The following is a 72,089-nucleotide window of genomic DNA, read 5'->3' on the forward strand; positions in this document are numbered from 1 at the left end:
TGGAGGTATATACTCAGATTGTTCAGGTCTGCTCCAGATCCCTTGCCAAAGCAAAAACCTGGTGGTCTCCACTGCTCACACAGCGACACGACAACTCTCCCCGGCAAAGCAATGCCTCCCCCCCTGCCCGCAGCACTGGCACATTGTCTCTGACGAGAGGTAGCAAAATTTCTGCAGCTAGAAATAATCTATCTGCCTCTCAAGAATACAGATACTGTGTCATGTATATCATCAAAACACCTTCCAAACTTCTTTTTAAATACCCTGGCGTCTCTGGAGGAAGGTGCACTATCCCTTTTTAAATGACAGGGAGGTGGAGGTACCGGAAGAATGAATTCAGCCCTACTGGGAGAAATGATTTTGCAGCCATGGCAATTTCTTGTTTGTTCAGCCAGATCTCCCTTTGGCAACTGCCTCACGTAGTGTTCTGATTCCCCTTTAATTCTCTTCTTAGTTTTGTTGAACCAACAGAGCTGTAGGAAAAAGCTGTGGCTTCTGTTCCTCCTGTGTGCCAGCAGCAAGACTCTTTATTGAGGTCACTTCCACCACAAGACAGGGATGGGAGCTGCACTACTGTCCTCCAGGGACTATTTGTGCTACAGGAGAGCTGACACGGAAACAATTTGTCTGAAGTCAGAGAGTGAGCGGGTCAAAAGCCACTGAAACTCGCTGCCTCCTGACAGCCAGCTCCCTGGGTGCAGCTCACTTTGTTTCTAACAACTGGGTGCTTGTGAAGTACAGTTCAGCGGCTCTGCCCACTGTGTGGATACTCAGCTTGCTGTATGGAGGTGTCTGCAGCACAGCTAATAATCCTAAACTCTCACTAAAGTTATTAGAAAGAAGTAAGTACATTCAGGGCACAGTTCATCTCATCCTAAAGCAGATGTCTAAATTAGATAAATCATGCTCTACAAGTTTCTGTGTATGTACTGACTACAAAAGGTGATCTGGGTGAGCAGTTCAGCTGTAGATGTTGATCTAGTAGACATCTAAAGTTGTGAGATGCAAAAATGGGTCCATTTCATTTGGAAAAAATCAGAGAGGTATGTTTGACTTCTCTGTAATTTTTTCATCCTGCATTTGGAAAATGAATTTATTTATTTATTTATTTACTTTTATTTTTCATTTCACAGAATCTCATAATCCCAGAATGGTAGAGGCTGGAAGGGACCTCTGGAGACCATCTAGTCCAACCTCCCTGCTAGAGCACAATCACCTAGAGCATGTTGCGTAGGATCACGTCCAAGCAGGTTTTGAATATCTCCAGAGAAGGAGACTGCACAACCTCTCTGGGCAGCCTGTCCCAGTGCTCGGTCACTCTCAGAGTGAAGAAGCTTTTCCTCATGTTCAGATGGAACTCCCTGTGTTCCAGTTTGTGCCTGTTACCCCTTGTCCTGTCACAGGGCACCACTGAGGAGTCTGGCCCCTTCCCCTAGACATCCACCCTTTAGATATTTGTAAGCATTGATAAGGTCCCCTCTCAGTCTTTTCTTCTCCAGACTAAACAGACCCAGCTCTCTCAGCCTTTCCTCATGCCAGAGATGCTCCAGTCCCCTCATCATCTTTGTAGCCCTCCACTGGACTCTTTCCAGTGTGTCTTGAACTGGGGAGCCCAGAGCTGGACAGAATATTCCAGATGTGGCCTCACCAGGGCAGAGTAAAGGGGGAGGATAACTTCCCTTGACCTGCTAATGGCCACACTCTTCTGAATGCCCCCCCAGGATACCATTGGCCTTCTTGGCCACGAGGGCACATTGCTGTCTCATGGAGAGCTTGTTGCCCACCAGGACTCCCAGGTCCCTCTCTGCAGTGCTGCTTCCCAGCAGGTCAACCCCTAACCTGTACTGGTGCCTGGGGTTCTTCTTCCCTAGGGGCAGGACCCTACACTTGCCCTTATTGAATTTCATATGGTTCCTCTACGCCCAATTCTCTAGTCTGCCCAGATCTTGCTGAATGGCAGCGCAGCCTTCTGGTGTGTCAGCCACTCCCCCCAGTTTTGTATCATCAGCAAATTTGCTGAGGGTACACTCTGTCCCCTTGTCCAGGTCATTGATGAATATGTTGAAGAAGACCGGACCAAGCACTGACCCCTGGGGCACACCACTAGCTACAGGCCTCCAACTAGACACTGCACCGCTTAACACAACCCTCTGGGCTCTGCCATTCATTCAGTTCTCACTGTCCACTCATCCAACCCACACTTCCTAAGCTTGCTTATGAGAGAAAGCTAAAAAACCTTGCTGAAGTCAAGGTAGACAACATCCACTGCTCTCCCTTCATCCACCCTAATTTCCTATTATATGGAGTAATATTAAAGAGGCTGGAATAAAAACATAATGTTTTGATTTTGGTGGAGGAATAGTTTGTGCAATAACTTTTATTCCAGACAGGTTTAGATGAAAACAGTTTCAAAAATGTGTCTTTTTCCCTGGAATAGGAAGTCTGAGGTTTGAACAGCTCTATAGCTCTACTCAATTCCATGAGCAAGAAATTTGTCCTTAAGTAAAGTAATCATACATGTAGGCTTGCTAGGAAGTGTCCTTTTTTAAAAATTTAACCTAGACAGGATTTTAATTATTTATCCAGTATCTTTGATTGTCAATTCCAGACTGATGACAGCTTGACATGGTCAGATGAACTGTATTACATGTGTAGTGAGGCTAACTTACCTGGCTTGCATGCATTTTCACGAGCAGGCATCTTCAACAGAACAATGGTGACCCTTTTGTGTTAATTTAGTGAAAATGAAAGTGAAAAGGAGGCTATGAGTGTGCAGATAAGGAAATGAAGGGAAAAGGGTGCAATAGGCAAGGCTGGTGGAAAGCAGAATATTTTCATATGTAAAGGTGCAGATTTCATCATCCTGCGTAGTTAAGTTTTGAGTTAGAGGTTTTATATGTAAACTAAATCAGTTTGTTCTTGAGGAGCTTTTTAACCAGATGTACAACTTACTGCTACGTTCACGTTGTACATCATCACCCCGGTAGCACGTGGGGTTAAAACCCTAACCTAGCCAACGTTTGGGCACAGACCCTGCTGCCCCCCAGCAGCGGTCCTCTGCCAGCCTGGCAGCACAGCCTTCTCCATTGCTCTGTGCACAGGAGCCCCAAGGCTGCTCTCCGTCACATGTCCTGCTTTGCAGTTATTTTGCTCCACTTTCTTTCTTTTCCCTATCGTTCTGTATTCCACCTCCTCCTCTCCTTCCATTTTCAGGTAACATTTAGTTCTCAATGCTGGTTTATATTTGTTTATTTTTCCACACTGCAAGTCTAATTAAATGTCTAATTAAAAATAAGCAAATAAGACCTAGAAATAAGTTTTAATTAGGTATTAACAGTTCCTTGAAAATTAATGGCAAGGTGATCGCCCATACCTCTGCAGAGCACAATGAGAATTAGCATTTGCTTTAGGGGCATCTCCCTTCTCTTCTCTCCCCACACGCCCTCTGTGGCTGGACACACTGTTTGCCCAGCTATCTCAGCCATCCGCTCTCTCATTATGTTGAGGAACAGTGGCTGTCGTGCACCTTTTGTACCTGTACTGCCATTTCACACCACTTCTCTGCGTACTGTGATGAAGCTGGCTTTGAGGATGCTCTTGTATTTGCCCAAGTCCTTTCCCTTTTTTCCTTCCCATCTCCTTTCCCCCCTGCTTGCCTTTTCCTTAGTTGTGTTGTTACAGGTATTTGTGGGGCTGTGCAGTACACGGTATCAGTGAAACGAAGTGGTTAGGAAAAAAAAAAATCCTCATTTGTATCAGCAAAATGTAGAGAGGACAACAAAGAATAGTGCAGGGGAAGAAGCGGGGCACAGGAAACTAAACCTGGCCTGACCATGAAAGGGGTGTTGGCTTATAAGTACATTCTGTATTACTTAAGCTGACTATGTGCTTGGGCCTGAATCACAGATTCACTGTAAATATTACCCTCTGCAATGGAGTCGTATGTGGATGTGATTCCTGGCTTGGCTTTGCCAGTAATCAGCTTGTCTTCCTCTGAGGTTGAATGGAGACTCCTCTTGTGAAAATGCGCGGTCCTGCTGGAGGTGGGTGGGGAAAGGTTAAGCCTGAGCTTCCCTCCTATGCACCAGCTGCTCCTGGAGACCGAGTGCTTGTTTATGCCTTAGGTACTCACAAACCCTTTCTGAGCTTCTCCTCAGGTAAAGCCTATTCATGCTGTCCTCAAGAGAAGATGTCAGCTTAGTCAGGCTGTGGTTTTCAAAGAAGCCTAAGTGATTTGGGCACCCAGTTTATCTGAAAGTAAAATTACGTGTCCAAATTTAGATGGCTTTGAAAAGTCCCAGCTGGAGTCTGCTTAGTGGTGGAAAAGGAACAGACTGATAAAGCAACCTTGGCCACAATACTCATAAATGACTCAGTGCTATAATTCAGCTTACAGCCTCCATTATATTTAACAGTATTTATTCATTACTTGTCCTAAAATCTTTTTTTTTTTCTTCCCTCCACTTGCTTCTCAGGGACAGATTTGTTTCAGATCTAGTGGAGAGAACATTTCTTTCAAGGACATTCTGGAGGAGTTGTTTGTACAAGGCTGATCAAAAATTGCAAAACTGAATAAAAAAAGGACAAAATTTTGTACTGAAATATGGAAAATAATAATGGCAAACTTTTCACAATAACAAACCAAACAGCAAATAAGGTATGCAACCATTTACTCAAAGAATCATTTCTTTAATGCACAGAGTGCTTTTCAACACTGGGGACCAACCTATTTTCAACCATAATAATTAAGAAGCAACAGTCTTTGCCATGAGTGAAAAGGTGACATTATACTTGTTTCAAGTAACTAATTTATACGACTGTATGGTATGTCCCCACTGCACAATGCTGTGTGATATGGATACAGTCGAGCCAAGTCCCAAATGCACTAGTCTTGCTGTCAGAAGTGGGGTAGCTGGAGATGTATGCAGGTGCATTTGTTCTAGTTTTTACTTTTCAATCATCTGCAATGCAGAGATGCTTTTTGAATCATGGAACAAAGTGTTCTACCTCCTTGCTTCCAACTTAGGTTATCAGAGAAAAACTTCACAAATATTCTGTGAACTGTGTTCGTGCCATTTTTTAACAAATTTCTTCTCTACTCCAGTGAACAACTTTCTGTTGGAAAACAAAACCCTAGAAGATGAGTTTTTTCAAAAATAAAGCAATGCCAAACTGTATGTTAGATAAATATTGCATTATACTCTGCGTGCCAATGAAAGCCATTGAGAATGCAAATGTACCAACATAATCTAGGTCTTGTCATCCTCTAGGCCAATATTTGAGGGGTTTTAAGGCTACCTTACAATTTTAAAAGCATCTGAGTAACTACTTCACAAAAACATTAAACAGCATATCATTCTTCAAATTAAAATTTTCTTGTAGGCTGCACATTTTTGTTATACTCAATTGTGTAGGAGGCTGTAAATTTCATATCGGTGCATTTGATTTAATTAGTTGCCTTGATGCACTTGTGTCTGTTCTGAATGTCAGGCCAGAGTGTCAGCTGGTCTAAAACAATAGTCTTCTGTTCCATCCAAAGGAAGTACTTGAATTTGCATCCTCTGAGGAAAAGGAGCTGTCTGCATAAGCAATATCTATATAGAAATCCAGAACCCAAATTCAAATGATTGGTGAAAACTCAAGTGTGAAAAGAAATCATGGTTCATACTATACAGTCTGAGTTTCTTCACTTGATCATGTAGTTGGTGACTTCATGCTTCTTGTAATGTACACCAGGCTAAAAAGGAAAGCCATTTATGGCAGCTATAAATTCAACTGCCAGCCCTTTAAGAACTGTTTTCTTAATTTCTTTTTGGTTTCTTATGATTTCCTGAGGCCTCCTGAAAACTTTTTTTACTGTAGCCACAGTCTTGTTTTACATTTTCCATGGTGGTCATAAAAACAGGCTGAATAATTCATATACAAATTTAAAGTACAGAATGAGACTTTTTAAAAGTAAATGTACCCTCTCTTCTTGTTACCAGAAGCAAAATTACAAGAATTTCTCTAGTTTTCTAGTAAAGCATGTTATTCTTAAAATCTGGCTCTCTTTGAACCTACCTTACAATAGGTATTTGTGTATGCATTGCCATGGTATCCACCAGAACTTCAACTACAGCATGATTATCTGTAATATGGAAGTGCTGAACACAGCATCGGACATACTGTGTATTAGATCATTGAACAGGCACAGACTGACTTTACATGAAATGAACCAAACAAGTCAGGGATATGTTGGATTTACTCCACCAGCTCTGCACAGCAAACTGTAAAACATCATCTGTTGCACAGACTCAGGCCTGCACGCAGGCAAGCTGCGCCCACCCTGCTCTGCCTGGGTGCGCTGGGGTGCAGCTTCGGGTTCTGGTTTTGCAATAAAAAGAACCTGTCATGGGCTGCTTTGAGCTTGTCTCCAAGATCTAAAGACTAAAGAAAAGACATTTCTCAACTCAAATTTATTTCCCCTTTCCTGCAACAGTAGCCTAGTTTGTTCTGCTCAGGGTACCTGAGAAGCTCGGTTGAGGCTGTCTCTGCTTGGGGCAGGGAGTAGCATATTTTAGAGCTATAGGTTGCCCAGAGAAGCTGTGGATGCCCCCTCCCTGGATGTGTTCAAGGCCAGGCTGGATGGAGCTTTGGGCAATGTGGTCTAGTGGAGGGTGTCCCTGCCCGCAGCAGGGGGGTTGGAAGTAGATGGTCTTTGAGGTCCCCCCCAACCCAAACCGTTCTATGATTCTATGATTCTATTATGTAGGTGAATTTTTATGAAGTTACTGTGTTAAACAGAAATCCTTTGATAGGACCATTTAGAGAACATGACATGATGCACTTATACATCTACATTGCTTTCCTTCATCAGCCACCCTATTAACACTTCTGTCTCGATAAAAGAGAAAAAAGTTATAGTTCAGAAATGGTATGAAGCAAACTCATATCCACCTTTAAAAATAATCTCTACAATAAATGAATGCCCTTTCACTGGCTTTGCAGTTATTCAATACTCCTGTTACTCACGCCATAGGACCTTTCATCAGGGGATTTCTTTTGACTTTGCACCTTCTCATCTTGAACTAACTCTACCTATGCTTTGCTGTCAGTGTCGGTATATCAGCAACTAACAGCAGTTTCTGATAAGGCATTTTGTGATGATTATCTGCAAAAATTACAATTGTGTATTCTTACCATTCAAACTTCTGCATCATTATAGATCAGCAAGCTCAACAATGTTGAGCTGATGTCCGGCAAGGCTGTAGAGCTGACGGTGATTTACAAGCCTAATAGCAATATTAAGCAAGATGGATATTTCCCTGTAGTCAGTAAGCAAATTACTCTTCCTTTCATGTCTGCTGCATTTGATGCTTACAATATTTAAATGTACAATATTTACATTAATATTTAGTGTATGCTTCTGATTTACATGAAGATCATGAAGATTTAAATTTTATGCAGTTATGTGTTGCTAATGCATTTTGGCTATGGCAAGCTCTTGGTTTTCTTAGGTGTAATTGAGGCTGAGCTTGTAGGGTCCACAGCCGGCAGTGGTAGCGGTCACTGTTTTTTAACACTCACACATGTGCAGAATGGAATTATCTCTCTTCTCTTTGTATATAAGCAAATATGTATTATAAGACATGAGAGTACCTATATAGTCCTTGTTTGATCAGATTGTTTGTCTTAATAATTTAGACCTGAATTTTATTTTTAAGTAAACACTCAATTTTCTCTCTTGAACTAAGCAGTATTATCTTCCGTGTGAGCCCTCCCTGCGTTTCTACACATGCTGTCACAGATAGTGTTTTTTCAGTATATTTCCCAGAAGATGGATCACTGAGATTATTCAGCAACGTCAACCTGGTTGTCACTGTGCAATGACACATGGTATTCTCCAGTGTCTGCTCTGGCTACCGCTGGCGTGTGAAGCTCCAGTTGGCATGACAGAGGCTTCCCTAATTGCTTACAGGTGCTATGCAAAGCCATCCTCACTGAGGCCTGTCAAAATTGAGCTATTCACAGCTGACACATTCTTCCTGGGCCTGTGGCTGAATTTTTCTGGGATTTTTTTGTTTAGTTGGTTTGGTTTGGTTTTTTTGTGTTTTTATCTCACTTGTAGCATATATTTGTATGCATTTTTTCTAGATAAGACCTCAAAGAAGAAAAGGGCAGCTACTTTGAGATGGAGCCTGATCTGTTTATGAATGCTATTTCTATCATGTGCAAGAACAGGAAGCAGAGCAATTCTCTAAGCGTATGTCCTACAGCATGCCGGTGTAGCATATTTCTCTGTTTATCTGGATTATGACAGATTACATTTAATACAAATGTTGAAGTATTCCCTGGAGGCACAAATGGTTACACCACTTGCTATGCAGAACCTTTAAACTTCTGGTTTACTGTGTGAGCTAACTTAGCTTTTTAGCGGAACTGTTTTTCTTCTTTATTTCTCTTACAGTCAATAACAAGTTCTCGTTTTGGAATGACTGTATGATAAAGTGGCAGTTGAAATTCTGTGAATTCTGTGTAGATAAATGTGAAGTAATGCATTTAAGGAAAACATCTTAATTTTACATTAAAAATAACTGGAACTGAATGAATATTAATATTCAGGAATAATATTTTGGGATTACAGGAGTTCCATAGGACCATGAACGCATTATCCAGTAAGACTTAGCTCCCCCTGCACTCACAAAATATGTTATAAATGAGAAGGAAAAAACAGAAAATAAAACAGGAAATATAGTTTTACTTGTGCATAAATCGATGGTATGTCAGAATCTTGAACAAAGTGTGCAGTTCTGAAATTGCCAATTTAGAAAGATGTCATAGAATAGGAAAAGATTTAGAGAAGAGCAATGAAGATGAACAAGTTATGGAGTGGTGCACACATGTGGCAAGCAGACAGAGGTATTTTGGAATGGTGAAAAATCAAGGTCTATAGACTCATAAGTGACCAGGAGAAGGTGGTTAGGGAATATCTGGAAATTGGTTACTGGCCTAAGGATATCTATGGTTTGAACTAATACAACTTGTCTTTTGGAAAAACAGAAGGCCTAAGTAATGATACCTAAAAGACATAGAGTTTGCTTAGAATTTTCTGCTTAAATACACCAATAATCTGAGCTATGTTCCAACTGATACAGTTTGGAAATTTGGGTAAAATTTAATTTTAATGAAGGCTCTTCAAACTGCTGTAAAATTCCTTACAGACAGCAAATTCTTTTTTGGGACATCAAGAGAAAAATTACTTTTAGTTTCTTTACCTTCTTTGTGGGTTACATATTGACCTCTTAATTAATAAATTTTGCCATGCACTTTGATAGTGCCTGGATTTCTCCCTTGGGTCCTTTCAGACTGTGATATGAGGAGCTTCAGCTATGAAGCTGTCATTGAACATTAAACTATATGTTGAACACTGCTTTTCCCACATTGTTCGGGGTGATAATTATTCAGCATGATCTGATGCCTGAATTCTGATGAATGAAAAAGTAGGTGAGCTATGTCTAATCCCAAACATTTGCAGTCAAAGGGTAATCTATCCATCTAAGAATGTAAGGATAGGCATTTTTAAACACAGCTTTGAATCACATTTACCCAGGCAGGTCTCAAAGATAGGGATGATATCTTTAAAAGTTCACCACTGTATAAGTGTGCAAGAGTAATACCTTGCTAGAGAAGATGCCAACTATGATGTGTGTTCTATTTCAAAATCATTCTTCAAAAGACATTTTGAGTTATAATAGGATTTCACAGAAACAATCAAATCAAATCCCTATAGGTTTTCACCAGTGATAAGCCTGGTTTTTTGTTTGAGGTTTGTTGGTGGTTTTTTTTGTTTGTTTTGTTTTGTTTTGTTTTTTTCCTTTTCCTTTGAAATCACAAATAAATTAGAGCTACTGACTTTACTGCCTATTGCTAAATGAGCCTGGAAGGATGGGAGTAAGTGATGAGGATTCACTACTGTACTTATCCTAGTACTCCACTGATTGCAATTGATTGCAACCAGACTAGGACATCACAAAATCAAACATGTTTTAATAGTGAATAAAGAGGATATAATTTTTATGAGGGCCCAGCTGACAACCAGGGCCACCTTAGACATCGACACATTTTCTCACCCATCTTATCTGTGGCATCTTACCCATGGGCGTGCAGCGTTCTCTTCTTTCCTCTTTTCTCCTCTTTTTTTGTTGTTGTTTCATCAACCACATTCCCCAAAGACATCCTTTCCCCATGCCACAAATATGCAGTTTCTCAGGGCTAAATTAACCACAGGAGAAAGATTCCTGTCCAGAGTAGAAATAATAAATTAATAAAAATGAGTTAATTAAACTTTAGATGAGGGTAACATAGTTCAGGGAATTTGCAGATTTTTTTCTTTATGTTTACTATTTGCATTTAATTTCACAAGTATTTAATTTTCTGCCTCATAAAAAGAAAACAATGAAGAAGAATTAAAGGTAGTTTCCACATTTTTATTCAACCTTTTAAAAAGTATTATTATTTTTTTTCTGTGTGCATCACTGAATAGAATAATTTCATGTAACACACAAAAAAAAGGTAATATTCGGTCAGCATAAGGCATATCTTTCTACAAACCAATTGCACTCAAGTAATTTACATAAAGATAAAAGATCACTTTTTCTGAATTAAGGAGATGGAAATAATCTTCCCTTTGAGAATCTAATTAAATCACAAGATACCTCAATTTTCATCTACATTGCTTGATATATCCAATATTTCTAAAAAAGTAATAAAGCACCACAAATGTGTCTTAGTTCTGGAATGTGACAACCCTCCTTACATATATTTTGATACAAATATAGAGGAGAAAGCTACAACAATGAAGAAGCACCAATATTAAAGTAATAAAGCGTGTGAGCAAAGGGAGAAGTTTGTGCACAGACACTTCTGCCCTTGGGCGTAGCGAAGACCAGGTGACAGCTGAGCCCCTTTCCAAACTTGATTTTTCTGGACTGTTGAGCACAGGTCCCAGCCTGGCAGGATGATAACGTGGCCATTGCATCCCGCACTTCTGCAGCCATAGTGTGCTGGATTTTGGGGTGTTTTCTGGTGGAAACATAGCCCGCATTTGGGTGGGTTTGAGTCCCTTCCTGGCAGGCTTGTGTTTTCATCTTTCCTTGATGTAGTTCTGCCTCAATGCAGTCGACAAGCCAGACTGGGTGATATAGAGCCAGGTTCTGGATACATATGGCTAATTTCCTGTACTCGGGAGGCATCCCTCCTTCTATACCTTATTGTAATGCCTGTGCCAGCCACTTGCCAGAAGCCAGTAAGCTGTAAGGATGGAGATACTCCCTAAAAATGCTGGCTAGCAACTGACTCATATTTTCCATGGCCCCAGAATTTCTCGGTTTGGATATTGGCAGCAAGGCAAAGCCTATCTCTAGGAAGTAGGTTTTCTTCTGTATGCAGCAGAACTGAAAATAAAAAGCCTTTCTTTGTGTAGACTTTGTATGGAGCAGGCATGCTATCTTTTTTTTCCGCAACCTTTTAATTAAAAACATGATATATTGAGGAAAAGGGTTGAATGAAGACATCAACAGTAAACGTTTTTGTTCAAATTCTCCTTTTCATATAAAACTCATAGAAATTTACTTCTATTTACTGTAAGAAAAAGGGACAAGTTCCAGAATGAAACTGCAAGGATTATTTTTTTCAATTTTGGGGAAAATATTGACTGGTTTTTGTTCAATACTTCCTCATTCTAACATTGACTGTTACAGATAGGTGGATAAACAGAGAAACAGTTCTCTGAAATGCATGTGTTAGAAGTGACTGCCATTTCAAAGACATTCTCTCTATATATTGCTAGCCATGAATTCTAAAAATAAGCTTTAATCTCTATCTCTGATTTTCCCATAGACTGCTAAGCAGCCAACATGTTGTCAAAACTTCAAAATCTGCAGATAGTCTTCTGGTTCTCTGGCATGCCAGTAAAGAAGAAAGAAAATCTCTGAATACTGAGATGACACTTTCATCAAATATTTGTTTATAGTAATGTTCACATAAACAATCTCTTCTAATAAGTCATCATCTTTCATCTTCAGATTACGACGGAGCTCATTATATACAAATTCTATTGAACTGCATTGCTGAGAAATAAATTCTAGTGCTTTTTTTTTTAACGTGAACTCCCAGTTACCTGGCTGCTAGTGCCATCCACTTGTCTAGTACTGAAAAACAAACAAACAAACAAATCCATCTATCAGATCCAGTGATATTCTCCTTTGTAACAAAACTGATCAGGTTTGCTGAGAGTAGGACTAGAGCTTATTTTGTGCAGAAAAATACAACAATGCTGTGTGGGCCATCTGCTAAATTTTGTTGGTTTAGAACAATGAAAAATCCAGTCTTTTTAATGTACAGATTTTGATTCACTGTCTCTGCCTTCTAAAGTTATATGTGCATTTTAGAGATGGAGGAAATACTTAAGTAGTGCTTATAGACCTCTGGACTTGAGCCTTGAAGGCACTTTATCCCCTGTACTGAGAATACCCAGATGGAGTGAAACACCTGATAAGCAGCTGTGAGTGCATCTGTCCTCTTAGAAACTTGCTCAGCTCATCCACCTACTAGTGCTGCCCAAGTCTGAGCCTCCTTTTATTGAAAACACTTAATTTCTAATTACAGGTTGGTTTTCTGGACTTTCAAGTCACTGTAAGCTTATTTATAAGTATTTGGTGGATAAAGTCCTGAATGACACACTCTTCTTGTATCAGCTGCCAGGATGGCCCACAACCACCAAATAATAATCATGTGCTTAGAACTAGAAGATTATCATTTAAATAGAAAAATCAGATTCTCAGAAGTAAAGAAATGCCAGATTTACTATCGTCCAACCAATCCTACCTCCATTTACTGGCCATCTGTTTCAGCTGTTGTGCAAAATCAAGCAGAGTCCAACTTGCACAGTGAAGCAAAAGAACCTCAGTTGCCACTATTTTAACATAGTTTGGTCAGATTTGTGTGGGTTTTCTAAGGGAAAAAAGGTAATCATACGTTTTAATGTTGTGATGTTAAGAATAACTGCCTTGTAGATTTAGAATTTGCTTTGACTCCTGAAATCTTAATAAGTATCCACTTAGCACTTGAACTATGGGATGGACCTCATAGCCATGTAAATTTATTCTGGTTTCCCTGCTCCCACGGCAGTTTCTTCAGCTCTTGTACGTGCAAAATCTCAGGTATTTTGAGTGGCTGTTTTGAGTGGCCTTACCTTGGCAAAATCTTCCAAGAAGCACAAGCAACAGAAGGAAAACACCATTTCCCCCTCCCCTTAAATCATCTTGCAAAATTTGATTGAAATTGTTTAGAATAGATTTAGAAGAGAAGTTGCCACATGACAATTTCTACCTGCTGATTTTTAAAGGCTAGCAAAAGCATTGGCTTTCAGTACAATTAAAGTAAAGTTTCCTGCAGAATCCTCTGCAGTGGAAACTGTCAGGTAATCAAAACATGCTACCAAGTGTACTTTACAATAAAAGTAAATGATTAATACTTCTGACTGAATTGAGAAAATGGTATCCAAATTTAGAGAATTCAGTTGAAATTCTGTAAACCGAGGGCTGGCAGTGTCAACCTTTGAACCAGATAATATTTTTAAGCTCTTTGAAGTTTAAAAATAGTTCTTTATATGTTTGTAATCTTATTCCTAGTGTTATGTTTTAAAGGTGGCACAGAGGATTAAATGGCTGACTTGAACCAGAGCCCTTGCTTTTGATTCACCTTTCAGCCTTTACATCCACCCATGTAAAATCTTGGAAATGTCACTGTCCTTTGTTTGATAGCATGTGTGGACCTTGTTATGGGCCAGGACCCCATTGTGCTAAGCTGTATACAAACACACAGCACCAAAAAGTGGCTGCTCTGTAGAGACTTTCTACTTTTACTGTATGTTGTGTTTGTCTCCGCAATAACTGAGTGCCTTCCAGTAGTGCACTGAGCAATGTGACTACCATCTGGCATGTGTTTGTTCGCTCACTCTCTCCCTGGGGGGAGAAGTGTGTGCAGTGGAGTGTTATGTCTTTGAATTTTTATACATAGATACTGACACGTGCTGATATATGTGCATATGCTAGAAATGACAAGGTCAAAAAATATGCCTTGCACTTGGAGTGAAAAATGGTGATGTTTAGGATGTTCTTTAGTTAATTCTACATGTGCGGGGTCTTGAGAAAGATCTCCCTGTTGCATAAGAAGATGTTGCATTTTGAGTTTAATGCAGCATTTTCCTATCTTGCATAGCCTCTAGTCATCCTATCTTTCCAAGGAGTTACCAGGGGCTTCCATCCCTTTCTCCAGATGGTGTTGAGAGCTGAAGGCAAGAAAAGGGAAAAGGAAAAGTTAAATTTAAAAGTGTTCATGCTCACAGAAATGAAATCTGTTCTTCCTGAGACTAGGACAAGTCATGACACAACAAATACTCCACTCATTCACATCCTGTGCAATCCCATCTAAGACAAGATGCTGTTCCATGTGCAAATACATGCAGAATTTGGTCTTTGCAAATACATTAGTTCTTCCGAAACTTAGAGTCAAATATAAACTTACTTCTTTGGTATTTGCTGAAACAAAACAAAACAGAAAAATTTCCATCATTATCATTCACAAATGGGCCCTGAAGGGAGGTAACAATCACCGAAAAATGAGTTGTTCAAAGTATGATTTTTTTTTTTTTAATGTCCCAGAGTCTTACATCCAAAGACAGTCTAACTGAAATGCCAGGGAAGAGTATTTCTAACAAGATAGGCATCTTATGTTTCTTTCATTATTTTATAATCCAGACAAGTGTCATGTGAAATATGTGTACTTATGCTTGAAAAGAGAAAGAAACCTACTACGTAAATATTTTTTCCGAAGGGCATTTCCAGAAGACTTCTGAAGAAGTCAGCATAGGTTCACTTGTAATCATTCAGGAGACTCCATATGTGTTGTAATCAAATTATCTCTTCCTCATGTGTTTCTAAGTGGATAGGATCTCTCAGTTCCCTAACTCTTTTCCTTTGTACTTATTTTTTATTGCTCCACAGCCTTTCCGTGGAAGCTGTATATTTAGCCATGCTCTTTCAATAGTCTCCTCTTCCAACATTTTTTTCCCTGTAGATTGATTGATTATTAATTTAGCAGCAGAAATGGGTGATTAACCCATTATTAACAATTTGGAAGTGGAGTGATTATGATAAAAATGTATGATACAAGGCACAGAGCAGGTCATTGGGAGACAAGACTTTGAAATTCCATCCTGAACTCTGCCAGTAAATTCCTATCTGGTTTTAAACATGCTACTTAACTTCTCTGTAGCTGAGTTTACTCATCTGTATGTAAACACATAACCTTATCTATCACAGTTACTACAGCATTTAATTTTTTAATTGAACACTTGCACATTTTGGTTTCTGTAAATGAAGGTTTTGTCTTAAATCTTTGCTAGGCTTTTAGAGAGCAAATTAATTTGGAATAATTTTTATGATGCTTTTGCTGCTCATGATATAAGCTAATAGCTCCCCCTTTCAAAGGTCATAGAAAGTGCCTTCAGTTTACTATCACTTTAAAATTGTAATTTTCAAATTCTCACATAAAGCTCTTCTTTTTCAATAATGATGCTGCAGATTTTCATCTGCTCTTGTAGTTAGTGGTGGGATAAACTAAAAAAACATTAAGAACTTTCCCTAGGTCACTGAATATACAGTTTCCTGTAAACTTTATTATGAGTTACACAAGATGATCCTTAAAACCAATTTAATCCCATAAAATTGGCTTTAGATTTTTTATTAAACATGGAAGTGCCTTTGTAAGTGGATGGCTTCTTACTTCTGCTATGAAAATCAGGTTATTTTTAATTATGCATGGAAGACTGTATTTCATAACACTATTTATAAGTATTGTTATCTTCTCTATGACCTCTAATTTAGGTGGTTATGCCAGAGCAGTTGAGCATCCTTCTAAATGTTGGTTTGTTGGTTTGTTTTTTTTTTTTCTATTTTATTCATCCTGCTATGGATTTTTTTGCAAATACAGGTTTGTCATGTGTATTTTGCCTCATGATATTGGTCACAGGACTAATGGATTCTGCTCCTTACCCTCTGATTCACCTGGATGCATTAGGAAATGACAATGTAGGGCTTAACTAGACTAACGCCCCTTTCACATGGTAAACCACAAAGACATACCTTTATATGGACTGGTAGAATCAGCGCTTTGTCTGTAACTTCTGTTTCAGTGTTTGAAGCTGGCTATCCCTCTTCTAGTAAGGGCAAGATATAGGAAAAATGTCCTCTGTGTGCTGCACAGTTTATCAAGAAGAAGCTACATACTTTTGAAACTATCTTTTGAATCTGTAAGCCCCAGATACAAGCCTGTATACCAATTGCAAAAATCTGCAAAGTAGGGGTCTGCACTGAGGCCCCATCATCTGTTCTTTCTTTTTGGGTCCTGATCCATTGTCTTCTTCCTAAGTGTATTGCACAGATATTGGGGGCTTCAATTTCCTCAGCTGTTGGCTACTAGCCACACTCTTTTATGCCAAAAGACCATATTAGGGACATTGTTTGTTTGTTTGTTGGGTATACAAAGATCCAGCACAAGAGAGTATTTACTTACTTAGCATATGCTGTAGCCTCATGGGTGCTTCTTTAGGACGTGGGACTTGAAAGCTTAAATAAGGCCTATCTAGAAACCATGCATCTCACTTCCTGGGCAAGCACTCTCTTAATTACATTATTGATAATTACATAATTACATCATATTGAATGAGAAATGGGCAGTACTTTTGAGTCCAGCTATGTTGTAACACAAGTGCCTATGAGTATAGGTATTTATATTACTCTTTGAGCATGCCTGTAAAACCAGGCCTTCAGTAGGGTGAAGGCAGGGGGAAAATTAGGGTGACTGTTATTGCATTTGGAAGCGGACATCTAAAATAGCCTGGGAAGTTATGGCTTAGAATTGGCTATTTCTCTTCAGTGGCTCTGAAGTGAAATAGTTCAGGTGTCTTCCTTATAGGCAAGGAGAACATCTTCTGTTTCTGGCTTTGGAAAGCATGTTTTGTCCACTCAGCTCTGGAATGTTTCATAGTCATGGCACTTTGGTGTTAGGAAAGTTTGGCAGACCCTCTGGTACCCAAGCAACTAGATGTGGGGAGGGAATTGATTTATACTCCAGAAATCTATAGGTCCATCGAGAGATGTACTTAAACCCTGTTCCAAACCTAGGTAATCCAGTGACAATCACAGTAGCTCTGGTTTTAAATTTATGTTCAACAGTACTTATTTCACAGAGGATGGTGGCTTAAAGACACACATTTCAACCAGAGGAAAAAGTGAAGATTATAAGGCAATTTCATTCTAAGCAGGGCCATCTGAAGTTTATGGAAAGTGGCAGAAGGTGCTGGAGAAAGATGACAAAATGCTGAACTTCTTACCCTGGTTCAGTGTTTCATGATCTGCACCAGCAATGCTGAGACTCCCATTTCCCAGCACACTCCAGCACCTTCCAGGAAGAGCGTTCCTCAGACTTTGCTCATCATTTTGAAAACAAATTAATTCTCTTTTTAAAGTTTTACAGAATTTTATGGATTTGTAATTTCATATACATTTCTAAAATGTTACAGAGAAATTTTCAGCTGGTTCTTTAGAGGTATCATATCTGGGCATTACTAGCTCCGAACAGAGATGGGACATCTTTATTCAAATGAAAGTGTTATCAAAATCATGGAATGATGCTGCCAACTATGCCATTTCCAGCATAAAGCATGGTTTTCTTTTGAAATGAATGAAAACCTTCCCTAATATGATTACACTTGTGGAAACATTTGTCAGATAGAACACAAGGCAATTAGGGATTTCTTTATGATGATCCATTACAGTTCATTCAAAATCAGCTATAAATATTACCAAATAGTTCCATTTAAATTGTTATCTGCTACTGTCAGTCTAGGTCTTTCACAGATGAATTTTATCAGAATAAAGGGCTGACAGCACTTCTTTAAACAAATACAGAAGTCAGGGTTATAGCCTTTAATTTCCAGTGTCCTCCCATACCCTTAATATCTGCTGGATGAAAACTGTTACTTAATTCATTTGGCACTTTTATCCACTTTTGCCCTTGAAGGTCGTAAATGGAGCGTGAGTTCTTTTAAGCCAGGCAAGAGAATACTGAACATATAGCATAGGAAAGCCTGAAAAAAAATGTATCTGAGGTTCATTTAAAAAAAAAAAAGTTCCCAATTTGTTACAAATACTTGAGCGTCTTATATGTGAAGGAAGGTGGTGAGTAGGGAAGTAACTGAGGTAAGAGCTCTGTTGTGGTCAACACTTATAGTAATGATTAGATAAACTACCACTCTTTTCCACTTTTTGAGGAATGCCTGGTAACTCGGAGGGAAATGATGAGCCACTGATGGCCTTTAAATGAACTCCAAAGTGTTATTAAGCCTTATATGCTCTACAGAATGCAATCTGTCATAATAGTGACTGTTCTCAGGTTTTACAAATGAATTCAGTGTGTTAACCACCATTTTTTTCTTTTCTATCTTTCTGCTCAACTCTTCCAAAGAGCAGCATGCCATAGGGTAGCTGTGCTTGCATTCCGCTGAGAGTTCTGATGCTGTGAGTGTTAATAGGGGAAGACTAGTAAATGTCGGTAGGATCAGTACTGTCACTAATTTTAGTTGTGGTCTTTTTCTTTTGGGAAATGTATGTGCTGCAGTCTGCCTATTATAGAAGAACTCCCCTATCCAACTCGTTTAGCAGGAATTGGTGAGCCTCTTCCATTTCTTCATAGATGCATTTTCTGTTTTGTCCAGAAGTATGCATTTTGTCCACCATGCCATCAGTTTTTCTGATTGGAAGCCACTTTTCATTTCCTTTATTTGAAGCCAAGGCAATGTAAGGCAAGAAATGAAGGAGTGCTGACACCAGACACATGGAGTAGGGCCAAGTGTTAAGGCAAGAGAGTCAGCAGAAACTACTGTTCCTCTCTCTTCTGCTATTTCTAACCCTTTCCCCCTACATCCATCATTTCTCAGCTAAACAATAGATGGGCATGAGTCCAAGCCACCAGGCTGAAGGTGATTTGGCCTGCCTGTAGAAGATGGGATGGCCAAGTTTGTAGGCAAAATCGATTTTTAACATTCACCCAATTTGTCTGAATTGTTGCCAGCACAGGCCTAATGAAAGGAGGAAAAGAAAAGAGAAGGGCTGGATAGTAACTAGTCATTTGTCAGAGAACAGTGTTTTCTCCCATATTGTCTATATGTTTCAGTCATTGGATTCGAATAACTGGATACAATTTTTCAGGCTGTTGGAGCCCTTGTCTCTTCTGTACTGCTTTGTGCTCACTCTGCCTCTATAAAGGTTGCATTTGTTGCTGTTTGGTGGCCCAAACTAAATAGAGTCTTGAAGTCTGTACTTTAGGATTAACTTCAGATGTGGATTTGTTAGGCTGAGGAGGGAAGTGAATTTGCCTTTATGACATACTCCTTTAAAAAGAACGTAATATAAATGGTACACACTATCACACTTGTTCAGGAGTCCAGAGTGACATCTTTTTTTTTTTTTTTTTTTTTTTTTTAATAATAGACAAAAATGTTATGCAGGACTGAATGGGACATGATAGATGCTTGTTTGAAAGGCAAGACCTGTTGGATCCCACTGATAGGTCTGCTAGGATGTTTGTAGGAGGTCAGCAGACCACTGTGAAGGCAGGCTTGACGGTATGTCTTCTCTCATACAACGGGCCTGCAGTCACGTGGAGGTGATTCTGTACTTCCATGTCAGAAACCTCTGTGCCCACCTTCCTCAGGTCTTCTCTGTATTGGGACTCCATCTCCTTGAGGATGATATCAAGGCACAGAAACTGAAACATCACACTTCCTGTCAGAACAGACTGGATACAAAAATCTAGTGATTGTGCAGTTAACAGTCAGGGATGGGGAGGCAGGTAGGGAGCAGATACTTGTGAATTGCACTTTTGTTTTCACAGTGGCTTGAAACTATTTATTTAGTATTGCCAACCACTCCAACTAATTAAGGAGTTAGTTCTTATTGTTTTTCATAGGATTGGTTAGGCTAATTTTCAGCTACCTATAAACAATAAATAATTTACAATTCTACAGAGACATGTCTTTTACTGCTTGAGTAATCATTTGACAACTTGTTAAGTGGGAGCTGAGTAATTGGGAGCTGAGAAAATCCTATGGTGACAGCAGAAAATTATATGATTTAAAAGAAGCTTATGAAAAGCCAAGGAAGAAAAGCAATAGGTTTAATATCCTTCAAGCACTGTTGCAAGGAAAAATTCTGCTCACTGGGCTGGTCCAAGAAGCTCAGAGTAGAGTTCTGGCAGTGTGATTTGGAAGTGGACACCTCAAACGTAGCTGTTTGATCCATGTTACCAGAAAGGAAACTAGCCATAAATAAATAAAAAAAATTTAAAAAAAAAAATATTTAAGCTAGAGAAATAGTCTCTGGTTTACATTTTACTGCACTTAAGTATGTCAGTTCTCAGATCTCTGAAATTGGTGATTTATTTCTACTGAGCCTTAGTCAAAAGTCTCCATTACTAAAGTATCACAAGAAACTGCTTTAAAGTGTGTATAAATGTACATATAAATGCATATAAAGGAACAAATTTAAACTTCAGTTTTTAGAAAGTAATTCTGTACTTGTGGAGTAAAAGCTACCAGTTGGCAGAACATCTAGTATAATATTTCTGTAAAGCAGCATGTAATCCTACTTTAGGTGTAGTCTTGACTGCAAGTAGTATATTGTTAAACTACTGCATAGAAGCAGCTCATTTTTCATGAAGAAAGTATTGGGAAAGCAACCAAAATTATTTCCTCATGGGCTCAGCCGAGTCCCTCTACACTGAATAAAGATTTCACTTTCTTCTGGGGGTAAGTCAATTAGATTCCCAGAGCTGTTTCTTGTTGGAGCAATTATTGCCAGAGCCTGCCATCAATGTCTTAGTACCTGGGACTGGTTTCACAGGGATAACTGCTCTTTTTATGTGCTAATTCATGTTTGCCTAGCACAGCATTTGCAGCTGAATGTCTTTTTGTGTCAATAGCTGAATCCACTGAACTACCCACCAGTTTGTTCTCCAAATGGTTACTGCATAACTAGCAGAATATACTTTCATACTTCTGGGCAATAATTATAAAGTATGAATTGATCCCTCTTTATACAGTTTCAATTGAGCCAAATACACTAGCTGCAAGATGAAACATATGTATTATCTACAATAGGGAGATCTGTGTGTTCTATGTCAGGCATTTGCTATTTACAACCAATTTGTTGAATGCAAGAATCAATATTTAATCAGAACCTCCAAAAGTCTATCTACAAGTTTCAGAAATCATGATCGAGTTTCAGAAAATGCAATTTGAGGCCCTCTGACACTTCAGAAAGTAGGAAATACTGTACACAACCTAGGCTGTCAAATGTGAAAAACATAAAGTCTGATTAGTTAGTTGCGCTGCTGGAATGCTGACTTGAATAATACATCAAATGCTTTTTCCCCTTTCCAAGGAAATGGGAGAAATACCTAATCTGACTGGATCTCATTTTCAGGTCCTAATTATCTGTGTGCTGGAATAGCATATCATGGCATTTGGCTGCCTGGGGAAACTGTCCCAGAAACAGGAGAGCCCCAGCTTGGTTGCTGGCTTCTCCTCTCCGTATTGCTCACTCCTCTCCCTGTGCCAATTCTCCCATGCCATTTAGGGTTGCCACACATCTGACAATGTAGATGTGAAGTGTAGGTGTCTTTCACTCCTCACATCTGTAAACTCTGTGTAATAATTCCCTGCAGGATGTTTTTCTTTGCTGGGTAGCTCAAGTAGTGCCAGTTCCTACACCCTGTTGTTCCTCTGCGCGGAAATGTCTCCAGTGCTGCTGAAAACCTTCCTGCTGAGAGGAGCATTTGCAAGGCCGCAATTGAAATTCCTTAGCTGTTGTGCTGGGTCTGCGTTGAAGGCTGAGCTGTGTTGGTTTCATCAAGGACTGCTTCACACTCATAAGCACTCAGTGATGTTTTCCGCTACATGGGACATGACAGGGATTTGTGCTTTGATTGGATTAGTGTCTGGTTGGTGGTTACAGTGTATAAGCAGCCCTAATTCTTTCAAAAGCATCTTCTAAAAAAGCATGGTTGGGAATTGGACCAAACAAGACACAGATCTTAAAATGCTGGGTGAGAGAAAGGTCAGAGTAGTCTGAAACCTGAACGATTAGTAATTAACATCCAACTGTGATCTCTATTGTCATGCAACTTGTCAGTAAGGAAGTTTGGTTTAAGACATCTGTGCATTACAGAGGATATATTTACTTATATGCAGTGGATAGAAATGGGTACTGATCATTTGGGATTTTTGGGGGGTTGTTTTTTAAGTGGATTTACAAAACTTGGGTGAAATGAGAGATGATTCTTTTGCTGTGTCCCTGTGCAAGCCCAAGGAGCTGTGCATGCCAGTTGCCCTGGCTGCACCCATGCTAGCGTGAAGGGAGGTGAGAGAGCGTGTTAGTGGTGGAGAATGAAATAGGGACGTGGCAAAGGGAACAAGAATGAATGTGAGAGCTGAGATGCTGAAGAAGAGAGGTGAGGTGAGGAAATGAAAGAACAAGCAGACCAGGGAAAAGCACCAGGATGAGAGGGACGACCAAAAGTAAGCAGGCCAGGTGGTCAGAAGATAAGTAGAGGGTGATTTCAAATTTGAGATTTTCAAACAAATGTCAAAGTCAAGTTACCATCCTAAAATATGGAAAGCTTGTCTGATAGGTCACTGTCACTTCAAGCAGCAGGTTATGTCCTTTTGTCTCTCTCCTCCCCATGGATTCTCTGTCCATCTCTGCCACGTGCTACTGCCACTCATGACTGCTCTGATGCTCACTGGTCCTCTCTGTGGCTGCTCACAAAAGTGGCAGAAAAATAATCTAGAAAAATACAGGGTAGTCTGCTGAGATGGGTTCTGCTGCTTCTGCTGCAGAAGGGTTTAGTCAGTGCCTTAGTTGGCTCAAGGGAGGAAATCATATGGAATAGGGATGAGGAGTGAGAGTGAAGAATCAGGAAGGGATGGGATGACATGTGGGATGGGATGGGGTGGAGTGGAGTGGAGTGGGATGGGAGCAAGTCTTCTCTCCTTTTGGTAATGGTGAGATATGCGGTAGACTTAGCCACTTGTAGAGGTGCAGCCTGAATCTAATTCATGCTCCAAAATAATTTGTAGGAAAGCTGAGTCCCACCCCTTTGTATTCAAGATTAAACATGAAAGCAACCTGAAAACACATCAGTAGAAATCACAGACCTTTACACTGCTGCAGTATTTGCAAATGCCATCTGTTGTAGGGAAAGAGTGTTTTCCTGTGAGATGGCGTTGGTAGCTTTTCAGCAGAATTCAAAAAGGCAAGGCATTGATGATGTGAAAGGAGTACCTGTCTATTTTTCTCTTTGTTTTCCTGCCTGAAATTTCTTCCATCAGTAAACACAGTGGATGCTTTTGCACTTGTTCAGATGAAACCTGTAAATCATTTGCAGTATGCTTTCCCCTAGCAATTATAAATATACAGGTCTGGACAAGAGCTTTCCCAGACATAACTATTCTGTTTTGCTGAGCTTGGAGCAAACTATTTTTCTGGATGTATGTGTGATTTACACGCTTGAATTACTTGAGCTCTCCTTAGGATTTTGGTTCAAAGCTTTCTTGGTGTCATTCATAGACAACAAATTGGGTCCTGCTCGTGCAAACCCCAAGGCAAATCTCTCAAACATGTTTTCAGTTTTCAGTGAATCTTCACTAAGTGTGCTGAATTCTAAGCTGGTTGCTTGTCTACAATTAGGAGAGCTATCAGTGAAGTATAAACCAAGTTACCACAAATTATTTAATTGAAGTTGATTTGTCAGTGTTATACCAGTATGAGGGAAAAAATTAAAATGTTTTGTTTGTATCTACATATCTGTGATGTACCAATCAGATGCCTCCAGAGCGTGACAACTCTTCTGTTTGGGAGTAGGACTGTCTGAGACATTATATTCTGAGCAATTTATAGATATATTCACTGATGATCCACCACAGAAAGACTGCTTCTATTGTGGTATGTTAGCAGTGGGACATATCCCTGCTGGAACCGAATCCAGGTAAGTCAACAAAAGGTCGTGTTTATGATGGCACTGGGCAGAAAGTGTGTTTATGATGGCACTGTGGCAATGAGAGTTCCTCGTGTGGGGGATCAGGCAGACAAGAACTTCTAAACCAGTTGAAGTTAGGCACATGAATTGCTTTACTGTGTGTGGTTTGCCCTGTTTCTGTTCTTACCCTTGCACACACCTGCTGTCACCTGTGAATCTCAGTTATTTCCACCTTTTCTATCTTCTTCCTGTAGATAAAAACCCCACAACGATCCCGCAATCACTGTTGCAAGCTCAAGGGGGAAAAAAAAATCAATGATTAAGAAGCCATATAGACAGGTGGATTGTACATATCTGTAGAAATGGCCTCATTTGAGGTGATATTGAAACACAGTTTTAATTGATTAATGCTTGTGATTAATTAACTGTCACTGTGTTTTTGTTTGTTATTCAATATTACTTCCTCTTCTTCCATTTCTCTTCATGTAGTTGAGGTTTGAACTACATTTATTTGCTGTTCTCTTGTGGTGGATTAAAGCAAGAATACCCATCACCATCCATGTAGAACATCACCTTAAAATGGTTGAACAGAGCATGAAAAAATAATAATTGAGTAACTAGTGATTTCAGCTGAGAAAAGAGCAGAAAATTCCTATCAGAACATGCAGGATCACCACCTTCATTTTTAAATCTGCTTTCCACAGTGACAGAAAATTCCCCTCTGAAACTAAGGAAGCTGCCTTTTCTTTTTCTAGTACAACAGAATTGGTTTTCTACATCTATTATTGTGACTTTTTGCTCGGTTTGCTGGGACGTGTTTCAGTTGTCAAGTCTGTTTGTTAGACTCTGGGCCAGGTTCTGCTCTGAACAGAACTAATGAAAATTTGAAGTAATGCCAGTGAAATTAAACAGTTTGTGAAGTTTGAAGAGAAGTGCAAATATTCTCAAGATTTGCACCTTGTACAACAAAATCATCATACAGTTGGAGATCCTGTAGCATTGATATGCTAGGAAAAAAACAGCTCTCGTGAGATTTATCCTTCTGATAGTAAATCTTTGGGATATACCTTTGCACAGGTGAGGTTATTTGTGTACAGAGTAACATTTTCTGTCTTATAAGTCTCTACACCTATGTCAAAGAAAAGCAAGTTAAAATATGAAAACCTAGGATAAATGCCTCATGCAATTGTTCTTTCACTTTCCCAAATGCAGTATTGAAGGAGAAACCCAAGTGTGTCCTCAGTGTCCTAAGAGTGGTCTTTAACAGTAGAACTGGGTAATTTTGTGTTACAGAAACCAAAGACGAGTCTGATCCAGTGTCTACATAGGAGGGAGGTACAATGCTGCTTTATCCTGATTTTGTAAGGCATATAAGTCTTTTGAGGTAACATCGAAGAAATAGATTTGAGCCCATTCTTGCCACTGGAGGAGAATTCCTACAGCTTTCCAACATTTTCATCTTCTACTACTTTAACAGTAAGGTACTCTAGAATTAAGTAGAGAGTGTAATAGAGGGTCTAAAAAACCTGTAAGAAGTCTACCAGTTTTCAGTTACGTTTTAGAATTCCTGGAGTGATATTCAAAGAAACCAGGTGGGATATCTTTATAAATACAGTATGCCATGGCATGGAGTTTTCTTCAGTGACATGAGGGTTATGCTTCACCCTTTTCCTTAGCACCTTATCTTGACTAATAGGGTAGGAACCAGACCTTCCTCATCACTGCGGGAGATAAGGGCATATGAAGTAAAGTGTCTTCCTTTAACTGTTTGTTTTCTCCTTGTCTGCACTTGAAACAAGAAGGAAGCTAGCAGAGACTGAGGGTTCCCAATGACACAACTTTTTCACTGACGTATTCTTGAGGAATTGCATCATCTTATGGTGAAGTTGTCGTGTCACACTCCTTACTCCTCTTATGCTTCTGTTACATTCCTTTGCGTAAGAAATTTACATTGCACTATAAGAATATGGGGCTGGTTTTCTTCCTGTAAACAGGACAGGTAACTCATGGCAGCATCCCATCTCCAGTTAAAGGTCATCTGGCTGTTATTGCCAGCAGACTGGTAGGAGGAGGTTTTGCTTCAAATGAGACAGAATGGAGAGTCAAATATCAGCCTTGAACATCCTGGGAATTATTGCCTCAGGATTCTGATCTGCATCCCAACATTTCTAAAAGTTAATTATAGTTGGTTTTAATTTTAAAGTCCATTATTCTAAGAACACTAAAGGGGGTAGCTGTCATTTTCTATATGTATCTCTGACAGTTTGTCAAATAGTTTGTTTTTATGAACGGCAGTATATTTGCTGTAGCAGAATTCATTACTGCATTGGAAAAAATAAAACATTTCCCACAAGTTATCAAAAGAAAAACAATGCTAAACCCTTGAAATGTGTGGTTTCATCCACTGCCCAAAGGCAGCCAACAGTTTACGATTAAGGTTGAGGGTGGCCAAATGGCTTGGATCTGATCAACTTCTATCTGACCTACTTTCTCCAGAGTATTTTTCACTTCAAGCTAGTCTTTACAATGTCAGTTCCTCAACATTAGCAGTGTCATTAATGCATCCTTCCCAGCAGCAGTGTGGTCAAAGATATCGCTGATGATGCTTCTTCTCAGGCCTCCCAGTGACTCATTGCCTGAAACATTCTGGTAACTGAACACATCATACTTGAAAACTCTCCCCGTAAGCAAACTCACTCCAGGTCCAGCACTGGACCTTGCACATGGTGTGTGGTGAACATATAATTGTATGTTTAGTTAGGTCAGAGGTTATAGTAGACTAGACAGATGTATGTCAATTTTGCCTTTTTTTCTTCATGGTGGGGTTTAAGTTTGGTGAAACCATGAGGTTGGAAACCATGGCCTCTTTGCATCTAACTCCACTTTATCATACTCTGTATTTAAAAAATGTGTTGAACCATTAAAAATCTATCTTCAAAACAAGATTTCTTCATTTACCACTTATTTTGGACCTATTTGCATCTCACATTCATCCTCAGCTTTCCGTTTCTCTTGAGTCAGCCTGTTAATCTGAAAGGCTTGGTTTTTTTCCTTTGCATTTTATTCTATTTTGGTTTTTTCCAGTCAGTTTACAAGTAAGTAAACCAGTTAGTTTGAGCATCTTGTCTGAACCAAGGGAGCATGGTAGCCTTCATCTATAAAAATATGGCACGTATACTCTCACCTGTTTTTATAAATTAATCTCAGAAAGATTATTTCTGCAATAAAGCTTTAAGTAGTAGCAAGAGTAGCAGCATGTGACTTGAAAGAGATTGCATATCTTGTACTATAAAATACACTTTAAAAATACACTTTAGATAAAGCATCTTAGCTGGTGGCACTTTGATGTGGAAATTGGTACTGTTATATCCTCACAGACTACTGCACTCACTTCTGAGATTATTATTTTTAAATTAAAACCGTGAGAGAGAACCTAATGAGGTTAGGCTTTACAGCTCAGCTTCCTAGCAAATGAAAGAATATTTTTGGACCTCTGTCTACTTAATTGATAATTTAATTATTGAGGTTTCCAGATAACACTGAAACTTTTTATTTCAGCATAAATTCTGGGATTTACCTAGGCTTTAAGTGCCAAGAATAACAAACAAAATCTTCAGTCTTTGTTAATGAGAAACATAAAAAATATGGCAAGGAACTTAACTACAGCACTAGTCATTACGACTGTTGACATAAATCATGAAATGCAGATCTTTAACCAGGTTAGTGTGAAGCCATTGGAACTGTATTTCAGACTAGTTAGTAACTGTTCCAGAATATTTCTATTATTTGGTTTGAAACATAAAAAGCTATTGAGCTAGGAAGAAAGGTTGCTGTTATTAAGGTTGAGGAGGACTGGGAGAGAATAACAAAGTACTGGCTGAGATTATTTTAACACCTTTTTTTGTAGTTGGAAAGTACAAATTCATCAAAATCTGATCTGCTTGTGAGAGAAGACTGATTTCAGTTTGTTTCATCTTTCCAAAATGTATTGGAGGAAAGAGTTTCCAAATTGGTGATACTTCCTTTTTTAATATTTTGAAGACAAAAATAGTTTGATATAATAGTGTTATTTCATAACATAAACTCTAATAGATAATATGTAAAAGTTCAAAACTAGAGCAAAACCCTGCAATAACCCAAACTGATCATTGGGCATGACTTTCTGTCACTGTTGTTGAAATTTTATTGTTCTCCAATACAAACAGAGAAAAATCTCAAACACTGCAAAATCTCAATTAGTCCTCTTGAGAAAAAAACTAATCTCTGAAGGATATGAGAGATCTATCATCTATCTATCTATCTATCTATCTATCTATCTATCATCTATCTATCTATCTATCTATCTATCTATCTTTGAATGAAGAAACTATTAAAAACATTATTCTTCATCATACAATAACACTGAGGCTATGTGTCAGTCAGTTTGTTATCTTCTAGTAAGAAACAATATTGATTAGGAAAATAAGCCAAGATGAGAGGAAAATACATTAATGAGGACTTTCTATTAATAGTAAAGTAGCAATAATTTTAGAATTATTATACTTAGATTTTTTTAAATTATATTGATATTCAAGGCTTGTTAAGACAGTGTCTTTTGCTAAAACATTCTGTTTTTCTTCTCTTTATCACACTATTTGCAGTTCTCATCCCTTGTATGCACAGGGTTGCATGATTTTTTAAATTTTTTTTCCCCGAGGCATTAAAATGCTATTAAACATGACAAAAGTAGGAAGCATCTAATTTCCATGAAGAGAGTCAGGAATTTAAATGTTGCATCTGTATTTCCTAGAGTATCTTCTTTGCGCTCTCTATTTAGTGTTGAACCAGAAATAGAATACCCTCTTGCCTGAGCAAAATTTTGGGAACATAACAAGTTCGGTTCAACAGGTCCATGTTAATACTTATCTTTACTTTCCTTGTAACTTTCATTAACAGCTAACAAAATTCTAAAGCAAAATATGTAGTATGTACACTTTTATATAATTTAGTACATGATACCCCATACTTATTTGCTAGCACATAATTTAAACTTGCTAAAATTATGTCCCAAAACATTGTTTGAATCAAGAAAGTAAAAACAGCAATTAGGCTATGCACGAAAAGGTGACATAAAAAGCTGTTGCTACTGAGTTTCGATTAGTGTGGTGGTACATTACTGAAGTAGTTCTGGCTCTTGATAAATACTAATACTTAGTTATATATGTACTGGAGTAGACTATACATAAACATGGAGCACACTTTTCTTATTTAACAGAGCAGATTGAAAGAGATTGGTAAAATTAAAAAGCAGTATCAGTTAAATATAGGATGAAATATGATATAGAATATAATTTGCACATAAATATAGTATAGAATATGGGACTTAAATTTGGAAGGCAACTGGATTTGCCATAATGTGTATGTTATGTGTATCTTTGGATCTGGGATAAAAATCTTCCTAAAAAGCAGTGTAGTTTCCAGTTCACAAACTCTGGAAACAGCTTTAAAGTCTATTTGAATCAGAAGCCGCTACTGAAAATTTGGGGTGTTATTCTTTACATACATATCCAAATATGTGTGCGTGTGTACATGTGTGTATACACATTTATGTAGACATGCACACACACAATTTATCTCAACATTTTCTGTTGTTGAGATGGGTTTTCATCATGTATGCATTTGAACACAGATTTTGCTGGTAAAACTACAATGAAAAAAGAAGAAAATTGTGGCTTTTTAAAGAAACTAAAGGCCAGGCATGATTTTGCAATATTTATCAAAGATTAAAATAGTTCCAAATGGACAGTCCAAAACTTCTGATCATCTGGAGGCTCTGAATGTTCATAAACAATAGTTAAAATTTGAAAAAGATGACTTGAATTGCTCTGCAGGCTGTCTCCTTGCCACGTTAATGCATTTTACCAATTTGCTGTCATTTCTAATATTGCTTTACAGGAGATTCTTTCACACTTAGTCTCCTAATTTTCAGAGCCTCCCAGCAATCACCGTATACTGACTACTGAGTCAGTTCAGTTGTCATCACTCCTCAAGTGCGAATGAAGCACACCATATACTATTATTTATCTTTGCTTATCTTTTTTTTTTATCTTTTGCATATATTTATTGTGCTTTCCTTCTTCACTCATTTATGTGCCAGCAATTACACACATTGTGTTATTTTATAAAGTATTAAATATTTTAGGAGAATTTTCTGTTTAAATAGAAATTCCTGTAATTTTGTTCATGCCCATTGCCTTTTGTCCTGTCACTGGGAATCACTGAGAAAAGTCTGGCTTCGTCATCACTGAAATGAACTCAGTCTGGACTGTTCAAAACTTGCCCAGTAGCTTCTGTTAGCCAGCAGCATCGTTAAACAAGAGATTAAACAAGAGATAAAGCCATACAGTTACTACATCTGCAAAAAAATATCTTTCACAGGTGTGACACTTTCACTGACTAGACAAGTTGGATATGAGCCTCTAGACAGATGTTTTGTTCAGTAATATAGCAACATCTGTCCAAATATATATTGCGATATCACCACTGTGACAGCTGAGCTCCGTAAAGTGAAACTGCCTAGGTTGTCTACACAGTGCCACAAACTGGACTCCCCACCCAGACATCCCCACTCCTTCCCAGCTAAAGAGCTCAGCTGGGAATTACTACCGATTTTCCTGCTGCCTCAGTGAGGAAGTTCAGACCCTCCTGCCCTCAGTAAATCCTTTCTCCAGCTTCTCGGACACTATTTGGACACCTTTTGTGGCAATATCAGCACGGAGCGAGAGACGGGACCTACCGGCACTTTCCCATCTTACAGGAGCATAAAATGGCTGAACCATTACTACATTATTGTTGCAATTCTTGTACCTTTCTTACATTGCTCAGAAATTAATGCAGAGGAAAGACTAAAAGAATAACACAAGCTTATACGATACCAGCCAGGTAAACCTAGTAGATCTGTGCCTGACAGCTGTTGAATCTTCTCTGTAACTTTGCTTACTGTTTCTTGTAACCATCAAAGGATTTTATGAAGTCACCAACTGTGAGATGTGAACCTGAAATTACTTTATGAAGTTCAGCTAGTGCCAAATAGACGCTGATGAAGTCTGGGGAAGGTGCTAGACATTTCAATGTCAGGCACTCAGACTGATTCTGCACTGCTGGAAGGACTCACTGTCAAGTCAGAATGTGCAGTACAAATCTCATCTGTGCACACGTCTGAGGACAACATTATTAAGAACAGTTAAACTGAATGCAAACTACGGATTTTATGTGATTTTGTCTAACAGAGAGAAGTCTCTCAGTCTGAAGCTCATTCTTTCTCTCTGTTCATTACTTTGAGACTACCTTGGGCTTTAGGAGTTATTTGGAAGGGGGAGGCCATTTTTAGATTGTGGTAAGTTGACCATCTTAAGGAAACTGGACAGCAAAAGTAAATTAGGTTTGGGATATTCATTTTCTCCCTTCTTCTTCACAAAGCATCAATATTTTTGAATGAAATTTTAATTTTTACATTTTGATTAATCAAAATCTCCTGTCATCACATGTGGAGTAAGACATTTACCTTTCTAATTGGAAGAAGCCAAATATATGTTCAAAAGCTTTGGCAACTGCTGCCAAAACACTTTAATGTTTCATATTGGCCATTCATGGCCATTCATTGTGTCTCTGAAGCTAAAAATGCTGCTTTACTGTAAAATCCAGCAGGTAATCAAGGAGAAAGAATGGGAGGAGGTAACCTCACTGAAGAAATGAGGTGGGTTATCATTATAAATACATGTCTCACTATCTGGGGAATAAAACTTTCCTATTCCCTGGGTGTGAGCAGAGGGCATAGGATGTCTACTCTTAAATACAGAATGTACACTAAAAAAGCACATGTTCCCTTCTGTCTCTTGTTCCTTTCATTTGATGCATGAAAGAGATTCTGATTTGCTTGTTGTAAGAATGCAGGCATGCATTGTTGAGGAATTGAGGATGCCAAATGTTTTATTATAATTCTTTATCGGTAGCAAATGAAAGCTAGGAGTTACTGCTATAAGAATTAAGGAATTAATAACACCTTTTATTAGTTCAGCTTCTGCTGTTTGCCCTCTCGCTTGAATTGTCATTTCTTTGATGCCATTTCTTTCTATTTCAGAGAGAATTCCAGAGGTGAGTTTTGTCCTGTTGGAAGAAATAAATCTTGTGACTGTTGAGAAATTTAAACATAGTAAGTGTTTCTGCAAGGAAATACCCAATGCTGTTATGACTCTATGTTTATCTCTCTACATCTATAAAAGGCAGCTCATATAATACAGGTTAGAAAACCTTTTGGTGCTGCTAAAATTTTCAAGTCAGTGATAAAATACTAATTAAAATGTCTGTAGATTAAACAACAATCATCAAATATTAAAAATATCCTCTCATATATTACAGCATAGTAAAACATAAACAAGAGTTACCTATAATGAGTGCAATTTTTACTTCTGCTTATCATTTGTGGTTCAACATCACCAAGCAAGATTCATAAAACTTTGAAGAGACACTGTGTTTCATGTGGGTGTAATAGATGCTTTCCATGAGCACAGCTATCTCTTCTCCTCTTCCCAGGAGGGATTGCAGACACATGCCTGTTATTTCCGGCCTCCAGAGTAACATTTCTTCAGGGACCAAATTTCACAGGGTGTATTTTGATCCTGTCTTCATGCTGTGTTTGTTGATGCTGTCTGAGTAAGTAGGGCCCAGAGATTTCTAATGTGTCCGAGACTTTCAGCAAAATCAGGAAGACCAAAAATGTATCTTCTACATAGATTTTTCTAAGATAATAAAATATTGCTTTCTGTAAGAAATTTAAAAAGAAAGACATGAATGGATTTTGATATATTTGTTTGTTTTGCCATACTGTTGAATTAAAATATTAGCTAGAAATGCACTAAACCTTAACATTTCAAGATTTTAAGAAAAATCTATGTATAGAATAGATGCTAGTGAATCCATGACAATTTGTGTTTGTAGCATTTATGCTTTTACAGCCATGCCCTAGATTCTAGCAATAGTAGTCTGGTTAAAAGAGCTGTGACAGTTCAGAACACTTCTAAATGTGAATACTTGTATTGAACCTTTACTAGCATTGCCCTGCACAAAAAAATAATCTTGTGACCTACCAACGGCCTATGCACTCTCTTTCTCCTACACTGTAATATCAGCATTGATAAAAGCAACTGGAATTACATCTACAATTGTTCCTTTGAACCATCTCCTTTTCTGCAAATGATTCTTATAAAACTCTTAAAGTTTCTTGCTGCCATCTCAACAGTCATGCAGTTAAAATGTTTCTTTTAAAATAGAGTCAAACTCAGTCTTTTGAAAGGACCACTTTATTTAGCACCGTGCTGCTGCTTCTTTTCTTTTTTCTTTTTTTTCTTTTTTCTTTTGCAGACCTTTCTTTCACTTAGTCTGTGAAAACTGCTCCATTATCTAAGCTCATATATATTTTAAAAGTTACTCTCATCTCATGGACATCTACTATCAATGTCCATGGTTCACCTCACATCAAATGTCCCTGCACAAGGTCCTGTCCTATCACTGCAGGGGAAGTAGTGCAGATGTACAGAAATAAGATGCACCAAATGGTCATGTCCGCGGGCCATATGGAAGAGGCCTTAGTGGGCCACATCTGAAGCTGGTTTAATCAGCAACAGCATCTTTGGCTGTAAGGAAGAGATGTCATTTTACACTGGCTAGGGATTTGCTTCAGAATGAGACGTGCTGGGGTTTTCCTTTAAAGTAGGTTATTTATCCATCCATGATATGTATAGCTGTCTCACCACCAGTTAATTATTATGTATAAAGTGACTAGGATACTTAGAGGATTACCTTGCTATTTAACTTTGGGTTTTTTCCTTTCTCAGTGTCTCTACACTATGCAATGTAGTGCCATGCACGGATATTTGACCTAGCTGTGAGCAAGGTTTCTTGGGTGCTGGCAGCAGCATGACCATATTCTGATGCATGATTGGAGCCTCCTCTGAGTGGAAAATTAGCCCCCTGGGATTGCTCCACTCAGTTGCCAGTATGGCTACCAGGACTGAGGCTACTTACTGTACAGCCCTGTCGTACTTTTGACCTATGTGCAGGTCAGGAGCTGCAAAATTATGAGAAGCATCTGTTTATTCTTTATATGTCTTGCGGACAGTAAGAAAAACTTATGTCACTGAAGCTTTAGATTAATGTGAAATAATAATTAAAAAATCTTTTGAAAAAACTAGAAACATCTGTTGCAGTCTTTTTTCTCTTTTTTTTTTGTGCCACAGCAGTAGTGACCCTATTGCTGGTGAAATTTCAGACTGGCATTAATTTAATACAACAACAATTTATAGTGAACATCTGGCCTCTTCTGTTCTTGTCTGTCACAGCCCATTCTGACCCAAGAGCATTGCCCTGGTGGGTGGTAAACAAGTACATGGGAAAATAAAGCATACCATCTGCCTTCTTTTATGTTTGCCCATAAAATGTTTTCATGTTATTTATTCACTAAGCAGGGTCAAGAACTTCAGTGTGGTCAAAAATATATAGCAAGATAGATTTGACTTATGGCACAACTTCCATAAACATAGTCTTATAAACTGTGGAGTAGCCTTGACACACTGGGCAGCATGGGCTAGATGAAAATACTGTATCATAGCTTTCAGTCGGGTTGGGAACCTACTCAGAGAGTTATTTTCAATAATTCTATGCCATTATGAAAATGGAAAGGGCATCAAGTGGGATTCTGTGAGGGTTGTTCTAACCCTGCTGCCATTCAGTATTTTTGTTAATGGCCAGACGCTAATAGAGGGTGCAAATAGCCAGGAAGGGTCTACTGGTGTGTTAGCTGAAATGTTTTGAAATTACATGATGTGGAGAAATTGGAGAAATAGTCTGGAAAAGATAAATTAGCATTTGACATGGCCAACGTTGAGTCCTGGCCTTGGCAGGGATAAACAGCTATGCAGCTATAGGACATAGTATTGGCACTGTAGCTGCCTAGGGATTCAGAGGGGTTTGGATCATAAATTGAACATGAGGCAGCTCTGATGTCTTAGAAGGCAAACATCATCCTGAAAAAAAAAAATTAACAATAATTTGAGATAAGCGATATAACCTTGTTGTATGCAAAATGAGTAAAGCATTAGTCTAGAGTCAGTTACTTCACTCTGAGGGAGACTTGGACCACCTGAAAACATTTCAGTAGGACACAACTCCTAGGTATCCAGAAAATATTTCCTACAGAAAAGACTCAAAGATTTAAGACTGTTTAGGCTAAAGAAGAAAAGGTGGAGGAAGTGTATGTGAAAGGATTCTCAACTTTGTAAGAGAAATAGCAGAATTTTGTTGCGGCAATGAAGATTCAGACCAGCTGTTGGGAAAAACTTAACTAGAAAGAAGTCCAATCTCTGTATAGACTCTCTGGGGAGACTAACGAGGCTTTATCTGTGGAAGCCTTCATAGCTATGATAGACAAGTAAATATTGAGAGATATATCGGTATGGCTGGTCTTACCTTGCCTGTATAAATGAACCAAATAACATCATCTAGGGATTCTTCTAGCTTAACATTGCTCTATCTTGACAGAAAATTAGCCTTCACACACAATTCAAGAATAGTTCCCTTATTAAATAAATACAGTTAGAGTAAATATAAAGGCATAGAGAGCTGTATTAACTTTTTCGTTTCTTTTCTTTCACTCAGTTAACAACCATTAAGCTGCTAGTTTAGTGAAAAGTAATTCTACTATTACTAAACTGTTCTGCATCGGATTGTAAATGTCTTACAATCCTGACACCTGGCCACCAGCTTATCATATTTATGTTCATTGTGACCTGTAAGATAATTATTCTTCCTAGAAAAATAAAGCTGAGAAGACCATGGTTTAAACTAACACGCAGGAGAGTCAGGATAGTCTTGGTAGTAAATTTTAGGTGTTTGAAAATTATAGAAGAGAATCAGTGACCCTTTTATGAGTTTTGGAAAAAAGCTATGACAAGCCTTTAACACATACATTGTTTCCAGTGAACATTTTCCGAGAATAATAATCATAATAAAGTATTGCAAATTTATAATCTAGTTATGAATGAAACATATTTATACATGAAGATGAATCAGCCACACTCAGTTATTTAGTGTTAATCAAAAAAATGCAGCATTATTTTATTCTACCTGAGAATTTTGAAAACTTCTAGATCACAGGAACATGGGAATTTGTTTAGATGTCTCCTCTTTCTGGTATGAGGGCAGTGACTCTGCAGCTTTTGCTGAAATGCGCCCTGACGCTCACATGAATAATTCCCTTGCAGGAAGTGAGCTATGAGTTTTGTGAGTGGAAGAGATTGTATCTATTCAATTATGCATTTGAAATACTCCTCAATAGCTTGGGAAGGCACACCAGCCCTGGAATAGCAAACATTATTAAATCAGTCTTTATGTATTTGTGTGGGTGGGTTAAATAATGCTTTGGTGTACAATGCAGAATGCAAATGAAGACAATAAGCTAGAAAATTTCTAGACTATTTAAATTCCTCAAAATAGACGTTATACTTGGAAAGCTCTTCAAGTTATGGAATTATTCTAATGCATGTTCAAAATCATAACAGTGCTTGGAATTTTTTTAAATTATTACTTCCCCCCCACCCCCCGCAGCTACATTTACTGTTTGAAGTTAGTTCTTCCAGTGAATATATAAAATTTTATTTTTCCTTAAATTGACTTGATTTTTAATAGAACTAGAAATTGCATTTCTTTGCAAGTCTACAGCACAAATCTGAGTCAGAAGACGCAGTTAGGAATACTGAGATAGTTAAATAAAGTGCTTTTAATACTCCTTTTCACCCCTCAGTTATGGTCCTGTCCAGTTTTTCTTTAAAAAGATAAATCACTCAATGTATTTTGGCTTAATATTATAGCAATATCATGCTACATGTTTAAAACGGTCTTATACAAACACATCTGATAAACTCACTGGTTTGATCAGAGGTTTTGGAAAGTAATATAACTCAAATAGATTGTATTAATGCAATGATAACATTTCTAGACACATAACTTTACCTATTAGTTTTCCCCATGAAAAAGTTATATTGAAGAAATATTTCATTTTTCATATTATCTTTTACAAATATTCAATTCAGTAAAAGACAAACAAAATGTTAATTCACATTGTTAGATCAAGGCTAATTTGCATATGGATTTTTTTGGCCTAGCAAAACTGATGTAATGCTAAATGTAATCACCACTATGTAGACAGAGATGTCAGATTGTAAAACAATTTATGATTTTGATAAACTTATCATCTTAATTTATCATATAATTTTTAATGGCTTTGTATTCTTTATAGAGAACATTTCTTACAGACAACACGTAAATTCCAGGATGCACAGAAATGTTTGTAACCAGCATGAGGCATAAGCTTGCTACTATGTTTCTACAGAGGAAGGTCCATTTTTCAAACACTTCTAAAATGTGTTGATCAGGAATTGATGTGTTGTTACTCTGATATTTATTTCATTCCACTTCAGAGTGAAAAATAAAAATATTGAAGCTCTTGTAGAAGCTATTTATTTGCAATTATTAAAATGAAACACTGTAGATTACAAAATTATGTTTGCTGAATATATTTCATTTAATTATAATGGAATTTCAAAACTTCTGCTTATGATCTCTCTCCTCTTCCCAGCCTCTGTTCTAGGTGTACCACTCTGGCTAATGTTCCCGGGGGCACAAGGTGTAGATGGAGCTTTAGGAACAGGGGATGCTGAAGCGTGTCCTGTCATTCTTAGTGGTTTTCAAACTTCTGAAAAAGGAGAGACAAATCCCTTAAGTACAGCAATCCTGAGTACGTTGTTCATTTGCAAGCTTTTTGGTGGTAGCAGTGAAAAATAAAAATCTTTTCCCATTTGACGACACTTCATATCCATCAATTTTTATTTTGAGTCCTGTATCTGAAAGGAAAGGAGCTGGAGTTTTACTTTTGCTGGTATATAAGTTCCAGTCTCCAGCCATATTACACCAAGACTGTTAGAAACAATGTTTCATAACAATACAACCAGTTCAAACTATAAGATGAAAATTAATTTTAATCAAAAAAATCTAAGCAGAAGTAGAGACATGGATCTTTTATGCCACTCCTGCTTTTATGATTTTGCTGTCAAGTACCAAATGACAATCTAACTAAAGCAGATGATTTTTTCAGTTCTGATGAGTGTCTCTGTTTTTCAGGACAATATAGTACAGAAATTGTTCATTTCACTAAAAAAAATGCTAGAGAAAACTCTACCTTGGCCTGGAGACATTAATTTTGAAGCTGTGATTTGCATTTATGTGTTGATCTTAATATAGACTTACAAGAGAAATTCATGTTCAACTGCAGAATATATGGTCCATTATGCAAAGACTTTTTATGTACTTAATCTCTGGGTTTCCTAGAAGTTTTCTATGCAGTTCCAGTGAGGAACAACAGGTTATCTCAAATGCAGCTTAAAAAATTCTGCATGTAAGTTCCGTGACTTCTATACATTTCGGATTTCTTCGGGAGATGCATCTGGTGAATTTTCTCTAGAAACTTAAGATAAAGGTCATCTGGCCTGACTGTAGTTGGCCAAAAGTCAGGTATCTGATCTAAGTTCACAGCATTAAGGTGCTCTTGTCAATGGAGACAATCAGTTTCAGCAGCACTTCATTCCCTTGTTAAATAGATATGGAAAACTGTTGGAATTAACACCTCGTGTGGCTTTTGGATGGTAGGAGTCAAGTAAGATGAATCCCACTGCTTTTGTCCTTCATTATTTATATTGTACATTTCTTTTATGAACAATTTTGTTCTTCAGTTCTTATATCTTTACTATGGATGGCATCAACATTGCTCTGTTATATTGGATAATCTAATTCCTATTGTTAAAATAAAACTCAGACTATACTGATGAATTCAGTGGGAAAACCTGTAGGAGTTTTTATACATTTCACCATTAGGGATGGCTGAGAGCTCTCCACACCTGGTAAGAATTATTGAATATCCAGAAAGAGGACTCATAAAGGAAACTATCTCTGTGAAGCATATCTCAGTGGTTTAATTAGTATTTCATTTCAGTAGTTCTACTCATTTGAGAGAGAATTAGTTTTGTGAAAAAGGTTGGCACAGATTAAGTATGTTTAATGGTAATCTCTGGTGTTATAAAAAATATTGATTGGATATTCCACTTTTTCATTGTGGATTTGTTGGTAACACAAATATTTCACTACTATGTTTGTGCTCACAGCAATAGACTCATTCTTATGAGTCCTGAAAATGCCTCCATGGTTACTGAACTCCTTGCTTGATGCTTTGCAATGGACTTTTGGGAATGGAGGTTCCTTGCCTCAGTTACTCTGGATACAATAATATGTTACATTAGAGATAGAGATATAGAGTGTATCTTTATGTGTTATATCAGAGAGCTGTAGAGTGCATCTTTTTCTTTAGGATAGTGATTTTTTTTCATCCGATATAGTATATTAAATAACATTTGTATTTGGCTGTAAATATTTAGTGGATGCGATTCCCACTGTAGTGTCTTTGTTTTAATGATCCTGTGAAGTGTAACCTGATCTGCGGTACTATATCAGACCTTTGGCACTTGCTAATGCTCTTAAGTGACCTTATTAGATTAACAAATAATCTTACAGGAAACTGGCTAGGACTACATGTATTCTGTGTGCAAAAATCTCATAATATGCCTGGATTTTTCTCATAAATTGTCCTAAATATATATTCCAGGAAAATTCATATTACATGTCTAATAAAGAAAGGTATAATGCATCTTTCTTGCTAGCTGTCATATAGGCAATGCTGAGTTGGGAGCTCTACTTAAATAAAAGAACTGAAATTGCAATGGAAAGCTTATTTGAATTAATTGTGTTCACAGAGATTTTTTAGATGATTGACTAAGCATGAAACTCATGGAACCATTAAAGCTCAAAGACAAATCTTGGTGGAAGGCAACATGAGGTAAAAAATATCTCAACAGAATTCATAGTGATTCAGTGAGCTGTACAGCATGAGGGAAATTCAGATGAAACTCTTGCATTAGGCAAAGGGATATTTGATTTTTGGTGTTTTATAGGTAAAATGAAATTGTTCCCTTATGCAAACTGTACTTTAATACAAATAAAAGATCTTGGGGCATGCTTACAGATAGGGTCAACCTCAGAACCATCTCTGCCTTCCAGCTTGGCTGGTCCAGTTGTGTGAATGTCAGCTCTCTGTAATCTTCAGAGTTCCTTTCACTTTTCATCAGTTCTACATTGCTGTTTTTAACTAAGCATGTGTCAGAGGAAACTGAAATGCAACACTATAATAATGGAAAAACTATAACTGAGAAAGAGTTTTCAGTGAATTAAAACATTCAAACCCTCTAAATTCCTGTTGATTCTATCAAGTATCTTCTGTTGGAGACAGAAGGCTTAATTTTCTAGAGGTAAGGTTCACCTGAAGGACTGAATTCAAGACTGAATAATAAGCAGTTAATAGTACAGAAGATTGCTTGAAAAATCTCTTTGGCTTGCCATTGCTGAGAAACAGTAATAATTTATGGAAAATTAATATAAGATGGAGAAGATGGCAATACAAATAAATGTATTCCTGTTCCTTCTGTGATTATAATATTGCCCAAGATATCATTACAAGGAAAGGACAATTTCCCTGCAAAACATTTATGTTTAATTTTCTTTTGTTGTATGCAACTGCATATGCATACAGAGAAAGAAACAGTGCAGTAAATTACTGTATGGCTGGATAACAATATTTCAGTGTCAGAGTTTTGAAGATTTTTCAGAAAATGTGTGTCCTCATATGATGTAGAACTGTGTTTGATCTCCTATAACAAAACATGAATCACCAAAGAAATTTCACTTGCCAAATTTAATGTGTCCGGGAAGTCTAATTCACTGTATTCCTTCATGTAAATAACAGTCTGTCTTTTTAGTGACTTAGAAGGGTATACAGGGTGAAACTTCAACCATCAGAGAAAATCTGCCAGATGAAGTGATGAGGAAATTGGAAAAATGAATCCTGAGGACAAAATGCTTTTTTGCAGACAAGTTGCTTTGTGGTAGATAGAAGGAATCTTTTAAAAGTCTACTTTATTCCAACGACAGAATTAATTTTCTCAAAAGTCTATTTTCCTTCTGTCAACAAAAAATAATTTTGTTAAGCTTCTTACTTCCTTCAGTGGATAAAATATGTTCCAGTGCACTACTGTCAATCAAACGTTGCTGTCATTTTACTAGCAGAAAGAAACCAAGAGTATGTTATTTTCTTAATAAAATTGAGACTTACATTTATTTTGGCATAATAAAAAAGAAGAACATTTGGAATTCAGCTAACTTTTCTTAGCTGACACACACAAACCTGTTGATACTTACACAAAAATGAGAGCTGTCTTAACAGGAAAGACAATGTCATCACGCTACAAACTCTGTGAGAAAGCAGAAAGATTGGAAAGATCTTGTGGTGAATTTTGTGGGTGACCTGTCAAGGAAACTGCAGTACTCAATTCAGGACATTTCAGGTTTAGTAATTGTCCTGAAAGTATATGTATCATTTTCTGCTGCCCATCTAATATGGCCTTCAGGAAAAATTATTGTGTAGAGGAATAGTCAAAAGATTGTTTCAAACTGGTTTGTAACTGAAAATGAGTTTGCAAAAGAAATGTCTGCTTTCTTTAATTAATTTTTTTATTTTCCTTCGTCAGAAAGCTCAGAGAAAAAAAAGAGAAGCCAATACAAGTGGTCAGATTTTAAAAGATACTTAGGTCATCCATGCCCATTCATATTAGTAAGAACTAGGAGCTTAAATCTCTTTAAAATATCACATATGTAGTGCTTCAAATTTGATACCTCATCTCTCACAAAAACAAAATGGTGGGGCACACATTCACAGCTGGTGAATACTTCTGGGATTGGTCTTCTGGCAGAAATCTGTACCTGATCAGGAATTATATGCTGAGGTAGTGATAGACATTGCAGGAAAAGCAAGTATCCTGGCTTGAAAGGTTTTATTGCAATTAGTAGGGTTTGCCTCTTGGATCTTTCCATTGGTGTTGAAACATCTTCTGAGAAATTCAAGAGGCGTAAAAGCTTTACATTGTACTTACTTACCGTGTTCACATTCCTGTGTCTTGGGGCATTGGGAAGTGGGAGGACACGTAATGGTACCTAATGATGTGTAAACTTATCTGAATTATATTAAAACCCTGGCAGAATGTTGTTTTCAAGCTAAGATTAACTCCTGGGTGATAGCTCAGGTCTGCAATTCTACCTTCAGACATACCTATCACCAAGTTCTACTCTGCTTCAAAAGAGGACAAATAATTATTTTGCTGGAAACTAACACGGCTGTAAATAAGAACTGTACATTGAGATTCAGCTTTTGAATTGTGTAACCCTGTCACGAAGCTCCTTTCTTCTGCAGCTTGGTACAAGTTGTGTTTCCATCGTAGGGCACATAAAAGGACCCTTTGAGTATTTAGTTACAGTGATGATACTTTTCTGTTTTGTTTTTCTTTTGTTTGTTTGTAGGTTGGTTTTGTTTGCTTGGTTTTGGTTTTTTGGTCTTTCATTTGTTTGTTTGTTTGTTTGTTTGTTTGTTGTTTTACTAGCCTGAATAATGAGCTAAAATGCAGTCTTTTCAGTTGTTTCTTTAGGAAGAAATATTAATGATGAAATGGAAATACACACGTTCTAATTTCTCCAGGGACGGGAGACCTCACTTAGGAGGAGAGAGTTACAGAATCACGGACTTACAGAGTGGTGGGGGTTGGAAGGGACCTCTGGAGATCACCTAGTCCAACCCCCTGCCAAAGCAGGATCACCTAGAGCAGGTTGCACAGGGTCACGTCCAGGCAGGTTTTGAATATCTCCAGAGAAGGAGACTCCACAGCCTCCCTGGGCAGCCTGTTCCAGTGCTTCTGCTTTCCGATTTTTTTGCAGCCTCCCAACATGTGTATCAATATACACACAGAAATTCACCTACAATCAAAATCATATTCTGTCCATTTTTTTGTTCACCAGACTTACATGAAATCCAAAAGATCTTAACACTTCTATGGACGTGTTGATTTTCATGTTGGCTGATTATTTTTTGTATTATTTAATGTGAAATTCACTAAGGTAGTTCTATTATTTCTTCATTTTCACTGACTGGAGTCTATTCTGCAATTTTTTTCCTCCCCATTAGTTCCACTGACAGGTCCTTTTAAGTTGCTACAACTCAGGATAGCAGGAGTTCAGATAAAAACTCACAATTTTTGTGTGTGTGTGTTAATTTTATCTTCACAATTTAACAAGAGAGGAAGAAAATTACACTTCATTGAAATAGCCTGTCTTTTCTGCTTCTCCCACCTTCTGACAAATTCCAATAACTTGACAGCAGAGTAAGATAAGACCAAACTCGAGTAACAATTTCTTCTAAAGACTGCTAGACATCTTAAATTACCTCTAAGTCTTAAGGCTTGGAATGAATTTATATTTGTCTTAAATAATAATAATAAAAAAGAAAATGTCTTTAACATATAAAAGTACCTTTTTATTCCTCCTGTATTTATGTTCGTAGATCAGGAATATGATCTGCTTTCAATAGAAGAAGAAAAATATATCTGAAACTTGACTTCATTAATACAGCTTCTTTCACCTCATCTGTCCCAAAGCATTTCACATATTGTATGCGTATCAGCAACAAATGTCAGCATTTGTTGTTATAATAAAATATTTGAGCAACCTGTACCATAAAGAGGTCCCAAGTAGTTTCTACTGCAGTAGCCCTGGAACAGCTCTGTTATCACCGGAGACTGCAGAAAGCCGATGATGCAGACCATTACATATACAAATCTATTCCTCTCTCTGTGTTGCTGTGCTTTTCCTTGATCCAGCCAGGACTACAATATACATGCTAAAATACTCACCTGTTTTAGCTGTTTAAAACTAAACGTATTACATTTTAGGAGACATTCTGTCTTCCTTTTTCTGGTGCAAATCTCAGAGGCTCTAGTTTGGATATGCATCTAGATGTAAGGTGCTCGGTAAAACCGTTCTGCCGGTATTTTTGATGCGTCTCCACTTCTATATATTGCCCAGTCTTGATACTTTGCTGTTGATACTTGGTTTTTGCAGGTTTTATGCACGTGAATAACTGTCATAGAGAAAAGTTGCTGGTTCTCGTAGCATCAGGCCATGACACTGTGAGGTTCTTTTCAAGACTCTTTCCATGAGCAGGCATGCTTTCCTGTGCTGCCTTTACAGCACAAGCCAGAGCTGATCCTGCCTAGGCTTGCTGGCAAATACAGCACTACAAACATTTATATGTATGACAAACAGAATACCGAGGTAAAATGAGGATAAAACGATTGTGCAAGCAGTTTTAACTGAGGTGAAAACAGTTCTCCAAGTTTAAATCATTTGTCTAGCAACTTAGTTCCACAATTCAATATTCCCAGCAATAATTTGCAGTAATAGAAGTCAGATAGCACCAAGCTTAGAAGCAAATATGGACCTGATAAGAAGACTATCCATCAGAAAGAGGGACATTTGTGAAATGTGAATTATTCACTCTTATCTACTTACTATTTATTATCTTTTTATGTCTTCATTTATTCTATTTCATCTCCTCACAAAGCATAATTGGAAATGACATTTCTATGCCTGTTATTATGAGGAAAATTAATTCCATTAGAAGTAAACAACAATAGTTTTGTCCTTAGGATTTCAGCTCTTAAAGACCATCAGTAGAGATAAAAGGCTGCAGAAATTGGAGCTACTTTTCCATTGTTTCATTCTTCTAGGTTGTGAGTGACTGCACATTGAAGGACAGAGGAGAGGGGAAATGGAGGGGAAAGACAAGTGACTTTCATGTAGCCCAAATATGTATAAGAGGGTTAACTGGAATTTCTGCGGCAGCAGGCTTTTATAAGCCTGCCTTTATTGTCTAAGCAGCAACAGTTTTTATAGGGTTCTCAGTAGAGCTGGTTGGTAACTATTCAACATTTTGGAATTTTTTTTTTTGTCAGGAGAAGAGACTGATCAAAACAAACAAATTTTCTAGGAAGTCACAAGTTCTGATAAATTACTTGTTAGCCTTTTTGTAAATTGGTAAATGTTTTGAAAATGTCAGAATGTACTTCCTGTCTTCTTTAAAATGAAACTAAAGTCCAATAATAAACTTTTTTACAAAATTAGGTTATAGATATTTCTGCTAGTTACAGAACATAGATATTGAAAACATGAGATACTAAAAGAAAACGTTTATTTTCATTGATCAGATATTATTTCCTGATATATAGTTTACATTATGGTTCATGTTATGATTATGTTATCTTATGTTTTATATTTTCGAGACTTTTTCTTTTTGGGAATTATATTTGTGGAAACCTGAATCTTTTTTACAATGGAAACATTTTTTTCCTACTGGATTGAAGGTACCTTGTTAAATACCAGAATTAAGAGGAATGTAATATTGGCAGAAAATTAACCAGTATATTGGAGTTATATTTTTTCTTGCAAAATTAAAAGGTCTTGTATAAAAAATTTTCTTGGGGTAACATATGAGAAACTGCTTTAACATTTGAGTAGTGTATTTGTTTTGAAAAGATAATACAAACTTTCGATAACTTGATGAACCTCAGCATCATGGAACAGAATCATGACATAATTTATGCTGGAAAGAAGCAGTGAAAGTTGGCCAATCCAGCCTCCTCTCTGAAACAGAGCCAGCTCTGCAGTTGCATTAGGTCACTCAGAAACTTGCTCAGCTGTGTTTTGAACATTCCCAAGGATGGAGACTCAGCAGACCTCCTGGACAGTGAGCTTCTCTTGCTGCAACCTGTGCTGGTAGCCTCTCATCCTTGACTGTGCACCTCTGAGAAGTGTCTTAGGCAGCCAAAAGCGGCTCTCTCAACTTTCTCTTTGTCAGGACCTTTTTCAGGTTTCCACCCCAGTTTTTCAAAGCATGAATGAATGTGGCATAGGACCATCTCTGATTAGTGAATCTTCTTGTGATCCTGGTTTGAATTTAGGTCAGTGCTTCCCTCTGTGAGCTGGTGAAAGATTATGTCAGAAGCTGCACACTAGTGTGGCATGGACGTACATGGGATGGTAGCAGGGAGACTAAAGCCACTCAGCCCTAGGAAAAAGAAAAAGAGTGAGAAAGATGGGAAAGGATTTTTCGTCAGTCCGGACCAACATGAGAACAATCTGCAAAAGATTTGTTCTTGTAAGTGTAGCGATTTCATCAATGATTTAACATAAACAATTGATATGATAGACTGTAGGGGTACAATTTTTATTTAAACTGGAAATATTTGAGGCAGCCTAGTAAAATATTGATTGTACTGTAGAAAGCCTAAAGATATAGCAGTCTGGTGGGAGGAAAACCAAAAGATTTATGTATAATATGCTTAGAACCAAACTATATCCATACCAACATCCAGCCTGAAGTGATTTTTTGTACCTGAATTGTAATCTTCTGAATAATGGGATTAATAATGAAATGGCCTAGCAGCACAAAGATGCTATATTTTACATTCTTACATTTTGCCCTGTTATCTCTACAGGAATGAAAAGAACACATAGAAATTATCCTGACAGTGGGCTACGTGACCACAGAGAAAATGAGGAAAAAATTATATTACGGTCAAAACCTAAAAGAAGTAATTTTTAACTCCAAAAAGTTTATTCTCAGAAGAAAATCAAATATTCTCTGAAAATACAATTTTAAAAGAAAGCAATGTACTATTACAGATTCAGCAAACTACAAGGCTACAAGCTGATGCTTTCTCTAACAAGTTATATTGGCAGAGTCAGCCTTTCAGACTACCTGCTAAGGTTCTTTTCTTCCCCCAAACTGTCACATCAAAGAGGTTCAGTACATGTGAAGTCTATGATGTAGTCTAACATTCTAAAGCACTCGATTGCAGACTTTTTAGAAATAACAAACTGAAAGGTGGCAAAGCAGCAATGGTTATATAAAATCTAATAATACAAGGACTTTATGTAGTACTGAGAACATATATAGTGTTGACAGCTACAATATGATTTAAGAACATGTAAAATAATTTCATATATACCTCTGTGGAGTTGATTTGACAGTGAAAAGTGACTGTACACTACCAAACCAAGTTTCCTGAAAACTCTGTCTAAACAAGGAGGACCTTGTTCAAACTATGCAAAGCCTCACTAACAGTTTGTAAAGAAAATGCAAGTCAGTCTTCTTGATTCCTGCACCCAATGTTATGTGTGTTCATATTTGCTGGTCCCACCTCAGTACCACAAACTACATGTAATCTGAGCAAACTGTCACAGCAGGATTTTAAATTAATTCTTCATGGCTGTAAATACTGCATTTGATGAAAAGGGGTGAAAAGTTGGGATGTTTAGGTAAACTGTCTTCCTGGAATGGATATTCCTTGGTTTGCTCTGTTTGATGGATGAGATCTTCCACTGGCATAAACCAGTGTGGTCTGGTGGTTTTTAGGTACTCATTCAGATAAACTGGGGATCTGATATTATGGACAATTCAAAACTGGTGTTCAATTTGACACACAATTTAACAGAAGACACCGAATTAATACATTAGGATATTTGGCAATATGCAGTAAGGCTGCAGTATGTATTTGCCAGCTCTTCAAAACACATGAAAATTCACTTCTATTTAAACAGGAAGGTGTTGGTTTTCACAGAAGTGGGAAGGGACTCTTGAATATGGTACAGCTAAAATTCTGCATAAATCTTTGAAATTTATCCAGTTTTAACAAAAAGAGCCCCAACAAACCTGACTAAAAATCAATTCTGAGTAAATAATAGTAGGCTTTAACACTTCTTTCCTTTTTTTAGGGTGATGTAAATTGAAACAGAATCACACATTAGGCAATAATTATGTTTCTCTCAAATGTGTGAAATGACAGATTCATGTGAGGTAATCACATTTCACAAATGTGCTGTTTCCTGGGAGAATGAGGGATCATTGCCAATTTTAATGACATTGTTCTACTGACAAGTGAGAAAAGTGATTGTATTCCTTCAATAAAGACAATCACATACCCCAAATCTGTATAATTATTACAGAGAATAAAAAAGATAATGTGTCTATTTTTTCAAATTTTTGGTAAGGACTCACATGTTCATATTGCTTCATACTAGGACAGAAGATTTTTTTTTTAGTTTTCACTTTTGTTTTTGAAAAAATACAAAGTAGAAAGGAAAGCCATTAAGGAGAATACAACAATAGTAGAGTAACAAAATATATTTCAATAGCAAACAAAAATAATGTCATACTTTTAGACTATGAAAACATATGCTGCACTTATAGGGATTGGAGCTTAGTGATAAAGCTGAAAAAGCTTTTCCAATTGTAAATAAACAAATAGATCCACAAGAAAAGTCTATGTTACTGCGAAGTGGTTTAGCACCTAGCTTTTAGGCTCCCATCAGTTATTTAATGACCTACAAGATTTAGTCATAACTTTGTAGAAGTGAAGAGAGTTGTAGAACCATGAGATTATTTAGGTTGGAATGGACCTCTGAAGAACATCTGGTTCTGTCTCTTCTTCAAAGCAGGGCCAATTTTGAAGATATATTCAACTCTGAGATTAGATGAGGTTGCTTAGGACTTTGTCAAGCTGAATTTTGAATTTGTCCAAGAATGGAAATTCCACAGCTTCTCTTTTTTTCCCCATCTTTTTTTTTTTTTTTTTTAATTTAAAGACATATTTATTCATCTAGGAAATACAAATGCAAAAAGAAGCACCATTACTAAAGCAATCACTGTATCACATGGCAGGCTCAGGTTCAGTTCTATCCTCCACTGAAAGGAAGTCTTAGAAATGTACCACCATCTATAGAATATTATACAGTGCTGGAAGTAAGGGAGGTGGGGTGGTGGGAGAAGACAAACCCTAGAAGTTTCTTAGTTTCAAACATGTCTGTTGAAGTTATTCTATTTTATGTGGAATAAATAAATGCCAAAGAAACAGAGTCTGGAGGTAGGATAGAGCCTTTCTCTTTCTCACAGCAGGTAAGATATACCTTTGTGCAGAAAAAGAAATTTTGTATTCTTAAATGTTATATGTTTGTATAAGGATAACTGTAATTAAGGTTCCTTATATCATATATTCTTCTTAATGGACACTTATTTTAAGCAAATTTGGACCAGGTCTGGAACAAAGGAAAACTATAAGTGATAGGAGAAGTGGGTTTCAGTTTAAACTGGTAAAGGTGGAACTTGACTCTGCAACTTTTACTGCTGAACCTGGGTAAAAGGTATTTTGCAGCAGGGAAGGTAATATCTCTTTATTTGGGTGAGCTCAGCCAGATGTGCTTTAAGACTACCAAATAGTTCTGCAGGAAAGAAAATCAACATATGTCTAGTTTATGCCTTCCTACAGGCTGCAGAGGTGGACTATGTCCTAATTACTGAACAGTCATAAAATCAAAATGACTTAGACTAAGATTCATTTTGCATCTACCTGAAAAAGAGCTGGAGTTCTCTATGAAAAAGTGGGTGCATATCACTCAGGAGTAGCTCAGCTTTGAGGATCTGAAATCTCCCAGCTTGTTCAATGGGTGTGTAAGGTGCTTTCAATCTAACCAAAAGTAAATTTTTTTTTACACTGAATAAAAGATGAAAGATACTCCTAGAATGTATCAGTGTGGAAATACCAAGGCAATATTAGCTATGGATATGCAGCTATGTTTGTGTTTGGCTCGGTGTCTACTTGTCATCATCAAACTGTAAAAAGGATGCTCATAGGCTTCAAACATTTCAGGAACAGCAACAAAAATGATCTAAGATGTTAAAACTAGTTTTTCAGTAACACAGTAAAGAAATTTAGTCTAGTCATCGAAAGGAAACTAATTAGGTGGGAATTTTCCTATGTGGAAAAAAACTTTTTGATAGTAGGCAGGTCTTTATTTTATCAGAAGAAAAGGTTTCATGGACACCGAAGCTAGATTAATTTATAATTGAAATAAGGTGCAAATTTTTTTAAACAATAATGAATAATCAAAATAACCTCTCTAGGAATGCTGGATTTACAGTCTTTTGAGGTCTTTAAATCAAGAATGGATAACTTTTAAGTATGCAATTACTCACATGGAATTTACAGATTTCACAAAGAAATTACAGCACAATATCCTTTGCTGATTCTGTAAAGGAGAGGCTATATAAACGGATTTAGTCTCTTCTGTTTTCAAATAAACTATTCTATTAATCTAACTTATTTATTTGCATCAGTCTTCACCAAAAACCATGGACAAACATGTATCTCTAATCTATATTTTTCAGTTTACCTGAATACTAGCATCGAATGGTAAAGATGTCAAAGTAAGAGAAGGTGAGGTGAATTAACAAAGCAAAGAACTAAAAATTTACTGAGTGGAGGTGGAAATGGCTTTCCAAATGACCTCTGTGATTAAAAATCACTTTTCCCTATATTAATGTGCTGTGTTGCCATGGGCCCACTGTGTTTTCCTCTCCCACAGTCCTTTTATCTTACTTGAGCTTAAATGATTTGTAATCTGGTAACTATTTTTTTTATTTATTTATTTTTCTAATAATGTCATTTGCTATTAAATAAATAATCTCAGACCAAAAGCTAATCACTGAAACAGTGACTAGTCAAAACGGTACCCAGCCTGTCACTGACAGTAATACCAGGAATAAAACACAGGTTTGCTCATTCCCAGATTAGGTTCCTTCCAAAGTTCAAAGCCGTAGGTTTAAGTCAAAGTACTCTTTAACGTATCCTTCTGGATTCAGACAAAAGAACCCAAGAAAGAAAATTAATTATGAAATTTCTACTTACCACAAGTGCTAAGTTTAACTCCATGAACTAAACAGCATTTTAAAATGCATAAAAAATATGAAGGAATAGATCTAATCCATCAAGGGCATCTAATGTCATAACGGCTAGTGATTCAGAGTTGTAATCAGAATATTCACCTACAAGAAATCACAAATATCTCATATCTACTTATCACTAGCATTATAATGTATCCTCAAACACTTTTATCTTTAATAGAATAGTAATCTTCAAAGAACCAAGGTACGGTTTATAAAAATTAGGCCTATATAATTCCTATAACAGTTTCATAAGATTTTTTTAATTTACATAATTGTGAGCAGGAAATGCAGCAGTAATACTTGATCTGAGATATTTAAAAGGTGATAAGCATACTTCATATGATTTCAGCCCTTTAGAAAAATGTAACTAAAGTGATTAGAGATTGTGAAAAATTAAGACTGAGATGCTCTGTGAAGCAATGTAACAAGTATTAAAGTATGATTAGAAAGTCCATGAAGTGATTTCAGTTAGTATGTGGTGATATTTCTACTCCTTCAGTGACTAATATTTACTGCTGTCCATCAAATTGCTCTCCAAGATATATTTTCTGCTTCTCTTGCCTTCATGGAAGCATGTTGTAGTATTGTATTTGTACATACTTCTCACTTTCTTCAATTTAGAGGCATTTTCATCATTTTATTACCACTAATTATACCAATATAGAAGATTGTTTTTACATAGTTACTTGAACGTTACCAGAACATACATAATAAATTATGAAACTAGAGTTACAAAGTTATTTATACTAAAGTAATTAATTCCAAACAAATTATACTCAACTGCATTGTTCTTTATCACCTGTGAGGTTCAGAAGTAGGAGAAACGTGTTTCTACACTGAAGCTGATCATTTATACTCCATGTTGTATGCAACATAAAAAAAGTACTTCCAAATATCCCACTCCAACTGCAACATTATTTTATTACTAAAATATTACAACAATAAATATATTCTGTAAACTGAATCATGTAGAAGTGGCCACAGAGTACTTTGGCAATGTACAACATACATTTCTCATTCTTACGGTTACTTTGAAGATTTTAATAACTTACTGACTGACTCTGTAAAGTATAGTGTGGAAATGACATGGCGAAAATGTACTAATTTCACCATGCAAAAGATCAGGTATTACAAGCCAGGCAGAGTGGCAGCATTTCTTGTCTTTTACCTATCATTATCAACTTATCTTTAATATGGGGTAAGACGAAACTGCAGTGGCAGGTGTGATCCCTGACTGTTAATCTCTGCCTTGATCTTTAGGGGAGAAAATAAATATTTTTCTGAAATACAAGTTTTTATCTCTAGTGCTTTGGGTGACACACTGGAGTTGCACTCAACCCAAACCCTGTTACAAATTAAACTTTTGAGCCATTGCTTTAGCATTAAGAAGGTGTAAAAGAACATATCTATGGATGTTTTTTGTGGTTTTTGGTTGGTTGGTTTTTTCCTTGCTTTAAGAAGAAAAGACAACTGTGATTGTATCGGTTTACTCATAAGCACACTCTATTTAACTCCGCAGCCCATATACATAGCAGATTTTTAAAAACTGATTGTCGTCTGAATGTGTTTTAATTTAGATTTTTCTCACAATTCATTCTAAGTGGGGCTGGATTGTGGCTAAAATCACTCCAGTTTTGATTTATTATTTAAGCACACTGAGCTGAGTGTATTCTTTTTGGAATGGATAAACTAGCTTTTGCCTTACTTTAGTTATAGACCACATACATAGGAGCTATGTGGGCAATTATTAGGGGCAAGAAGGGGCTCAGGATATAGAAAAAATACATATCTATGCTGCATGTTACAGAAGATGCACATATACTAACAACAGACCTCACAGTTCCCATTAAAAGTAGGATAGAGTAGCAGTGAGATTTCATATTTCAAAGATGCTTTAATATAGTGCCATCACCATGAGAACAGTTGTAAAGCATTATACATTAAATTTTTGAACATACTGTACGCTGTGATGCATGTGATCCTTTTCTACCATGCCTGATGTATTATTTATTCAATGCCAACCGAACTTGCATGGGATATAAAGCAAGAATGAGCTCTGCTCTGAAAAGTGTGCAATCTTCTTGCCAACAATTGCACATTCATTAAGCATTGTGATTTGAAGAAGCACATCACATGAGGAGAGCTGCAGTTATGCATCTATAGTTGGTGGGGTGGAGGGGGGCACTGTGATCCCTGCCTCCCAAACATGCTACAGCCGCTTTCCCACTTTCTTCCCCAACATTTCCCTGCCCTCCAGAGTCTCCTTACAGTTACTTTTGCAGATATGCAGCTCTTCTTTCTGAGTAAGCTCAGTAACAGCACCACCAGCAGCATGGCTTTAGCACAGTGATACCCTTTCTGGCCAACCCCAGTTAACAAAAACTTACAGACTGCAGCAGTCGGGCAGCATGTGCCAGAAATGTGTGCCTGCTCGTGCACTGACAAATGATCCAGTGACCTTCGTTTGGTCATTGGAGAAGTTAATTCATCACCTTGTATATAGAATAGAAATGAGAATAGTTTTCTGGTCAAAAACTGAGCAGTAGGGATACCTAGAAGAAAAATGGGGTTTGCTATCTGACAACTGTTCCCTTTAGTCTGTTTATTCTCTCTAGTGAAGTTATGATTGAACAAAAGGGGAGAGTGAATTTTGCTCTGCAGGGAATGGCTTAAGAAAAGCAACTACCTGTATACACAGATGCATTTCTGTTACAAGGAAAATGGGTCTTGTAGTGACTAGGACTAAAGAAAGAATTGCAACCAGAAAATCAGCAACCCACAAATAATATCAAGCCTGTTACAGAGAATATCGTACAATAAGAGAGATCATGTGTTAGAAAGGTGAAGTAGAGGTGTAATTATTAGAAGAGAAAATAAATAATGTGTAATGAATTAAATTATAAATGAGCTGAAGAGGTAATGAAGTTTGAGTTTTACAATGAAATGAAATTAAAGTACTTCTTCTGTAAGAATTTGAACAATGACTGTACAAGCAAGGCATCAGGGAGTCCTAATCCTATTAAATCTAATCACCACAGTGTCTGTTTTTGCATACACAATGAGTTTGTACACAGGAGAACAAATTAAAGCACATTGCAGGGTTTCATACTTTTCTCCAGACAACATGATGGGACAAATTCTGCCTTTCTAAAATGCATACACTGTCACCACTTCTGGTACATTCATATCATTAAAGTCTTAGGTGTTACTCAAGACACGTGGGGTGTGATGTTCTTCTTGATCTCCTTTTCACACTTTTTTGTGTAAATTTCAACAAGTCACTTCAAGTTTCTGTGCCATGATTGCCTACTTATTCCTTGCTAGTAATAAGCCCCTTCTCTCAGCTAAAAGAAAAAAAAAAAAAAAATAGCCAGCTAAAAGTGAAAAGAAAAAATTTGATACAATATTAAAATCATGTCCATTGTCATCACAGGAGTTGCTTTAATGTCATAATATATATGATGATTGCACTACAGATCATAATTTTCTCTAGCTACTTTTCTTTCTCATTTCTATTTTCAGTTCCAGAATACTTCCCCAATCCAGTAATGGAAAGGGAAAAGGAAAGGCATCATCCAGACCCAAATGGACTACTCTGACAGATGAAGAAGCATTCCCTACGATTAGTGAAGTAGGTGTGGCATAAGAAAGAAGAAAACCATAAAGAGAAAGAGAATGGAGAGAGGAGAGTTAGAGGAAGATGTAGAGTTCAATGAAGCCACAGTTTTTTAAAATCTTTGCAATTTTTCACAGTGGACACTCATGGGACAACGGCCAAGTCTCTGATCCTGGGCATATGAACTGATGAAAATTTGAAAAGTAGTTTTAATTCCTTTCTCTCATCTATGAGCCATGAATCTGGCTGATTTTATCTTCTCCAGTATGAATGTGTTGGTTCCCAGAGACAATGTTCTTAGTACAGCTATATTTACTGTGACCTTAATCTTGCATGCACTTAAGCACCAGCTCCACTGAACTTGGTGTAAGCATGTTTCATGGGTGCTCCACGATACCCACTGTGAACATCAGGAAAGAACTTTCCTAAGCAGTCAGGTGTATTAGCTGTTCTACTATTTTTATTTTTGTTCATACTCTGAAGCATTAGGAATACTCTGTCAGCTGAAAATGGGATCCTGCATTTACTGTAGAGAATGAATATACTGATTTGGTATGACAAATCCTATATTGCTTCAAAGGTGACATTTCATTTATCTTTTTCTTGGAGCATTTCTCTTTTGGCACTGGTGCTGACTGAATTGTATAAGAGTGGGACTAGAGAAGACATCACAGGAATAATTTTGTCAATTTTCCCTTCAGGAACTATAAAACTTGATATTTGTATGGAAGGGGAAAGACCATTTAGCAGAGAGATGCCTCTACCAAAATAACAATTATGAATAAAATCTATCTGGCATGACGATCACAAGCATAGCTCCTTTTAAGTCAGTTTCCCCAGAGAATATACCACTGACTTTTCACATTGCTGGGATTAGTCCCATCTTTGCCTTTACACGAGGTCTTCAAAGTGCTCTGGATCACAAGAACCTAAAAATAAAATTATTATTAACTTGGAATTCAGTCTTCCTAAAAGAAATTTCATGGATGTGGATCACTGTAAGAGCAAGTGACTTTTGTAGGGGTGAAATGATCTTATAGTGGTGGGATCCACTTGGGAAAGGAATATAAATTAATAGTGCATATGAGCAGGGTATGTCTGGAGCAGTCTGTGAGCACCATGTTGTAGTTATCAAAGAGAGATAGACACTAGACATATCTGATAACTTTCTTTGATAAAATAGGACCATGTTAGACAAGGGAAATGAAGTAGATTTAATCTATCTGGATTCCTATAAAGCATTTGATGAGACAATCACTGTTTAAATGGGAGAAGACTAGGATTAGTGCATGAATTGTACAGATGATAAAGGATGGGCTAGAGCAGAGAGAGCAATTGTGCTGACAGTGAAAGAAAGAGGTTACTAGTGAAACATGAGAAAAGCTCATGGGACTGAACTTATCTAACATTAACATTTTTTAACTGCTTGAAAAGTAGCAATGTGCAAATGAAAATTATAGAGATTTACAGAGATTTAGGAGGATTCCTCTTCTAAGGGAAAAAAAAAAAAAAGAAGAGAGAAAAAGAAGAAAGAAAATGTGAATATCATAATAATAATTTTAAAAGTCCCTGAAAGACTTTGCAGATTTTACCACTAGAAACAGGATTTGGCTTTACAGAACAAAGGAAAAGACTTTAGGAATTAATAGAATGTCTGTTACAAACTTAATGCTTTCATCTGCAAATGGCAAGGGGAAGAGCTCTGTGAGTTAGTTAAGAGGAAAGGAAGTGTGATTCACCTAACTGTAGCCATCTACAGACCACTGGGGAGAGATCAGATCCCCAGAGGATGATTCATGCAACCTTAGAATATGTATCCAAGGTATACGGGAAATAGGATGCAGCTCCTGCAGAGAGGGCTCAGCGGCTCAGGATATGCCACATCCTGTGTTGTGGCTGCCATCAAGGTCTGCCCAGGGGAGGACATGGAGGAAAACGGGCACTCTGCAAAGTGTGAGCTATCAGCAAAGACCGAGTGGGTTAGGATTGTAAGAGTAAGGACATCAGGATCAAGAGTGGAAGGTACTTGCACGTTAATATTTTTCTGTAAGAGGCTGCTGAAATGAGGAAGGGAGCAATCTTGAGAAGGTTGGAAATTTCTGTGAAAAAAATCAGCATCTGCGAGAAATGATGCATTGATTCTAAAACTGCTATTCTTGTGACTCTTTTGAGGCCACTTTTCCGTGATTATTGAATGTTGATCTCTAAAACCTTTCTGAGATAAAAGCGGAAATATTGACTCTGACTGACTCTCAAGTTCTTAGAATTCCCTATAAAATAACAGTGTCTCCATACAATAGCCTAGGAAGACGAAAAACAAGTTTGATATCTGAGCATCTATTCAAAAGGATATTGTGTTTCAGAGGGACCGCACTGAGAGAGGCTGGAAAGAAAAGTGACAGTGGGACTCCATCTAGATCAAAATGCCAAAAAGTCTCCCCTCACATAGCAGGATGACACTAGATGAGAGGCAGGAGCATTGCAGAATATTTGTAACTCTTGCTTTTTTCTTCTTTAGACTAAATGCGTGTACAGACTAAAATCCTTTGCTAAATTTTGTTCTTAAATTTCCTGCTGCGTTTCTCCAGAAGGTGTAAGTCAAAATATCACCTTGTAGATGAGCTCTATGGGATTCCACTTTCAGAGGAATTCCCTGAGAGTACTTACTGGGTCAGTTTGTAACACTACCCATATAGTGTTCATAAATAATATGTTACTAGAGTGATGGATCATGATTATAGTTTTCCTTAATTTATTTCCCACTTGTGTGAACGTTATTGGCACATCCTACTGATGACATGAAATCCCAGCATTGGATTCACAGAAAGTCTCTACAGTGGCTTGAATTAGTCTTTCCAACTACTTCTGCAAAGTGAATCTAAGAGGGAAAAGATGGTCCTGCCTTTGGGATTAGGTTCTCCTAGGGCACTAGGGTCCTATCCAGAACAGAAAAAACTACTAGTCATTTTAAACAATCAGATTACAGCAATTATCTATTTTATCCTGGTTATTGCTTCTGGTTCTGTGAGCCAGAAGCTGCACAATGAAAATGTAAATGTTGTTTTATACAGTTGTGAAAAACAGCATAGATTTAGATAAGAAATCTGGTGAGAAATGAGGACACATCTCCCCTTCCTGAGATTTAGAAACTGTGCAACGTACAAGTCAGTAGTATTAGGGTGAGTGTCAGAATTTTGGATGTACTCAGGAGCAACTTAATTCAATTTGCCGCCTGCAGCAGGCGTGACCGTGAAGATCCCGGTACCTGCACAGAGCTCCTGTACAAGCACCGGCATCTCTGTGCGAGGCCAGAGCAATGCTGATGGTAACTGATGGGGGGTCAGTGCAGATCAGAGCAGATCAGCGCATTGCCATCCCAGGTGGTGTAATGAGGCAGATCCAAAAATAAGGTTTAAAGGCTTGATTAGGTTCAGCTTTTCTGTTAAGTAACATAAATCCTGAGGAGAATGTAACTTGCATGTGTGAGTCCAATTATATTAGAGGTGCTAACAGAACCACTAATCATCCTGCCAAAAGCTATACGCAATTGCCATTCAGGACAGCACGCTGCTCTTTCAACAGCAGGATTATTCTGTTGGGTTGTTTACTGTTGATTTCTTCCTCCATCTGTACTCTTTAAACAGGTGGCTGACGAGAATGTAAACTTATCAGAAATGTTGCATACATGTAAGACACCAATTCTTAGCTAGTATAATCCCGAATATTTTTAGCCACTTCTGTAAGTCTGCAGCATGAATTCATCTGAAAAGCTGGCTGAGCAGTTTGAATTTGCTAGGGCTAAATCTGTATACCTCTGGTTTTAGAACCTCATCACAGAAATCTTTCCAGTCTTAGACTTTTTGAAAGTGTCTGTCACTTACTGGTAGATCATATTTTTGAAAAGAGCCAAGCACCTCCCACAGGAGATGTTCATTTGCCTTCTGATTTATTTGACTTTAGATGAATCTTCAACTCCCTGATTTTTCAATTTTCACTGCATTTTTTATAGATAACACAGTGATGGCACTTGCAGACTTCACTTAACAAATATATTCAAGTAGCATTTTCATTTCACTTCACATTTCCATTTGTTCCCATTTCCATCTCACTTAAATCTTTTTCTTTAGACCATTGTCCTGGTTTCAGCTGGGATAGAGTTAACTTTCTTCCTAGTAGCTGGTATAGTGCTGTGTTTTGGATTTAGGATGAGAACAATGTTGATAACACACTGATGTTTTAGTTGATGCTGAGCAGTGCTTACATAGAGTCAAGGACTTTTCAACTTCTCATACTGCCCTGCCAGCGAGAAGGCTGAGGGTGCACAAGGAGCTGGGAGGGGACACAGCCAGGACAGCTGACCCAGACTGGCCAAAGGGATATCCCATACCACATGACATCATTCTGAACAGTAAAACTGGGGGGAATTGGCTGGGGGAGAGATGACAGATGTGTCACAGGGAAGGATGGAGAGAGGACTTTGGGGAAGATAATGCACACAGAGGAGCAGACAGTTCTAGGCATGTTCAACACTATTTTCTGTTTTCCAGAATTTAAAAAGAAAAATGGAATTTTCAAAATTCTGATTTTGTTTAATATTCCCCTAGCCAGGGAACTTGCTAGCCATCGGTCAACAGGTGCTGAGCAATTGCATTGTACATCACTTCTTTTGTATATTATTATTATTATTATTATTATTATTATCCCTTCCTTTTCTGCCCTACTAAACTGTCTTTATTACAACCCATGAGTTTTACCTTCCCCTCTCCCCTGCCCAATTCTCTCCCCCATCCCACTGAGGGGGGGGGGGGGGGGGAGGAGTGAGCAAATGGCTGTGTCATGTTTAGCTTTTAGCTGCCTGCCAGGTTAAACCACATCACATACATTTAATGTGATTGTAATAATAAAATAGCTTTGCTTTGGGAGTGTAAATTATATATGAAACCCAAGTAAGCTCAATTTCTTAAAAACATATATTTTGATAGAAGGAAATTAAATGTTCAATGCCAAGGCTTGTGCTTTACAGTGAATTCTGGCTCCATTTGAAGTAAAATTGAACAGGTCATTTTTCTTTCCCTTATTTTTGTTAAAAATGCAGTTTACTCAATATAAATGGTCATTTGACTGCATATTGGCAAGTGATACCCATTGCCAAAATTGCACATTGTCAGGAATTTAAAAGATTGCTAAACAAAGATCTTTAATCCCTCCAATTTCATTCTTTTATTTTTGACAGAGAAAAAATATGTGTCTCCTTTGAATGATTTTTAAAAATTAACCTGAAGTTTTTTTGCTATCTTAAAGCCTGTTTTTGTGGCAATCACAACTGGTAACATTTATCAAGAGTATAACATTTTTAATGTATATTTTATATAACTTCATTTTTTTAATATTCTATAGATCTGTTATATCACAGAGAAACATGTTGCTCCAATAATTTATGTTTCAAGGATAAAAGTCAAAGAGCTTTAAAACTCTCCTGGAAAAATTGGGGATGGTTTTAATCAACTACAACGTGAAGTTTTGTGCTTTTGCTGAATAGTTATTTTTGAAAGATGCAGATTAAGCATCATTACAGTGTCTTCTCATTTACATTGTTACATCTCTCAAAGAATACATCTGTTCGCCGGGCCTTCTGTGCACATTCATAGCCAGAAAAAAAAAAAAAAAAAAAAAAGCCAACCCTAACTGGAAAGCAGAGATAGAAGGTATCTGGGATGAGAGAAAGAATCATAGACTTGTAGAATGGTTTGTGTCAGAAGGGATCTCAAAGATCATCTAGTTCCAACCCCCCTGCCATGGGCAGGGACACCCTCCACTGGACCACGTTGCCCAAAGCCCCATCCAACCTGGCCTTGAACACTTCCAGGGGGGAGGCATACACAACTTAATAAAGGAATCTAGGAGAAAGAGAGGGTAGTGCTTCATAGGCTTGGTATATCCTGAACCTGAATTATTTGCCCAAGAGGATCAGTGATGAGACTTTTTCTTTAGAAAGATCTGAAAATGGCTTTTTCATACAAAACTGAGCTGAAGCAGCTGTCTTCACTGGTTTTGTAAAGTATTCAGATGATGTTTGCTGTGCATGGTGTTTCTTTTAGTCTAGCCATCTCTTTTAGATAAGATTTATTTTTGTAGATGAAAGTTCTCGGTCCCTAAGGAGAGATATGGCAGGTAAAGACAGCATCTGCACTCCAAAGCACAGCTCACACACTTTCTACTTAGGTGTGTTGTAAAAATCAGAGTATAAATATTTGCAAAATCTGAGAACACAAGGAAAAGACATGTTTGGAAAGGGCAGCATATGTCAGTATATGGGCATGAGATGGCATACATACACTGAAGGTACATTTGAATATTAAACAAAATCAGAATGTTGAAAATTCCATTTTTCTTTTTAAATTCTGGAAAACAGAAAATAGTGTTGAACATGCCTAGAACTGTCTGCTCCTCTGTGTGCATTATCTTCCCCAAAGACCTCTCTCCATCCTTCCCTGTGACACATCTGTCATCTCTCCCCCTTTCCCTTCCATGTCTTTCCATGATTTGACCACCTGAAACCACTGCTCGGGGCAGAGAAACGGCAGAGATGATCAGAACAATCTGACGTTGAGCCCAGGCCAGGTGGGGTCAGCTGGACTTCCTCACCCCACAGTCTGCTGTGGAGTCTCTGTCCCTAGACTTTCAGATCCTTTTTTATTATAGGGCCCTTTTTGATCTCCGGAGAAGATTGCACTTCTGCTTCTTGCATCTGTGGGATGCTTTTTACAACTTGGCATATTACAGGATGAGAAAAAGGTTATCTGTAACACCACCTGAAAATTTCTTTCTTCTGAATAAAATTGTGTACATGGTAATGACCTAGTGAGGACATGAGTCCATTTTCCTAATAGTCACTATAGACAATGTTCCATGTGTCTTAGTATGTTTGACAATGTTGCATAACTTTCACTTTGCAGACAAAGTTATCTTACAGGAGGGCACTATATGGTAGGTGAAAATTTTGCATCTATAAATAAATATGTTTTTAAACATAATATAAATGGGTGACTAGAATGAAGTGAAAGATGACCAAAAAAGAATAATTTTAATACAAGAGAGTAATTTTCTATTCTTGACTGCAGAGGACAAACACTTTCCAGCAATTTCTTTTTCATTTTAAGCCCCAATATCACTGAAAAAGCAATTCTGCTTTTTTTCTGTCCTTTTCCTCTCTTTCCTCCAATTTAGGTCCACTTCTGCTGTATTAAAGATTCTTGGGCAAAGTTAGCAGGTGTTTTTACTTGAGTTATTATTTTAGAAGAAATATTAGTACAGTGTCTTTAAACTGTAGTTCAAAAATGTGGCTTAGCTTGGTTCTTCCTCAGCATTTAACAGACCATGTGTGAGCATTATCTTGTGGTATTCCTAACAAGCTGTCTGCCGTCTGCACAGCTGAGGCAGCTGTTTTCAACTTTTTTCTCATTCAGAACATATTTTTCTATGGCCAGCAGGAGGAAAATGATAAAATTTGGCTCAGGTCTGCATGATTACAGCTCACCATGAGTGCAGTCTCTGCTGATATTTTATGGTATAAAGTGTTCTCACAACACCTTATGCAGGCAGATTTGCTTATGCTTATTTGATCTGGCTAATTATCACTTTGTTAGACCAATGCAAGGTGGTTTACATCTGCTGCTATCATGATGTTGACACCCCCAGCTTGCTGAAATGAGACCTTGTCTGATCCAGAGATCCTGAACTTCTGCACTATAGCAGAACGGGCAACCAAAATAAGGAACCGAAAAATCTATTTCACTACTCTGCAAAGCTTTGCCATGCTGTGGAAAGACTATGGAAAAATTCATTTCTTCATAGATGCGATATTCCGTATGAAAAGGAAAAGAAGAAACAGCGCAACAGCAATGAAGAATGTAGAGATCCTAAATATACTGTGCAATACTCTGGGAATTCACCCTTCCTGTCTTTTGGCACTAAAGAAGGGAGGCTGTTCTTATTAAGCTCCCCAGGAAGAAGAAAAGTTCAGAGAGGGTTTCAGAGTGCCTATGCTAACATCTTACCCATACGCCTGTGATGCAAGCCCAGTCTCCCAAGTTCTCTAATATTAGTCAGCACAAATACTATCATCCCTTATATTCCTTTTTTGCTGTTGAATTTTCAGCGGAGGAAAGTACTGAATGCCCGTGAGCAGTAGCACATTCCCATGTGGACTGCAGCAGACATTACACCTAATTATTATTTTCCTGCTGCTTGTGTAAAGTATTCATAACCTGTGCCCTTTCATTATTAATGTTTAAACCATGCCACTGGTGGAGAAACAGCTGTAATTGCTGATATAGCTTGGCAGAAGACTCTTGATTTAAATAAAATCTCATGTGCTTGAAAATGTCTTTCTTGACTTTAGCACAATCCTCTGCATAATATGATAGAAGCCCCATTATTGTACAGCACCGAAGTCTAAGCTGGTTTTGGTGGAGGTTTTACAGAAGATGTAGGTAAGAAAGTATGTAAGCCCAAATCTGCTGAGCTACACAGTTTACCATATCAAGTCTCTACTGTATTCCCCTGTGGATATTTTAGTCATCAGTGCCTCCCTAGTCCCCAGTGAATCATTTAATTGGCCAAGATAAATGGCTGTCTAAGACCTGCTATTTATGGCAGTATAGTACTTAGCTTCTTTTTCAAACTGAGCACTTATGGCTCTTTCAGATGTATCTAGTCACTGGTCTGGTTTGAATGTCTTAATTGTCTGCTTTTACTGTGCTTTAAGTTAATGTTTGTGGCTATCCTTATAAACGTAGCTAATGGCATAAGTACCCTGATGGAAGGGTTAGTATTCATTCAGAATAGCTGGGCCATCTACATAAATTCAGCTGTGAATGTAAAAGAGATTACCTACATAGTACTTGATTCACAATTGCATATATGCAGTTTCTACTACCACCATCAAGAAATTATGGTGTCATTTGTTACTGCAGTGGGCATACAGCTGGGGGGTGGGGGGCCGGGGCGGGGGGGAAGGGGAAAAATGGTAGTTTTATGTTCAAAAAATGAATGGCACTATGTTATCAAATCCTCAGTCCTAAAAAGAATGTCTGGAATCCACAGCCTCAAGCTACCACTCATTAGCTCTGTAAAGCTATGTTTTACTTATTATGACAATTAAATACCTAATACTTGGTTACTGAATAGCTCAGGAGAAGCAATCTCTTAACAAAATGTGGGTTACTGTTAGACAATGCGCTACTGACAGTTATGCTGGGAAAATTGGGATTACTTGTACATTCCATTGGTTTTGTACTTAATGTGTAAACAACTTGTGATGACCAAACAAGGTGAAAATAATGATCTTGCTGAGTCACTAACGTATTTATAACAGCTTCTGAGTCTAACAGAAGTCAGGAATGCTGTAATGACCTCTGGGTTGTCAACACTGAAATACGTGAGAAAGCCAGTTACAATTTAGAAAAGATGTGGAAAAAAGGTTAAATCAATACTAAGTTGCCCGTGCAGCATTTTCTTACACATATGAAGGGGTTTTAGTTTATTTCAGAATAAAGCATGTGGAATGAGTCTGAGGCCCCTCTCATTGTGGAGAAGTGACCAGACAGAAACTTAGTAAAGTTGAACAATTTTTCTGAGTCTCCATGCGTAAACAGATTTAAAGGACTGAACTACTGCCAAGGGTTGGTTGTGTAACTGTCCCTACTAAATATGAACTAGCTTTGATACTGGCTGTGATATCCTGCTGGGACTTATCATCAAATACTGTTTCAGATTGACTCTACATGGCCTCCCCCAATAATTATTTCACAAATGGCATCCCGTTCTGGTCAGGTAAGCAAGGTGTAATCCTACTCTGTAGTAGTATATTACTTTCCCAGCTCATAAACTGCAGCATGATCTCTTTTATAGCTTTATTAGTGTTATACAAAGACCCAAAGTTAGAGTAAAGCTGGCTGTAGGTATCAAGTTGCTGCATTTGTGTTTATAGCAAGGACTTTAGCCATACAGAAAATAGAGCAAATATAATCCCATACTCTACAAGGTTCTGAAACAGAGATAGTAGTGCTTTACACACACACACACACGTATGTACAGCGCTAGGGTTTCTGATTTTGTCAGCTGATCCTGTTGCACTGTAGCACAGTAATTGCAGTAGAGGCACTTCTGGTAACAGACAGAAGCTTTGTATCGAATCTGCAAGGCCTCAGCCCTGAAGTTTGTGATGCTTGCTTCATCTGAACTTGTCTTGACCTGCCTGGAGCTTTGCTTATGCTTGATTTAGCTGTAACAGCAATTTGTCTAATGCCTATGTCTAACTTACTTTACATTTCTGCGTATGGTGTAGCAATGTTTTTATATAGACAGTATAAAAGATCGTATTCTACATAGAATAAGAGATTTATGAACCTGATATAAAGACATACTGTGGAGAAACACAGGCATGGTATGGTACCTGAGGCCTTGAGAAGTGGGAACAGAGGATGCAACGCACAGACATGGGGCATAAGCTGGCACTGGAGACCTCTTGGCTGCCACATCTCACCAGTGGTCAGAATAGGGTTAGGAGAAACAGAACAAAGAATTAATACAAGCAGCTACATAAAAATGACCTTATATAATAAATTGGAAATAACATGAAGAAAGAGAAAGTTTAAAAAAACATGTTAGCAAAGGTAAGAATTACCCCAGGTAGATCATAGACTGAGGAAGAGGAGACCATCAATATCAACAGCGCACACCTCCTGGCAAAGGACATAGTCCTACAGCTCTACACGCCACCACCAAATGGACTGGGACTCTAAGAGGCAATGAAAGGGCATGCATAACATGAAAGAAAGGCACAGACACCAGGAAGTAGTTATGTGTATTTTGTATATTAATTTTAATTGTATTGTATTTTTGAAACGTATTCTGTGACAGAGGTTTTTTTATTTTAACTTATTTTTCCATCAAAAAGAAGTCTTCAGTAATAATATCTTGTTGATTACATTGTTAAGATTTCATTTATACTAGCAATAAATTCCTAGCTTTACCTATTAGGTGTGTTTTCTGTTTGCCCTTAACAATCCCACTGCATAACTTATAAAACAGGCTAGAAGAATTGATACATGATTTGATGTGACATTGCATACTGAGCTGTCGAAATCTGAGTAGGTTAACTTGGATGTTCTTGAGTAGCCAAATGGAAAATTAGGGTACATCTTAAGCATATTGAATTGTGATTGGCCACCAGGGGCACAGACCTGATCTTCACAAAGCAGGAGATCATTCCTGGTTCAGTCTTGAGCTAAAACTTGAGTGTGTGTTAGCAGATTTGATTTTCATGGTGAATGAATCTTGAGTTCTGTAACATACTAAGCTGTTGTTTGAGTGACATGAAAACCATGACAGCTTTGTAAAATCACAGTCTGCTGTTTTAGTCAAGCTATTTACTATATGGGATAATAGGCTTCCTAATTTTGGAATTTCGGATCTAAAGACAGAAGAGTTAATTCTGGAAAAGGAGAAGACTGTAACAAAGAACAGCAAATATCTGCAATGGAATATCTGCACTTCCAAGTGATGGCATCATAAATTTAATAAGTTGGTTTGTGGAGGAGACAGGAATTCCTTGACACTGGGGACACAAGTCTAATGCACAGATGGAGGGTCTGGACAACCTGGATGCACCACCACAGTTGTGAAGATATAACATCTTATTAGGAATTCAAATCAGAATGAGAGTCTTGTACCCAAATGGTGTGGGCATGATAATAGCCTGGATGAGAGCTCATGTTGCTCAGAAAAGAGTCCTTCCTCAGGAAGGATCACAAGTAGGCAGAGGCACTGACTTGGAATTTATCAGACCAGCCCAGTACAGACACAAGGTGTTTTAACATGCTTGGGAACCACCTTGAACTGGTGGATTAATTTTCACAAAGATTATTCAGAGAATAGCATACATTTTTTTGTATCAATGCTGTTTTCTTGGGTTTGTTTTTGGTTGTTTGTTGGGTGGGGTTTTTATAACTTGCTTTATAATAGATGTTCAGTCTATTATGTGGTTAATTGCTCAATGTAAGCTTGTACATAACTTTTCTAGTACTTTGGGAATTTACTGAGAAAAGTGAATTTCTGAGTTAAGTTCTCATTCAATAAGAATGTAGTATTTATTTTTCACTTTCATTTATTGATTAAAACTGTGTTGTTACTATATTCCTTCAACTGTTTATCCATTTAGTTCCTTTAACTGCATGATTCAGAGGGCTGGAGCACCTCTCCTATGAGGACAGGCTGAGAGAGTTGGGGTTGTTCAGCCTGGAGAAGAGAAGGCTCTGGGGAGACCTAATTGTGGCCTTCCAGTACCTGAAGGGGCCTACAGGAAAGCTGGAGAGGGACTGTTTATCAGGGAGTGTAGTGACAGGACAAGGGGTGATGGGTTTAAGCTGAAGGAGGGTCGATTTAGATTAGATGTTAGAAAGAAATTCTTTACTGTGAGGGTGGTGAGGCACTGGAACAGGTTGCCCAGAGAAGCTGTGGATGCCCCATCCCTGGAAGTGTTCAAGGCCAGATTGGATGGGGCTTTGGGCAACGTGGTCTAGTGGAGGGTGTCCCTGCCTATAGCAGGGGGATTGGAACTAGATCGTCTTTGAGGTCTCTTCCAACCCAAACCATTCTGTGATGCTATGATTCTATGATTCAATTTGTTTTATTTTAGACTAGTTTCCTTTTAACTTTTTTGCATATAATAATGTGCACTTTATTCAGTGTTATTAAAACTGTTGAAATAGTCACTCACTCTCCTTATCACACATTAATCTATTAGTATCTCCACTAGAGAGAGAAAGTGAGTCTTAAGTGAATCTACTCTTTATTCATGTATTAAATAAGATCTTGCTGAACCTTCAAATTCATGTCCATCAAACTGATTAGCAGCATCTGAAGTGTAACAACCAGGAGTCATATGACTAAGAAGAGTAGATTTATTCAAATTTCATAGAATATCCATGAAATTTATCCATTTTCAGTTTTAAAGAGATTTAAAAAGGATTCTTATAACAAAAAACAAGGCTAAGCAACAGTAGTGATTATGTGCCTACCTCCTGATGGTTGTGATGAGAGCCTAGGGGCCAGATTTATTAAGGTATTTAAGTACTTAAGAAGTAATTAGGTAATGAGATTTTTAAAAGGTGCCTTGGTATCAAAGATTGGACTGACAAAGAGGACTTTAACAAATCACATTAGGGATCAAAGTCTGCACCACTCGTATTCCCTATTTTTCAGCTATTAAACAACTCTTAATAGCTTAAATCTCTTGGCTCTTTCATCAGTGAAACACCTTGTGTGGTTAAATAACTACTCACAAGTCATAAAATATCAGTTTGACCAAGAAGAGGGACTAAGGATATATTATCAAGATAACACACTTCTCTGAGAGTTGACAGAGACATTGTTACCCCTCTGATGGAATGAATGTCTAGCTGATCTAGGTAACCCTTATGTGTAGGTAACCCTTATGTGTAGGTAACCCTTATGTGTAGGTAACCCTTATGTGCAGGTAGCTATTAGTCAGTGTCATGTAAAGGGTGTGAGTCTGATGTATGGCTGAGGGAGGCCCTCCCGTTGAGTCACCAGGTTCAGAAAGGACCCCCTTGCTTTCTAAACCCCTTCTCAGAGAGGACCCTAGGTGTGACTAGGTCCAGTCTTAGTCCCAGACTTGGTCAACAGTTTATGTCTAAAGGATTTTTTGTAGCCACATATCAGAGTTAATGTTTGCCTGTCAGAGCCCCCTAAAGGACTTTCACTAAGACAGTTTCACAAAGTTGAAACAGTTAGAAAGTTTATTAAAGTGACAGATGTAAAGAGTTCAGAATTGCCATTGATAAATGCACTTACTGCATTAGTGCTAATATATGATTATAATGCCAGAAAAATAGGTATTTTTCACCAAAAAGGTGAAGTCGCAGTGCTTACCAAGAAGGAGTCCCTATATTGGGTGGACAAGAAGGAGCACAGCCCATCGACTGCCTCTTCGGGGTCTTCAATTTCTTCTCTCCCCCCCTGGAGTAACTTTCTTAATATCCTTTATACCCCAATCTTAGCTATCCCGTCCCTGGGGTGACATTTGACATGATTTGGGTGGTGAGTCGAGTACTATAGTCATATATGTTTAGCATGTACTTCTTTTAGCTCATTATCATATGGCTTGGACCGATGTACACTTCGCTGGGTAAAAAACTGGCTGGATGGCTGGGCTCAAAGAGTTGTGGTGAACGGAGATAAATCCAGTTGGCAGCAGATCACAAGTGGTGTTGCCCAGGGTTCAGTACTGGGCTGGTTCTGTTATTAAACAGAATATCTTTATCAATGATCTGGATGAGATCGAGTGCACCCTCAGTAAGTTTACAGATAACACCAAGTTGGGAGGCAGTGTTGATCTGCTTGACAGTAGGAAGGCTCTACAGAGGGATCTGGACAGGCTGGATCGATGGGCTGAACCCAACTGTATGAGGTTCAACAAGGCTCAGTGCTGGGTCCTGCAGTTGGGTCACAACAACCCCATGCAACGCTACAGGCTTGGGGAAGAGTGGCTGGAAAGCTGCCTGGTGGAAAAAGACCTGGGGGTGTTGGTTGACAGCCGGCTGAAGACGAGCCAGCAGTGTGCCCAGGTGGCCAAGAAAAGGCCAACAGCATCCTGGCTTGTATCAGAAACAGTGTGGCCAGCAGGAAGTGATCATCCCCCTGTACTCAGCACTGATGAGGCCACACCTCAAATACTGTGTTCAGCGTTGGGCGCCTCACTACAAGAAAGACGTTGAGGTGCTGGAGTGTGTCCAAAGAAGAGCAATGAAGCTGGTGAAGGGTCTGGAGCACGAGTCTGATGAGGAGCGGCTGAGGGAACTTGGGTTGTTTGGCCTGGAGAAAAGGAAGCTCAGGGGACACCTTGTTGCCCTTTACAACTACCTGAAAGGAGGTTGTAGCCAGGTGGGTGTTGGTCTCTTTTCCCAAGAAACAAGTGAAAGGGAGAAAGGAAACAGCCTCAAGTTGCACCAGGGGATTTTAGATTGGATATAAGGAAAAAAATCCTTCACTGAAAGGATTATCAAGCATTGGAACAGGCTGCCCAAGGAAGTGTTTGAGTCACCACCCCTGGAGGTATTTCAAAGACACATAGATGTGGTGCTTAGGGACACGGTTTAGTGGTGGACTTGACAGTATTAGGTTAACAGTTGGACTTGATTTTCCAACCAAAATGATTCTGTGATTCTATGATTTATGATTCTATGATTCTATGTTTCTATGACATTACTCAAAGAACTTTATAGTTGTTAATATACAAGCTCCATGCTATTAGCTTTTTATCTGTTTTTGAGCCTGGAAAACCAAAATTGAAACACCACATAAAACACAGTTTTGTGTATGTTTAGATCATTTGGCTTCAGGTTAAATTAGCAGAATTTGTTCCACCGTTATGATTGTCAGATGCTTTATTTTTTGCATTTTGCAAATTGTCTGAAATGCCTTTTTTGCATTAAAGTGCATTTAAACATCCAAGCCAGCTGCAGGAGAGTGAGGTGAGATGTGTATCCTGAACACTCCAAAGTGAACTGAATGAAGGCTCAGCAGAAGTTCACCTTGATAGTAAAAGCAGAGCCAGGCTACTAAGTTCAGAAAATTATATCATCCCATTTCCAGTATCTTAATCCATTTACTCCTTTAGCTTCTTTTACCAGTCCTGTCATACGGAGACTGGAGACAAAACCTACTATCATTTTTCTTTGATCGTATTGAGATACTCTCAGTAACATTCAATATAATTGAATAATGTCTTCCTTAATTTCATTTCTTTAAACATATCCGAAATTTCATACTTACAAAGTAACAACAATGTCAAGCTTCAGACAATGTCAGACTGAATGGCATAGATTTTAAGTCTGAGTAGGTGGCAAGGAAACTTTTGCTTGCAACCATTTTTCTGCTGATTAAGATGCACTTTATGTAGGGAGTGAGTAGTTCTCCCTTCTGAAAGAGCTATAAGTACAGATTTTTGCTAGCTTTGGAGAGAAGCTGGTTACATATAAGATTTTTCGTTTTAGTAATTTTGTTGAAATTGAGAAGGAACCAGGTTTGAAAAGGTGATGGACCTAGTGCAACACATGATTTGATGGTCAATAATGCAGAGAGATTGTACTTTGATGCAGGATATTTCATTCTGTAAGTTAAGTAGAGAGAAAAGAAATCTCATGATGTACCCATTTGCCAGGTGTACGCTGTTCAGAGTAATTAGGAAGAGAAAAGCAAGTGATAAACCATTCTGAGGCAATTCAAAGTAACTTGTGTATGTTCAAGGTTATGTAAATGAAATAATGTGAAATCACTAGAATATGGTACTCACCACAGCCAAAATCTGATTTTGACTTCCAGAAAAGCTAGTGGGTGATGACGTCAATAGGCCATAGATTTTTCTAGAGAAAAAATAAAAGTTATTGTAACATATTAATAGTACTTACAGTACAAACAACTTAGTAATGGTAGGTAGTGACAACATTTTGGAGAATCTGGACATACTCCTTTTTCACACTTTATTATTAATGTCTAGCATTTTGCACAATCTTAAACTTCAAATAAAACAATGTGTATTCAGAAGTATCATTATGAGACATGAGTAATTAATAAAAATATGTTTGCTATGATGCGAGAGGAATGCAGGCAAAGGAGCAATGTTTTTTTTCTTAAGTTTTATTGAAGATTTTTAGCAACGTACTCCTAGAAAAGTAGCTGTTAGTGACATAACCTCCCATCATAGAAGAGGACTCAGCTAGATTCCTTTTTTGTCAAAAATTAAGATTCTTTTTTTTTTTCACATATCATAATATCTAACACTGAAATGAATTAACAAACAGAGACCTGTAGTAAGTTACTAGTTTTTTAAATTTTTCATCAGCTGCCTTACATCCAACTAGCAATGTGGAAACCGAGCATTTCTTTAACTTTTAAAGGCACTCTGAACACCATCTAAGAAGATAAACAAATCTTAAAATCATCTAGAAACTTATTTTGTGTAATCTTAGCAAACTCAGCCACATTCTTCTAATGCATGCCTCTTAGCTGAATTATCTGTAAGATGTTTATTCAGCAGATAAAAGAATTATTAGACCTAATGGGCAGAAGGCAAGCCTTGCAAAAGTGGAATTTTAAATGTGTATCTGGAAATAACATCATGTATTTTAAGTTGGGCATCTGAAAACTGATGCACACCTGTACTTGAAAAAATCAGTAGAAATGAATTTTGGAACAATTCTCAGTGAGAATCAGAAAAATGTAGTCTGAAAGGAATGTCTAACTCCTATGCAAAGTGGAGATAATTCCAAAATTAGAGAAGGTTGCTTGTGCCCTTGTTCAGCTTAGTTTCAAAAATCTCAAAGGATGGAGATTCCAGAATCTCCCTGGGAAATCTGTTGCTGTGCTTAACCAAACCAACTGTGAAAGTCTTTC

This window comes from Grus americana, chromosome Z, assembly GCF_028858705.1.
Source record: "Grus americana isolate bGruAme1 chromosome Z, bGruAme1.mat, whole genome shotgun sequence".
Taxonomy (NCBI): domain Eukaryota; kingdom Metazoa; phylum Chordata; class Aves; order Gruiformes; family Gruidae; genus Grus; species Grus americana.